At 46.4% G+C, this 68,461-nt stretch overlaps 8 protein-coding genes, 1 non-coding gene and 1 pseudogene across 13 annotated transcripts; 5 read left to right on the top strand and 5 right to left on the bottom strand.

Moving 5' to 3' along the window:
• Positions 1-591: 591 nt before the first annotated feature.
• TRNAG-CCC (transfer RNA glycine (anticodon CCC)) lies at positions 592-662 on the bottom strand. Its single transcript has one exon. It is a non-coding gene; the product is annotated as a tRNA-Gly (tRNA).
• Positions 663-1,334: 672 nt separating this feature from the next.
• On the bottom strand, positions 1,335-3,529 carry LOC109752427 (protein FLX-like 3). Of its 2 annotated transcripts, XM_073511382.1 has the most exons (5): positions 3,289-3,505; positions 3,032-3,112; positions 2,131-2,659; positions 1,832-1,971; positions 1,335-1,753 (listed from the first exon to the last, which is right to left on the bottom strand). In XM_073511382.1, the coding sequence occupies exons 3-5, from the start codon at positions 2,649-2,651 to the stop codon at positions 1,611-1,613; spliced, it is 804 nt and encodes a 267-aa protein (XP_073367483.1). In that variant the 5' UTR covers positions 2,652-2,659; positions 3,032-3,112; positions 3,289-3,505; the 3' UTR covers positions 1,335-1,610. The 2 variants fall into 2 exon arrangements, with proteins under 2 accessions (XP_073367483.1, XP_073367484.1); XM_073511383.1 differs by lacking the exon at positions 3,032-3,112 and having other exon boundaries at positions 3,289-3,529.
• A 4,620-nt stretch (positions 3,530-8,149) lies between these two features.
• Positions 8,150-10,549, top strand: LOC109752423 (zinc finger BED domain-containing protein RICESLEEPER 2-like). The gene is made up of 2 exons (XM_073495802.1): positions 8,150-10,167; positions 10,472-10,549. Exons 1-2 carry the CDS (start codon positions 8,338-8,340, stop codon positions 10,547-10,549), a joined length of 1,908 nt encoding a protein of 635 aa, XP_073351903.1. The 5' UTR covers positions 8,150-8,337.
• A 12,172-nt stretch (positions 10,550-22,721) lies between these two features.
• Positions 22,722-24,664, top strand: LOC109752424 (uncharacterized). The gene is made up of 5 exons (XM_020311325.4): positions 22,722-23,230; positions 23,315-23,488; positions 23,709-23,891; positions 24,138-24,215; positions 24,297-24,664. Exons 1-4 carry the CDS (start codon positions 22,796-22,798, stop codon positions 24,138-24,140), a joined length of 795 nt encoding a protein of 264 aa, XP_020166914.3. The 5' UTR covers positions 22,722-22,795; the 3' UTR covers positions 24,141-24,215; positions 24,297-24,664.
• A 225-nt stretch (positions 24,665-24,889) lies between these two features.
• LOC109752425 (uncharacterized) lies at positions 24,890-26,487 on the top strand (annotated as a pseudogene).
• A 1,935-nt stretch (positions 26,488-28,422) lies between these two features.
• Positions 28,423-31,200, top strand: LOC141020851 (uncharacterized). Its single transcript, XM_073495801.1, has 2 exons — positions 28,423-28,978; positions 31,028-31,200. Exons 1-2 carry the CDS (start codon positions 28,423-28,425, stop codon positions 31,198-31,200), a joined length of 729 nt encoding a protein of 242 aa, XP_073351902.1.
• A 19,343-nt stretch (positions 31,201-50,543) lies between these two features.
• Positions 50,544-52,767, top strand: LOC109784077 (cytochrome b5). Its single transcript, XM_020342678.4, has 3 exons — positions 50,544-50,781; positions 52,078-52,144; positions 52,240-52,767. Exons 1-3 carry the CDS (start codon positions 50,692-50,694, stop codon positions 52,494-52,496), a joined length of 414 nt encoding a protein of 137 aa, XP_020198267.1. The 5' UTR covers positions 50,544-50,691; the 3' UTR covers positions 52,497-52,767.
• An 867-nt stretch (positions 52,768-53,634) lies between these two features.
• LOC109784079 (glycerol-3-phosphate dehydrogenase [NAD(+)]) lies at positions 53,635-59,001 on the bottom strand. Of its 4 annotated transcripts, XM_020342681.4 has the most exons (12): positions 58,446-59,001; positions 57,474-57,550; positions 57,306-57,378; positions 56,761-56,978; positions 56,566-56,673; positions 56,157-56,220; positions 56,034-56,071; positions 55,829-55,949; positions 55,704-55,758; positions 55,468-55,516; positions 55,259-55,388; positions 53,635-53,957 (listed from the first exon to the last, which is right to left on the bottom strand). In XM_020342681.4, the coding sequence occupies exons 1-12, from the start codon at positions 58,558-58,560 to the stop codon at positions 53,935-53,937; spliced, it is 1,071 nt and encodes a 356-aa protein (XP_020198270.1). In that variant the 5' UTR covers positions 58,561-59,001; the 3' UTR covers positions 53,635-53,934. The 4 variants fall into 4 exon arrangements, with proteins under 4 accessions (XP_020198270.1, XP_073367482.1, XP_020198269.1 ...); XM_073511381.1 differs by having other exon boundaries at positions 56,566-56,978; positions 58,446-58,916; XM_020342680.4 differs by lacking the exon at positions 53,635-53,957 and having other exon boundaries at positions 54,970-55,388.
• A 668-nt stretch (positions 59,002-59,669) lies between these two features.
• LOC141042571 (pentatricopeptide repeat-containing protein At1g11290, chloroplastic-like) lies at positions 59,670-61,819 on the bottom strand. Its single transcript, XM_073511379.1, has one exon. The coding sequence runs from the start codon at positions 61,682-61,684 to the stop codon at positions 59,957-59,959; it is 1,728 nt and encodes a 575-aa protein (XP_073367480.1). The 5' UTR covers positions 61,685-61,819; the 3' UTR covers positions 59,670-59,956.
• A 1,289-nt stretch (positions 61,820-63,108) lies between these two features.
• LOC109784080 (uncharacterized) lies at positions 63,109-66,728 on the bottom strand. Its single transcript, XM_020342682.3, has 7 exons — positions 66,545-66,728; positions 65,674-65,998; positions 65,240-65,530; positions 64,705-64,953; positions 64,470-64,594; positions 63,960-64,058; positions 63,109-63,869 (listed from the first exon to the last, which is right to left on the bottom strand). The coding sequence occupies exons 1-7, from the start codon at positions 66,721-66,723 to the stop codon at positions 63,185-63,187; spliced, it is 1,953 nt and encodes a 650-aa protein (XP_020198271.2). The 5' UTR covers positions 66,724-66,728; the 3' UTR covers positions 63,109-63,184.
• Positions 66,729-68,461: the final 1,733 nt, after the last annotated feature.

Below are 68,461 nucleotides of genomic sequence, written 5' to 3'. Positions count from 1 at the left end.
CAGATTCGGGGTTAGCGCGGGCGAAGCGAGCGCTTTCGCGACTTGGTAGTTCTTTGCCACGGTTTAGGACAAATTTGGTAGTTTTTCGCACAAAATCGTAGAGTGATAGTTTTTCGTCACGTTTCCGTCAATTGTGGTAGTTTTTCGCACAAAGTCGTAGAGTGGTATGATATGTTTATAAGTATATCCTAGTTTCACACGATCCATGTCTAGTACGCATTAGTATGTATATATTAGTTCAGAATATGTCATTAATCTTGGGAGTATTTTCATCGTGTTTTTCATCTGGATTAAATTTATCAAAAATTGATAATATATCCAACAGTCTTCTCACTCTTTCTCGACTTCTGCGACAAAGGTGCATGAGAAACTATCCTGTGTCATGACTGAGCCTGAACTCAAATGGAACTTAACAAAAATGCAATGTGGCCCTTTCAAGGAGTAGAGATGGCACTGTGGCCTTCTACAGCCTGCACGACAAATAATGCATGAGAAACTATTATGTGTTGTGCTCCATCATTCATTCATTAAAATTTTAGTTAAAACATTCGTAAGCAACATAAGGAAAAAGAAAGAAAAAAAAGTCGTATTTGCGCATCCAGGGAATCGAACCCTGGTCAGTACCGTGGGAGGGTACTATGATACCACTACACCAGATGCGCTGCTATGCCTGTTTTGGACAAGTTAACTCTATTATACTGTCTGGAGTGAGCAATACAAAGGACGGGCCAGCGTTTTGACTCAGTTTTGTTTATGCATGTCTGTAAATTTTAATGAAAAGTTATACTCTGTCAATAAAAAATCCCAGTGTTATAGAAAAAGGTAACTTTTTTAAGTATCATTAATTTCTCTTAAGAAGCTGTACATAACTTAACTTTGCCTTTTCTTCATGAAAACCATACATGATACATGTACATAGATTCAGATTTTGACATAAAAAAAAAATCAAAATTCCACTTCGGGCGCATGGGGCTTTAGTTGATAGCTCGACGGGGCTTAAACCTATAGATACATACATGAGAAACTTGCACTATTGAATTGCATTGAGAGTAACAAACCTAACTACTCCATATAGCACGCAATTCTGAGGCATCCAGAGCATCTTGTGCTTCAACACCTGAAGCAGGGCACCTCCATCTCCACACTTGTTTAGACCCCCTCCACGTGGAAAACTTGTGCTGTGTACCACAAAAATTCTCCACTCGAATTTGTATTAAGAAAACAAAAAACAAGGCGAGATCAGTGAATGCAAAACAGTTTGGTTGCTGTTATCCTTATCCACCACCACCTTCAGCATGAACAAAGCAGCAATGCAGGCTTGCAGCAGCCCTCACTTTTGTCAGGCAATAATGTTCACCAATCAAAAGATTAGCAACAGTATCAAGAGGGTCCACATCCTGTTAAGTACAATGAATTGCTTCCTAAAATGGCCCACGGGCATCCATGGTTACAATCTTCTGAACAAGGCACCGGCACCACAAGCATCAGTACAAGCATCCATGGTTACAACCTTCTGAACAAGGCACCATCACCACAAGCATCAGTACCAGAGACATTAGGAACTTCCGTCACGACGATGAACGCCGACTGAGAAGAATCAAAAGCCCAAATCAAGGGCGCGGGTAGCTAGGAGGGTCCCATGGTCCAGCACCCGTACTGTAGCGCCTGTCTGTGTAGGTATTGTAGCCGCCGTCATACATGCCTTGCACGCCCATCCCAGGAGGTGGCCCGTAAGCTCCATAGCCGCTGACCCCTAAAAGTGTATTAAACATACAGGTTAGCCACAACTCATTTTCAGTGACTCGGATGCAAGTGAGGGAATGAAACCTACTAGGTGGTGGTGCCCTTCTCTTCTCAATTTCAGCCCTAAGCTTCTCAGACTCCTGAGCCATAGTCACAAGATCCTTCTCCACTGCCTGCACCTGTGCCATCAGCTCCGGCTTTGCATTCTTCTCGTAATCAAGAGCCGCCCTGCAGTGATCTTAATAGTTAGCTACTCCTCCACTAAACTAAAATAAAAAGGGGGGAATGCATTGAAATACTAATATAAATTCCTCATGTGGGCCACCAACGCAGACTCAGCATGCTGTGCCTACTGTAGCAGAAACACAAACCAGGACGGTTCCGTACCTAGCACGAATTAGTTCCTGCCGCAGATCATCACGTTCAGCTATCATGGCAGGTATGCGCTGGTTTTCAGAGCTCTGCTGCTCAAGCTCCTTTGTCAGACCCTGCACCTTTGCGTTGAGCTCTTGCCTCAAAGACTCTAGCGAGCCTGCTTCAGATCGTAGCTGAAGGGCATCCTGCCTAAGGGGTTCTAAAGAGCGGAGCTCAGCTTCCAGCTTCAGATTCCTCTGAGTCAGCTCCCTCGATTCAAGTTCTTTCTCTGCACGGAGCTTAGGTATAACCTGACTTGAGGAATGGAGATCTTCTTTCAAACGGGACATTGCTTGCCTGAGTCCAACAATTTCATCCGCCAGATGTTGGTTGTCATCATGGATTCTGCGTATCTCACCACGGCGGCTAGACAGCTCTCCTTCGATGCGTCGTGGTGAGATAGACCTTTCCCGGGCAAGTCGAGGAGGGGGGCCATCACGAAATCCCCGTGGTTCCTCATAGTACTGGCGACCTATCCGCTGTCTCCCTGCCATTTATAGCCCTGTAAAGAATAACCAGAGTGTTCGACATGAGAATAAGAGCTCAAGCTCCGGAAATGATTTTAAAACCACGTAAAGTGGTTGGTTTATTTGGTGAAACATGACGTACTCCACTACGTATTTGTCCTTAATTATTTGGTTTTCTGAGGCTATTATTTTTTTCAAAAAATAACATCCGACACGCAAGTGCATTGCCATAAATGAAACAAGTGACACACACAGTCAGCGCCTGTCTCAATTTCTAATAGTGAATGGTGACAATTTGGCAGTAAGATTGTCATTAACGTAATTGATATTTTAACATTTCTGCCCCAGAATTTAAGGGAACATAAATGATTACTTGTTTTGAGCATAACAGAGCTTCAATTGTTTACCATTTTGGCGTAAGCAGTCAGCTCGGCATAGCACAGGTGAACATTAGCACAATAGCCAACTCGAGAGGGACATAGCAGATTCTGCGCAGATCGGTGAAAGACAGAACAATGGATAAATTTACACAGCACAGCTCGGTGATCACAGCATAGCAGAGAGCATCGTTAGCTCGGCATCAAAAGCATATCAAAATCAGATGCAGCAGAACAGCTCGGCGTCGACAGATTTGAAGAGGGGGAGGGGATCTGGCTGAGCTCACCTTGAGAGAAGGGCGGGCGACGGCGAGCACGGACTCGGGACGGCGCTGATCTCGTGGGAGTGGCGGAGGAGCGAGGGCGAGGGCGAGGGTGTGATGGAGGCGGCGGTCAGGGGGACGGCGACGGCGGGGCGGCGGCGTGTCGCCGCTAGGGTTAGGGTGTGTGGCCGCGGCGAGGACGCGATGAGCTCGGTGGTGGGGAATGGCCGGCTGCTCCCCTCGGTTTTTTTCTTTCCCCCTCAACAAAAAAAATACTATTGCGAACTCCACGTTTTGCTATTCCATTTTTTTTCCTATAGCACAAACTTTTGCAATTCCCGGGATCCCCAAACCACCATGTTTCCATATTATTTCCTCACTGTGATCCGCCTCCGCTTCTTCGCCCGGTCACAGATTCAACGGTTTTCAGAGTTAAGAAGCAACCGAACAGATCATCGATATGAGCTGCTTCCTGGTTTCAACAATTTGTTGGACGATTTTAAGATTAAAAAAAAAACAAGAAGGACGATTTTAATTCGCACAATATGAGTTTGAAGCAATGATATAGTGGTAAGAGTATCTATAATCGGACCCCTCAAACCCTCTATAAACATCCGCGTGGATAGCACGGCCGCACGGACATGTCTACCATGTCAGATCCAGCAATCCAGACCCATCTCAAATCTTCAAATCATCCCCGGCCGTAGCCCGGTCTGATCTTTTCCTCTCCTTTCTTCTGCCTCGTCTGTGCCCACTAGTAGAAAACAGGGCTTTCGTTCGGGCCAGATAAGCCCATTAATCCCGGTTCAGTCACGATCCGGGACTAATGTGAGCATTGGTCCCGGTTCGTGCGGCTAAAGGCATTAGTCCCGGTTCAAATGAGCCTTTTAGTCCCGGTTTGAGACACAAACCGGGACTAAAGGGTGCAATGCCCTTTAGTCCCGGTTCGTGTCTCAAACCAGGATTAAAGGTCCCATTTTCAAACTCTACCCCCCCCCCCCCCTCGCCTTTTCAGTTTTGTGAAAAGCAAAAAAAAAAGATAAAAACTTCAAAAATTTAAAATCCTTCGAGATGTAGTTATGTTACTACATCTACTAGTACGAAAAATTTAAAAACTTAAATTTGGAAATGTTTTGCAAAAAGTGTAGGAAAAATGCAAAACGGCTATAATTTTTGCATACGATGTCAGAAAAAATGTATAATATATCAAAATGTTCAGCACGAAAATCCGCATCCGATTTTGACTGCCTATGGCCTGTTTGCAAACTTTTAGAATCCTCAAATTCTAAAAGGAAAAAAGTTATGCTCAAATTTCAGTTTTTTTTTAATTTTTGTTAAATCTGGTCAAACTATGGTCAAACTACTTATTCAAGAAGTATTAGTGTTACTAAATAATTATTCAAGAATATTAGTGTTACTAAATAATTATTTTAGTTTTTTTGAATTTTGGTCAATCTGGTCAAACTGTGGTCAAACTACTTATTCAAGAAATATTAGTGTTACTACATAATTATTGTTTTTTAGAACAATAGTTTCAAACTCAAACAGTGAAATGTGTGACTTCATGCTCAAGTTAAACTCCTGAGGGTTAATAGGATTGACATCTTAATATTGTCAGGAAAACAACAAGTGCAGACTTGGAAACAAGGGAGAATAGAACCCGAAAGTTAAGCGTGCTCACGCTGGGGTAGTGAGAGGATGGGTGACCGTCCGGGAAGTTAGATGATTTGGAATGATGAGGGGTGATTAGAGATTAGAGGTTAAAATAATTCAGAAATTTGAAAATCGGGAAAAAGATTCAAAAAAATCATAAAATTTCCTTTAGTACCGGTTGGTGTTACCAACCGGGACTAAAGGTCGAGGGCCTTTAGTCCCGGTTCGTGTAAGAACCGGGACTAAAGGGGGGGCCTTTAGTACCGACCCTTTAGTCCCGGTTCCAGAATCTAGAATCGGGACAAAAGGCCCTTTTTCTATTAGTGGCCGCCCCTTCCCTATCCCTGCCGTTGTCTCGAACCCATAGCGCCGCCACCATCGGTCCCACCCTCCCGACCATCCTTGTCACCCCGGACACAGTCGTCGCCCCTGAGGTCGTCGTGGGACGTCCTACTCATCTGGACATACACCTCACCATCTATGTGCTCGACGAAATGTCCGAGACCTTCACATGGCTAGCATGTCTTTGAGGCCAGGCAATCGTCTCGATTTTGGCGTCAGCGACATACATGTATTGTTGGTCTCGCGGATAATCATGGTGCCATACTAACATGTATATATATTTGATATTCTTGTAGTGTCCTTTTGGCCTGATTCTTCAAGCTCGAGTACCTCAGTGCGGAGCCACTCATATGTCTCGTTCCCATTTTCGCAGGTCACTGCCTCGCGGCCTTCGCATTGCATATTTTTTGATAAATGAAGCTTTTATTAACTTAAATTGTAGCATCAAGTAGATACAAACACATGACGAGCAACACCCAATATCTTCATAATTAGGATGCACACGGCCAAATACCAATAGTATAATGAAAGAAAAAAAAATAAAAACTGACATATTGGCAACAATAAAGTCATAGGACTGACACTATGCCGATGTCCAAGGAGGTGATGGACCGATCCGAAGATTATGCTACCATTCATGTTGGGTAAAAACCTCCCTGGCCACCTGCTCCAACCGGCGCGCACACACACACACCATCTTGAACAACGGTTGGTACTCTGTTCGTTGTCGCGTCATACAAAGTCAGTGCGTGCAGTGGAGACTAGCCGACAAAGGATTGAAGCTTTTGCCATTAAATAGAAAATCATTTCTGTATAATCAAAGGGACCATAATAAGGCAGATGCTTCCACTCTTATTAGTGTTCTAAACATATTTGCAATTCCATCCAAGTAGTGATCATAAATATTGGCAACACTTGTATGTGAATTTGTTGAGACTGCCTTGGACAAAGGGTATGCCAAATGCTATTCCGACATGTTTGTGAGAAATGTATGCCAAATGAACTTGTTTGTGAGAAATTGGTGATACACTAGTTTGAGATAGTACTACCAACTTCTCTTTTACTGATGCCCATAATGAACTTCTACATAAAAAAAACACACGTAATCTAATATTATCTCTATGTGGAGCTAGTATCTCCTTTCATCCATCGATTGCCTTGCCGCGGCCACAAGTCTTCCTGCCGCATCACACTCTTCTTCTTGGACCTCCCTTTCTACTTGGAGATGAGTGGGGAATGCCAGGGTTTCTAATAAAAAACAAAAGCACAAACAAAACCCAGACATAAGATATACCTTTCTTGGGAGGAAGGCATCAAATATCAAATACATGGACATGGTAAAATAAACAACATTGACTTGAATCATGTAACAGTAGAAGCAATGCTTAATCAACCTAGCTAATTGATGACTCCATCCAGTATTGCAAAACAAACCAAGAAAGACACATATCAGGATGGCTGGCTATACCTTATGGTACCAAGACGGGAAACAAAGAACGCCGGCCAATCCATCTCCAAGGGCACAACATTCGGAGTGTTGATGTGGCACATGCGAGGCCAGTCCGCCACCTCCTCCATTGCCCCGGTCGAGAGGTTGCCTGTGTACACGCGTCCGCGCCTGTCCTTCACAATCAATTTACCACACTTCTCTCCCACAATGTATAACCTTTCTCTTCCTTGATTCTCTTTTCTAGGCTGTATCCTTAGCTCGACCGTCTGAGTGCGGAGCCATTCTGAGGCAGTACCCACACTCTGCTGGTCCTCCTTAAATCTGGACGTCGAACTCGAGCTTTCAGGCTCGGCCCGGGGTCGCCCAGGCTCGGCCCGAGTTTGATTCGGCCCGAGAAACAAAAAGGCCGAGCCGAGCTGCGTTATTGGGCTTGTTTCGGCCTCGGGCCGAGCCCAGCTCGGCTCGAGCCAGCCCGTGAGCTCGTCCAACTATACAGCCCAAAGTGGCCCAGCACCAGTCACTTGACCTAGCGCTCTACCTCACCCCGAGCAGCACTCATCCTCTTTCCCCCCAGCGCTAGGTTAGCCAGCCTCCGCCGGCCGCCGCCATCGCAGTTCCTTCTGTCGCCGATGACACACACGCCGCTTGTCCAGATCGCCCAAGGAGCCATGGAGAAGAAGAAAGAGAGGTCATTGACCTCCATTCTTGGGAAGGAGCCAGCGATTGGAAAAAAGAAGAAGGGCAGAAGCAAGACCTCCAGCTCCATGGACGCCGGCATCGAGCCGTCCGTTCGCTCCAAGGCCAATCCATGCATCGTCCTTGTTGACCCGCTTGTGAGGGCAAAGCAGCAGGCGCGAGCACTGCCACCCCCGCCTCCGCCTCGGCGTCTACCTGACAACAAAGGTATCGGCGCGCGGGCGGCAGCTGTTGTTGCATCCGGCTGGACCGGCTCCGCGAACACCTCCGTCACGCCTACTTCTCCGGCTGAAGCGGAGTCCTGGGTAAGCACAAAGCAGTGGCCTGCTCTTCTTTCCTCTGGATATAAATAAAGCTTGTGAGCTTGTTGTGTGATGCATAGGGATAAGCCAGAGAACAACAAAAGAAGTAGTAAATTTCCTATTGTTTCCACTTGATTTATGCCGATCTGCTATTGTCCATTATAATCAGTTGTGCTTAAGTAATTGATTGTTTCCTGAAGATTTGCATATGACTAAGTCTAACCCAATATTTTGTAGGAGGAATCAAGTTATTATTTGGCTGTTCGTTGGGCGCGTTTGAATGTATATGTTGTACAACATTGGGTGCATTTGAGTGTATATACTGTCTAAAAGGTGAGTATTTATGCCCATGTAATGCCCCTGTTTATTGAGGGCTCAATTGTTTTGTTGTAGAAACTATAGATGGATGCATATGTTTAACTTCATTCTTGCTGTCCTAATCTCAGTATACTTGCCATACAAATATTTAGTGGATTTTCCTTCAAAATATCATTGTTTGAACAGGAACATGAGCCGGAAGAGGATCGTGTCCAGGAGCAGGATGAGGAAGAGAAGGATGAGAATGTGTATGTGCCTGCTGATGAGTCCGAGTCTGAGGAAGAAGAGAACTCGTATGATCTTAGAGATGACATGTCAGAGGATGAAATGGATATTGTTCAGTCCCCTGGAGGTGAGACTGATGTGTTTGTTGTTAGTTCAGAAGAAGACAATGCAAGAACAGGAGAGAAACACAAGAAAGGGGTGAAAGTCAAGTGCAAGGTCACTACCAAGGGCAGTAGCAAGTCCAGTACTAGCAGGGAGAGTTCAGATTGTTGGACTTTTTTTGAGAAGGTGATGGTGAAATCAGAAAAGGATCCTAAGGTTGAAGAGTTGAAGGCAAAGTGCATGCATTGCCACAATTTATACATATATGTTCAAGGTTCAAGCACCACAACACTTAATAGGCATATGAAGAAGTGTAAGATCTTCAAGAACAAGGTTGCGACGAAACTTATACAATCACGGCTTGGGTACAAGCCGTCCAATGTTAGAGGTGAATCCGGTCTTCCTCTAGGTGTGCCATCCAATGGGTATGAGCACACAACTATGAAGGAGTTGATTGCAAAAATGGTGGCTGTCCATAACTACTCATTCAGGATGGTGGAACATGAGTGGTTCAATATTGTGATGAAGTACTCGAACCCGCTATATCAAGAAATTGGTAGGAAGGCAATAAGAGCTGAGTGTTTGAGGGTTTTCAATAAAGAGAAGGAAATCCTTAAGGCAGCCCTGAAGAATGTGGACCACATTAGTCTCACTACAGATATGTGGACAAGTAACCAAACCATTTCTTATATGTGTGTAGTGGCACACTATATAGATAAACATTGGAGGATGCAGACTCGTGTGCTTGCGTTCATGGAGTTGGACCCCCCTCACAGCGGAAACGTCATGGCTGTTGCGTTGTTTGAATGTGTGACTGAATGGAAGATAGAAAACAAGATAGTTTCCATCACACTAGACAATGCATCAAACAATGATTCAGCTGTTAGAGATTTGAAGGCAATGTTTTCTGTTCGAAGAGGGACAGACTTTGAAGCCAAATATTTCCATGTCCGGTGTTGTGCCCACATTGTCAACTTGGTAGTGCAGGATGGGACAGCCTGCATGAGCACTTTGGTAACGAACCTAAGGGAGACAGTGAAGTACTTCAAGAAGTCCCCTTCCCGGCTGCACAAATTTGTTGAGATTTGCAGGAGTTTAGGCCTTAAAATTGGAGCGCATTTGACCCTAGATGTTTGCACGAGGTGGAGTTCTACATACAAGATGTTGGAAACTGGCCGACCATATAGGCAAGCCTTGGTGTCTTATGCTGATTCGGATGCCAACTACAAGTGGAAGCCTACAAACAAAGAATGGGATATGTTTCAGCTTATTGAACCATTGTTGTTTGCTTTTGCTAGAGTAACTACAGCCTTTTCGGGTCAATCATATCCCACCGCCAACATATTTTACCCCCACATTGTGAGTATCAAAATTGCTTTGAGAAAAGCCATGGTTCATAAGGACAAAACCTACAATGCTATGGGACATGCTATGATGGACAAGTTCAACAAATATTGGGAAGAACCAAACAATGTCATGGTTCTTGCCACTTTCCTGGATCCAAGGTACAAAATGAAGTACGTGGATTGGTTCTTTGGGCAGATCTATGATGAGGATAAGGCTGAAACTGAGTTGTCTGCATTCAAGAAAGATTTGGACAAGTTGTATGAGAAATTTGATTCTCAAAAGAGGCAAGCTGAACCTCAATGCAAGAATACTTGCAATACAAGTACCTCAATGCCACCTGCAGATTCTGAGTTTCTCTCATTCTTATCATCCACTTCTACAAAACGATCTAAGAGTGAATTGAGAAACTATATGGATGATGCAAATGAGGGTATGGTTGCCACTTTCAATCTGCTAGAGTGGTGGAAGGTGAATGCACTTAGGTATCCTGTGTTGGCAAACATGGCAAGAAGATTCTTAACTATCCCTGCTAGCTCGGTGTCTTCTGAATCCAGTTTTAGCACCGGTGGAAGAATTTTGGATGATTATCGAAGCTCTCTAAAACCATACATGGTGGAGGCCTTGGTGTGTGGCGGAAGCTATATCAAGGGTGCGCACAAAGACTTAAATGTGTTGGTATGATTTCGATCTATGTTTTATGTCGTATGATTTCAATATGCATCATGTTATTGCCATAAACTAAAAATCTAATGGCTAACTTGCACAAAACTAGGATGTGGAAGAAGATGATGAGGAGGAGGATGTGGAGAAGGTCAAATTGCCTAAAAGTGTGGCAGATTGCAACTACTAGTAAGTATGTTACCTGTAAGATTTTTTTAGTTTACTTCTGTTACTTGTAGGCTTTTCTTATTTACAATAACCATTGTTACATGTAGGATACATTGTAGGGAGAAGACCATCAAGATGCATTTGTTAAATTTGCACATGGAAGTAAATCAAGCAATGGATCTATATTGGTCGTCACCCTTGAATGATGGAGTTCTTGCGTGGCTTATGTTGCCTGAACTTTAGATGTGACATATGTCAACTTCTCAACCTTGGACTATTAAGTTTATGTTGTCATTGAACTTTGAACTATGGATGTGACATATGTCATCTTATTTTGCTAAACTCATGAATGGTTTATGTTCATCTCAATTTTTTCAGTGCTGTCCAAACTTGGGTGCATTTGATGTCCAAATTTCAGTGTACTTGCTGTCCAAACCTGTGTGTATTTTTCTGTCAATAGTTTCAGACATTCAGTGTTAATGTTGTCCAAACTTGGGTGTATATGCTGTCAAAGTTTCAGGCTTTCAGTGTTGATGCTGACCAAAGTTAGCACTTGGGTGTATTTGCTTGAGTATTTGCTGTCAAAGTTAGCATTTAGTACATATAAATACTACTATATTAGAAAAAAAGGAGTAGTCTGCACGCTGATGTGCAGTGCACACGAGCTGCCGAGTTGGACCGAGCCAGCACACAGCTCAGGTCGAGCCTGCTACTTAGGCTCGCCTGAGCAGTTAGCTCGGGCTGGCTCGGCTCGTGCTGGGCGAGCTAATGGCTGGCTCGGCCCGAGCTCGGCTCGGCTCGGCTCGCGTCCAGGTATAGTCCTTCTGTCGCTTCCATATCTCTACATGGGAACCTCCCCATTGCATGTGTAGCACCGAGAGCGTGCCATCGGTGGCTGAGCCTGAGCAAAGGCACGGGTAATCTACTTCGGTCATCATCGGGACGGGGAGCCTCGTGAAGGAGACATACATGGCCGCTCTGGGCGTTCACTCCAACAAGGCAGAAACACCGCGCCGTCTCGTTACGAAATAGCCAGTGCGCGGTGCCGTGGCGCACGACGGCATCGCTTTGACAGAACGACCCGGAGGCATTGGCGTCTATGGTAGCGCCAAAGGACACCGTGCGCATGGCTCTCCAGCTCGGTTCGTCGGACGAGAACGTGTTAAGGTAGAACTTGAGGTCGTCCTTGCAGCTGACGGTGATGACTATCACTTTGAAGAGTGGTGAATTGCCCCGTGGTTCCTCGTCGTCGCTGCTGGAACGGCGGCAGTCCGTGCCGGTCACGACGGCGCCGCCGCTACGCTCGCCGGCAGGGGAGGCAGGGGAGAGGGACGCGAGACCTAGCTGTATAGGAAGGAGCACGTCGCATGTGCCGGTGAGCAGGTTGCAGACAGCCAGGTGGACGACGCTCCAACTTGTGTCCTTGGGGGCGAGGCGCGCGAGCAGGAGGCCGCGACTCGAGAACAGCGGCACCGCGTGGTATAATAGGCGTGCAGAGATGCCGGGAACGAAGCAGCTGAGGGCACGGCGGCGGCCTGGACCCAGCTCGGACCGCGGCGTCGGGACGAGCACCTTGGACCCTTGATAACGGCCCCGATCCTTGATGAACAATCCGGCCAAGGATGGGCGCACGTGCTCCGGCCACCGGCGGAGGAGGAAGGATGAATCGATTGTTAGAATTAATGGGCTAGGCCCATAGCAATTTCTGAAATCTCAAAGCCCAGGTGTAAAATGGCAAGTGGTGGTGCTAAGTTTAGTCCCACCCCGGAAGTTAAAGAAGAGTTGGACCTCTTTATATAGTGGGTTCTCTCCATCACTCTAAGTGATGTGTTAGAAGAAAAAGGGAAAACCACACGTGCGCACTCGCTTCCTTTTGCCGTTTTATTTTTATGTCTTGGCAGACAAGTTTCTGATTACTTGTCCGATAAGTATACGAATTAGAAACCGAGTCGGTTTGGGATTGTGGTCGCGACACAATACCGCCTCTGGTCCTAATATATATACAGCTACCGGCTACGGCCAGAGACACACCGAAAAACACCTAGGGTTTTGCCTCATCTCACAACTTGCGCCGCCATCGTAATCTACTCCATCCCAAACGCCGGCGTGCATCGGCGCGTGGGAGAGCAGGTCTCGGGAACCGTTTGTCTTTGCGATCCTGCACCGGGAGAGGACGAATTAGGTTTTTGGAAAGCGCTGTGCGCGACTGCTCAAATTCGTCATCACGGGTCGTCTTCCGTCCAAGTCGGGCGGTGCTACTCATCGTCGTATTCATCGCCGTCAGCAGCAGATCGTCGCCAACATTGTCGCACCCATAATAGCTAACGATCAGTACGTCCAACATCCTCTGTTCATGTCTGTTTCTACAGCTATTGTTACGTGTTTGCTGCTGTTATGCATGTCTTATTGTTCTTCTAGTTTGCTAGATTATTGCATGCTAGTATCTCTTCTAGTCATGAATTATTTACTGGAATTAATCATGAACTTGCCTAATATTCCAACAGTCCAAAAACCTAATTATAGGCAATTTCCTGAGTTAACTATGGCTGGATTCGCTGATGCACTGAGGCCGGATAAGTTTACCGGTGTGCACTTTAAGAGGTGGCAGGTGAAGACCACGCTCTGGCTTACTGCTCTGAAAGTTTTCCACGCTAGTGTTGGTGCTCCAGAGGGAATGACCGACGAAGATCGGAGAAAATTCCAGGAAGCCAATACTATGTTTGTGGGATGCATTCTGAGTGTTCTTGCTGACCGTCTGTGTGATGTGTACATGCACATAAATGACGGAAAGATTCTGTGGGATGCACTGAATGCAAAATTCGGTGCAACAGATGCAGGCAGTGAACTGTACATCATGGAGAGTTTTCATGACTACAAGATGGTGAATAACCGTTCTGTGGTTGAACAAGCTCATGAGATACAGTGCATTGTGAAGGAACTTGAACTCCTTAAATGTGTTCTACCCGACAAATTCGTGGCTGGGTGCATGATTGCAAAGTTGCCTCCTTCATGGAGGAATTTCGCCACAACTCTGAAGCATAAGAGACAGGAGATATCAGTTGAAAATCTGATTGCATCTCTTGATGTTGAAGAAAAAGCTCGGGCTAAAGATACTACTGAAAAAGGAGGTGAGGTTCATCCTACTGCTAACATGGTGCAGAGGTACCCACAGAACAAGAACAAAGGGAAGAACAAACCTGTTTTCAACAAGCCTACCAAGACTACTACCTTCAAGAAGAAGAAGTTCAACAAGGCTGAGCTAGAGTGCTACGCCTGTGGGAAGCCTGGACACTTTTCCAAGGAATGCCCTGAGCATGCAGACCGCAGAGGGAAAACAAGCTCCAAGACTGTCAACATGGTGACCGCTAGCAATACTGATGGGTATGGTAATTTACCTATTGTGCTTTCAGTATTTCAATCATCTTCGTGGTGGATTGATTCGGGTGCTAACGTTCATGTGTGTGCTGACATCTCCCTATTTACTTCTTATCAGGTCGCAAGGGATTCTTCCGTCCTAATGGGGAATGGGTCACATGCTTCTGTTCGTGGCATTGGCACGGTAGATCTGAAGTTTACTTCGGGAAAGATCGTGCAACTAAGGAACGTGCAGCATGTCCCTACTATGAACAAGAATCTAGTTAGCGGCTCCCTTCTATGTCGAGATGGATTTAAGGTAGTTTTAGAGTCCAATAAAGTAATCGTGTCAAGATTTGGACAATTTATAGGAAAAGGCTATGAGTGCGGAGGCTTGTTCCGCTTTTCTCTTTCAGATTTTTGCAATAAGTCAATAAACAAATTTGTGCTAGTGTTAATGATGATGCAAGTATTTGGCACTCTCGTTTATGTCATATTAATTTTGGTTTAATGTCTCGGCTATCCAGCATGAGTTTAATTCCGAACTTCACAGTTGCCAAAGGTTCTAAGTGTCATAGTTGTGTGCAATCTAAGCAACCTCGAAAGCCTCATAAGGCTGCCGAGGAGAGAAACTTGGCACCTCTAGAACTCATACATTCTGATCTTTGTGAGATGAATGGTGTGTTGACAAAAGGTGGAAAGAGATATTTCATGACTTTGATTGATGATGCGACTAGATTTTGCTATGTTTATTTGTTGCAAACTAAAGATGAAGCATTAGACTACTTTAAAATCTATAAAGCTGAAGTTGAAAATCAACTAGAGAGAAAGATCAAGCGTCTTAGGTCCGATCGTGATGGAGAGTATTTTCCAAAAGTTTTTGATGAATTTTGTGAGGAACATGGTATTATTCATGAGAGGACGCCTCCCTATTCACCTCAATCAAATGGAGTGGCCGAGAGGAAAAACCGCACATTGACTGACTTGGTGAATGCCATGTTAGACACTGCTGGTTTATCTAAGGCATGGTGGGGGGAGGCTCTATTGACTTCATGTCATGTCCTGAATAGAGTTCCCAACAATAATAAGGAGAAAACCCCTTATGAGGAGTGGGTTGGGAGAAAACCATCACTTTCTTATTTGCGCACTTGGGGATGTTTGGCAAAGGTCAATATTCCTGTTCCTAAGAAACGCAAACTTGGACCAAAGACAGTGGATTGTGTCTTTCTAGGGTATGCTCAACGGAGCATTGCTTATAGGTTTTTAGTGGTAAAATCTGAAGTACCTGATATGCATGTTGATACTATAATGGAATCTCGTGATGCAACATTTTTTGAGAACATATTTCCTATGAAAGATATGCATAGCATTGCTAGATTTTCTTCTGAGATAATTCCTGAATCTAGTACAACTGATGAATATTTCGAACAATCACATGAGGAAGTCCTTGAGAAGGATAACAATGAAGTTCCTAGAAGGAACAAGAGACAAAGGATTGCAAAATCCTTTGGTGATGATTTCATTGTATACCTTGTGGACGACACACCCAAGACGATTGCAGAAGCATATGCATCTCCGGATGTAGATGATTGGAAAGAAGCTGTTCATAATGAGATGGACTCAATTCTTTCTAATGGAACTTGGGAACTAACTGATAGACCATATGGTTGTAAACCTGTGGGCTGTAAGTGGGTGTTCAAAAAGAAGCTAAAGCCTGATGGTACTATTGATAACTACAAGGCGCGGCTAGTGGCCAAGGGCTACACTCAGAAAGAAGGCGAAGATTACTTTGACACCTATTCACCCGTTGCTAGAATGACCACCATTCGAGTGTTACTTTCCTTGGCTGCCTCTTATGGTCTTATCATTCATCAAATGGATGTAAAGACAGCTTTTCTCAATGGAGAGTTGGAAGAGGAGATCTATATGGATCAGCCTCACGGGTTTGTGGTTAAGGGTGAAGAGAGAAAGGTGTGCAAGTTGTTAAAATCTTTGTATGGTCTGAAACAGGCACCTAAGCAATGGCATGAGAAGTTTGAAAGAACTCTGACTTCTGCAGGATTTGTCATTAACGAGGCTGATAGGTGTGTTTACTATCGCCATGGTGGGGGCAATAGTGTCATATTATGTTTGTATGTGGACGATATACTGATCTTTGGTACAAACATTAATGCAATTAATGAGGTCAAGTCTTTTCTATCAAAAAGTTTTGACATGAAAGATCTGGGAGAAGCCGATGTAATTCTAAACATCAAACTTATTGAGGATGAGAGTGGGATTACATTAACGCAATCTCACTATGTTGAGAAGGTCTTGAACCGATTCGGTTTTATGGATAGCAAGCCTTCTCCAACACCTTATGATCCCAGCGTGACACTCAGAAAGAACAAGAAAGAAATGAGAGATCAATTAAGATACTCTCAAATTGTCGGTTCACTCATGTACTTAGTTAGCGCTACAAGACCAGATATCTCTTTTGCTGTGAGCAAACTGAGTAGGTTCATGTCCAACCCGGGTGATGATCATTGGCATGCACTAGAAAGGGTCTTGCGCTATCTGAGAGGTACTATGAGTTACGGAATTACTTATTCAGGGCATCCTGCTGTGCTAGAAGGATATAGTGATTCAAATTGGATCTCCGATGTTGATGTACTTTACGCAACAAGTGGGTATGTATTTACTCATGGTGGTGGCGCAGTGTCATGGAGGTCTTGCAAGCAAACCATATTGACGAGGTCAACTATGGAAGCAGAATTAACTGCTTTGGACACAGCTACTGTTGAGGCAGAATGGCTGCGTGAGCTCTTGATGGACTTGCCGGTTGTTGAAAAACCTGTACCGGCTATTCTTATGAATTGTGATAACCAAACGGTTATCGCTAAAGTGAACAATTCTAAAGATAATGCAAAGTCATCAAGACACGTGAAAAGACGTTTGAAGTCTGTCAGGAAGTTGAGAAACTCCGGAGTAATAACTGTTACGTATATACAAACAGACAAAAACCTGGCAGATCCCTTTACAAAGGGACTATCACGAAATGTGATAGATATTGCATCGAGGGAGATGGGTATGAGACCCATAAATGTTACACCATAGTAGTAACCCAACCTTTGTGATCGGAGATCCCGTGAATTAGGATCTGGGAAGAACAAGCTATTAGTTAACTGAGGAGAGTAATAACTTATGATCGTCTCCAAGTGAAGATGCAAAACTCTCAGAGCTGTAAGGCTCAGATCTGTAAGGCAGGTTGGCAACATGCCTTAATGTGGTTCTATTGGCTATAATTAGCAAAGATGCTGTCCTACAGAGCAGTCTTGAAAGAACACACCTATATGAGTTCTGACTGTAAACGTCGCAGTCTATGAGATTTGGGTGATCTCTAGTAAGCTCACGAAGAGACCAGGGAGTATGACGTATAAGCTCCAAACCGCGGGGTAGCCTACTGGCGGTCAGGTACTGGTTAAGACTTTGAGTGAAACCTGTTCACACAAAACTAGCAATTCAAGGCATAGTCCATTGTCAAGTTGTGAATGGATGTAGCTTAAAGTTCTAGGCAGAAGTTCAACTTAACAGTCTCTGCTGAAACACTGGTATATTAAACAAGTGGTGAGAGAAGGCAAATCTCTAAATGGGTATTTGAGATCTAGTGGGGGGTTGTTAGAATTAATGGGCTAGGCCCATAGCAATTTCTGAAATCTCAAAGCCCATGTGTAAAATGGCAAGTGGTGGTGCTAAGTTTAGTCCCACCCCGGAAGTTGAAGAAGAGTTGGACCTCTTTATATAGTGGGTTCTCTCCACCACTCTAAGTGGTGTGTTAGAAGAGAAAGGGAAAACCACACGCGCGCGCTCGCTCGCCTCGCCTGGCCGTGCCGTGCCGTGCCGAGGCGAGGCGAGGCGAGGCGAGGCGGCGCGTACATGCGACATGCGCGTGAATGGTCCGCCGAAATCCGGTTCGTCTCCTTGCAGGAGCGCAGCTTCCTTTTGCCGTTTTATTTTTATGTCTTGGCAGACAAGTTTCTGATTACTTGTCCGGTAAGTATACGAATTAGAAACCGAGTCGGTTTGGGATTGTGGTCGCGACACAATACCGCCTCTGGTCCTAATATATATACAGCTACTGGCTACGGCCAGAGACACAACGAAAAACACCTAGGGTTTTGCCTCATCTCACAACTTGCGCCGTCATCGTAGTCTACTCCATCCCAAACGCCGGCGTGCATCGGCGCGTGGGAGAGCAGGTCTCCGGAACCGTTTGTCTTTGCGATCCTGCACCGGGAGAGGACGAATTAGGTTTTTGGGAAGCGCTGTGTGCGACTGCTCAAATTCGTCATCACGGGTCATCTTCCGTTCAAGTCGGGCGGTGCTACTCATCGTCGTATTCATCGCCGTCAGCAGCAGATCGTCGCCAACATTGTCATCAACACTGTCGCACCCATAATAGCTAATGATCAGTACGTCCAACATCCTCTGTTCATGTCTGTTTCTACAGCTATTGTTACGTGTTTGCTGCTGTTATGCATGTCTTGCTGTTCTTCTAGTTTGCTAGATTATTGCATGCTAGTATCTCTTCTAGTCATGAATTATTTACTGGAATTAATCATGAACTTGCCTAATATTCCAACATCGATGACGAGGCCGCGCAGTCGCTTGCACGCGGTGGCGCAGCGGAAGAGGTCGGCCGCGTCGTCCAGTCGGAGCAGGATCTCGAGGAGGACGTCGTTTGGGAGGGCGGCCGCCATTGCCGCCGCCGATCTGGTGCGAGTAATGTGCGAGTAGATTGTGTACGACTTGAGGTGCTGATTTGCATAGGGTTTCCAAACATAGCACACGTCTGTACTCCGTAATTTCGAAATCGTCCTGAACACGAGATCTAATCCAACCGCATGCCGTTCTAAAAAAAAAAATCCAATTGCATGCCGGCGTAAGAGCAACTCTAACGCGTCGACCCAAATTATCCGCGTTTGTCTGTTTAGGTCAAAACGGACACAAAAGTCAGCCCAATGTACCGACCCAAACGAACGCACGTCCGTTTTTTGTTTGCCGCCGGCCTTGCCTTCCTCGCCTCCCTCGCCTTCACCAAAGGCAAGCCCGGCGGCACCCGCAAAACAACGGCGCAGACCAAGAAGAAGGAGCTGACGGACGCCCAGCGGGCCGTGCAGTCGGCCAAGAGGAAGGGTCGGAGGTAGGTGCAGGCCGGGCAAGCTCGAAGCCGCGTCAGCCGCTGCCGCACAACAAGAGGAAAACAAGGCCCTCCTCGCTGCGGCAACGAGGAATGTGTGCCGGCCACTGTCAAGTACGCTAGCAAGAACTCTGGGCGATGCAATGGCCGCTGGAATGGCGCCGACATGAACTGGCATGTTTTTTTAGGCTGGCATGTATGCCGCCCACTGTAATGGCACCAACATAAACTCTGAGCAATGGCAAGACCACTGTCATGATTTACGACTGCGGGCCTTTTTTAAATTCATATTGTTTCTACGCGGACGAGAATTGGGTCGACTGGTTGGGCATTGGGCCGACCCAAACGCATAAGGGGGCGGACGAGCCAACCTAAACGGACAAAACACGCTTCCGTTTAGGTCGACGCGTTGAAGTCGCTCTAAGGTAGAACACACACGTATCGCGACATGCATGCAAACTATACCATTTTTTATTGAGGAAATGCCATCATGGCTACCTTTAATTATTTGGCAAAATCGCTTCATCGTTCACTAAGGAGTTTACAGGAAGATCCGGGGGTTAATCAACCCAACTACAAGAAGCATCATTCTCATAAGAAAATTTAGCTAGCACAACTTCACTTTGTTCCTTTCCGCAATGTGTGAACTCAACATTCCCAATCATTCCAGCTACGCTCCACATTCTCTCTTGGCCTGAACATGCATTAACGACCTCTAAGGGCGTGTTCAGGAGCCCTCCCGCTTCTCAACTCCCCAACTCCACATGAGGGGTGTAGCCGAACAGTTCAAATCCCGGCTATGGGCGAGAGAAGCTGGCGAAACTTGAAGTGTAATTTCTGAGGAGTCGTGGAGCTGGGAAACTCGAGCTCCTCCAAAACAGCGAAGCAGGAGTTGTCAAGAATTTACATGTGATGCCACCGCTAAGTAAGTTAATTGCGTACCAGTTTGTTCGCTCGTACCAAATATTACAAGTATGTGCCACCTCTAAACCAGTTTCTTCTCCAGAGCTGCTACTTCTCATAGCTAGTTGGGCTGGCGGCTTGTTTCATTGACCAGAACGACAAGCTACTCTGCCGAATGATTTGTAACTCCAAGATTTTTAACAGAAGCTGGCTGCTGGTTTTGGGCTGAGGAGTCTGAGGTTGTGGAGGGTTACCGAACAGGCCCTAAGAGCATCTCCAGCCGTTGGCCCCACCGGGACGCATAAAAATCGCCCCCTGGGGTGAGCTGGCTAAATCCGCGCCGGGGGCGGTTTTGCGCCCAGCCGTCCCCCCAGGCGCCGAAATTGGCCCATTTTTTGGCCCACTTTCGGCGAATAAAGGGCCCATATGGGCGAGAATAGGCCCATATTCGGCGTGGTTCGCCGTGGCTCAGCTTTGAATTATGAACATTTAAATATTTTTTATCACATATTTCATCACAGAAAAATCAAATACTTCAACAAAATAGTACAACAACAAATAGTTCAATACAAATTATATAGTTCAACAAATAAAAATTCATATTTCATCACGCGTCGCCTTTGAGCCTCCATAGGTGCTCCACCAGATCATACTGCAGCTGATGATGCACCTGTGGGTCTCGGATCTCCTGACGCATACTGAGGTAAGCAGTCCAGGTTGCCGGTAGCTGGTGATCAACTTCGGCTAGAGGGCCTTGCCTATAGTATGGTTCAGTGTCAAACAAGGGGTCTTCTTGCTCGCTTTCGATGATCATGTTGTGCAAGATGACACAGCAAGTCATGATCTCCCACATTTGATCTTTCGACCAGGTCTGAGCGGGGTACCGGACAACAGCAAATCGAGATTGGAGCACACCAAATGCCCGCTCGACATCCTTCCTGCAAGCCTCCTGAATCTTCGCAAACCAGGCTTTCTAGCCTCCTGCCACAGGGTTTGAGATGGTCTTCACAAATGTCGACCATCTTGGATAGATGCCATCAGCTAGATAGTACCCCTTGTTGTAGTGCCGGCCATTAAGTTCACCGGAGGAGAATGGCCTTCAACAAGCTTGGCAAAGACAGGAGAGCACTACATCACGTTGATGTCATTGTGAATTCCTGGCATACCAAAGAAGGAGTGCCAAATCCAGAGGTCATGTGTGGCCACCGCCTAAAGTACCACACTGCAACCCCCTTTTGGCACCTTTGTACATCCCCTGCCAAGCAAATGGGCAATTCTTCCATTTCCAATGCATACAGTCGATGCTTCCAAGCATCCCAGGAAATCCTCTTGCTGCATTCTGTGCTAGGATCCGAGCAGTGTCTTCCGCATTGGGTGTGCTCAAGTATTGCGGTCCAAACACTGCCACCACTGCCCGACAGAACTTATAGAAACACTCTATGCTGGTGGACTCGGCCATGCACCCATAGTCGTCGAGTAAATCACCGGGAGCTCCGTATGCAAGCATCCTCATCGCTGTCGTGCACTTCTGGATGAAGGTGAATCCAAGTTTGCCGGTGCAATCCATCTTGCACTTGAAGTAGTTGTCGAACTCCCGGATGGAATTCACAATCCTGAGGAAGAGCTTTCGGCTCATCCGATAACGGCGCTGAAATGTTTTCTCGCCGTGAAGTGGAGCATCGGCGAAGTAGTCGGAGTAGAGCATGCAGTAGCCTTCGAGACGATGCCGATTCTTTGCTTTCACCCGCCCCGGCGCCGAGCCACCTCGGCGCGGCTTTTCATTGCTCGCCAGCAGCTGGGCGAGGGCGGCGAGCACCATGAGATGCTCTTCTTCCTGGACGTCGGCCTCGGCTTCCTCCTCCAGCAGCGCGGCGAGCGCTTCCTCGTCATCCGAGTCCATCGCCGAGGCAGGCAAATCGCCGAACACCTTGCGCCCGGTGGGCGTGTACCCGCTGCTAAACTGCCCCTCCGCGGCCGGAAACGCCCAGCTGCTGTTGGAGGGGCTACCGCGGCGAAGCTCTGCTATTTTTCCGGCGGGGAATGGCTATCTAGCGGTAAAGGGCGGCTGGCGGCGCCAGGATATAGCTAGTGGCGGCCGAGGGCGCGGGGGGTGGGAGGCGAGTCGGGGAAGAAAACCCTGACTTTTCACCCGACGATGTGGGCCAGCCGCGCTTTTCCCTTGTGCCGGAGCCCCCAATTGCCCCCCAGTGCGCCGGGTTCGGCCTGTAACCGCCGGGCGGAAAAAAGGGCCGAACCGGCGCTTTTCGGCGTCTTGGGGGCGCGACTGGGGCTTTTTTTGGCGCCGGCGCCGAAAAAGTGGCCTGGAGGGCCTGTTGGGGACGCGGCTGGAGATGCTCTAGGGCATCCGATTCAATTTGTATCGACGTATATGTGAGATTAGTAGACTAGTCAAATATTTCTATGTTTTCTCAAAGAAAAAAAGTCATATATTTCTATGTCAAGAAAACCGTGACAGCGAACATCTACTTACTAACAACGCTGCACTGAAAGACTTGCCCAAATGTATAGGAAGAAAATGTTTGACATAAAGAAAACTTGGACTGCGATTTAGCTGGCATTCAGCATGGATGGTGGGCTATATATCAAAAACAATGAGCAACAACCGATGGAACTAAGAAAAAGACAAGAACCAAACCAAAAATATGCTTGGCAAAAAAGAAGAAGAAGGACAAGAGCAAATTCAACATTCATATGCGTCCACGTGTCACGATCTCTACCAAAAATAATGACACAATGTGCGTACCCGTAGCAAAAGGCCACTAGGCAGGCAGCAGGCGGAGGAGTCAAAGGCGGAAGCTTTGCCTGCCGGCCATGGCCATGCCGTCCACCGCGTCTTGCTGCTTCGTCTCCTCCTCCCCCCATGGCCGCCGCCGCCTAACCCACACCACCACTGCCTGGAGCCCCGCGCGCATCCGCCTCGTCTCCCGCTCCGCCCCTTCCCGGAACCCCCTCCGGCGCTCCTCCTCGTCGTCCGAGCCGGCGCCCGGTGTCGCCGGCGACGAGGGAGAATATGTGGACAGGGAGGTGGAGGAGGACCGGGACGAGCGGTACGGGTTCGAGATGGAGGTGCGGAAGCTGCCGGGGAAGAAGAACCGGCGGCTGGTGCGCGCGCGGGTGCGGGTCGGCGCGCCGCTCCGGGCCGTCTGGGCCACGCTCACCGACTACGAGGGCCTCGCCGGCTTCATTCCCGGCCTCTCCGAGTGCCGCCTCCTCCACCAGGACAAAGCCTTCGCCCGCCTCTACCAGGTTTCTCCTCTCCTCTCGCCCAACCAATTCGTCGAGCAGGCCGTGTGCGATGGTCTCACGCATGATATGCTTTGCTGTCTGCAGGTCGGGGAGCAGGATCTGGCGCTGGGGTTCAAGTTCAACGCCAAGGGCACCATAGACTGCTACGAGGGGGAGATGGAGCTGCTCCCGGAGTCCGGGGCACGCCGCCGGGAGATCGACTTCAACATGGTGGACGGTGATTTCAAGGTCTTCCAGGGCAAATGGTCTGTCCAAGAGGTAACATGGTCCTACCTTGTTGCTCATTATCAGAATTCAGATTCCCAAACTAACTGCTGTTACAGAGACGAGCCAAATTGATAGCCTAGGTTCATTGTTACTCTGGAATAAGCAATTTTACTTCATAGCATGTCACCTGAATTCACGCCAAGCAGCCTAGGATTGCATTAATCTGAAAAAGGCAGCTACGTAATCTTGTTTGTAATTCGATCCTGTGTAGGTCGATGGTGCAGGAATTTCAGCGGGGCAGGAATTTCAGACCACGCTTTCCTATGTGGTGGAGCTGGAGCCTAAGCTCTGGGTTCCGGTTCGGCTACTGGAAGGGAGGATCTGCAAGGAGATCAAAACCAACCTTATTTGTATCCGAGAAGAAGCAGAGAGGATCCAAAGGTTACTGGACGAGGTAATAATTGCGACAATCGCAGCTGCTCAACTTTTTGTCTTGCATGTGCAAGGCATTTCATTACGCCAAATGTCATTCAATATATCATCTACCTACAATACTAGAATCTTAATAACCGATGCAAACATTTTGGATTGAGATGTGTACTTTCCTACTCCACTTGTATATTTCCTTCTTGGAACCACATCCATTTTTTTCATACACTGTTGCCACATCGTTTTTCATTTCAATGCCATGTATTTTCAGTGATAACTAGGATGAATCCTGAAGACTTTCATACAATGCCGTTCTTGATTATAGTTCTGTGTACGCTCCTTAACAGAGGTATGTTCAGCCCGACTTCAGTTATGTTGTTCGATCCTTGTGATTAAAGTGCCATGAGTCTGATGGGTTTCAGTCTCACAGGGATCAGGTAAGCAAAAATCAGCACGCTTCTTGCGTCAAGGTGTTCTGGAAGGGCCCCCAGTTGTGTTGACATGGCTGGATAACGAATGGAGGGACCTTACCTGATCTGAGTCTTGCAGTTTAGGATTTGTTTTTGCTACTTAATTGAAGAGTGGGCAACTCAGCATACATAATTTTGTTAGAAGATGTTGGCGGGATGGTTGACTGTAATGCATAGACAGCAAACACTGTCCAGTTGTGTTTGTTGTAATGTCATCTCTGATATGATTCTACGTGTATGCAAATTCGTTCTGTAATATAATACAGCGGATAAATTATCAGTTCCTTTGATACAGTTGAAGAATAAGGCAGTTCAGAACAAGTTACCAGTCTGACCATGGGATAACTTGTTGTCTTGTTAAGTTTTGTCCCCAAAACATATGCTAGACTGTGCTTTTTCTTTCTTTATTTTCTTTTCATTTTCTCATGCAATTTAGTACCTACATTTATATATTTCACTTTTTTGCTTGGTGTAACTATTATTGTTCCATGTGGCTTTTTCTTTGGTCCGGCCATAATGCCTCTCCTCAGATCAAGAAAAGAAAAGTAACTAATCAGACTTCAGAGTGAGATGCCACGACGAGGTGACGAGGACGAGTCCTGTGGAGGTCGGGCAGCAAGATCTGGTGCTGGGGCTCAAGTTCAATGCCAAGGGCACCGTAGACTGCTACGAGAGGTGCTCCTGGAGTCCCGGGCGCGCTGCCGGGAGATCGCCTTCAACATTGTTGACGGCGATTTCAAGGTCTTCGAGGGCAATGGTCTGGCCAGGAGGTAACATGATCATACCCTGTCCTTGTTGTTCTTGCTCATAATTCAGATTCCCAAATCGGTGTTGGTGAGTTGAATTATACTGCTATGATGCCAGGCACGGAGATAAGCCAAATTGATAGCCTAGTGGAAGTGTAGGTTCATTGTTATTCTGGAGTAAGCAATTTGACTTCAAAGCAGGACCACCTGATTTCATAGAGCAGCCCAGGGTGTATTTGTGTCAATGAACCATTTCAAGCAGCCCAGGGTGTTAAACAGGAATATGATTCATTGTTACTATATTGCTAGTGCTGGAGGATTCTAGATGCACTACGTTTGGTCAACTGATGTTTCTGTAAGTTCATGGATCATGGTATAATTGATGGCCCTGCATGCATGACTCTGAAAGTCATTTAAGTAATCTGGTTCGCACTTCGATCCGGTGTAGGTTGTTGCTACTACTGACGAAGGTGGGGAAGTTTTGGTGGGCCAGGAATTTTGGAGTAGGCTTTCTGATGTGGTGGAGCTGGAGCCTAAGCTCTGGGTTCCAGTCAGGCTACTGGAAGGAAGGATCTGCAAAGAGATGAAAACCAACCTTGTTTGTATCAGAGAAGAAGCAGAGAGGGTCCAAAGATTACAGGGGGGCGCGGTAACTGAAGCAAACCGAGCTATTTAATTTTCTTGTTCCAACAGTCATGTAATGTCATTTGTATAATACTGTAGTAGAAACTTCAAAACTGACACCAACATTGAGAATTTCTCTTGTAATTCTGTTTCTCTTGGAACAACTAGTTATTTTCTCTTCCCTTGTCACCGTTCTGTTCATTTCAGTGCCATGCATTTTCAGTGCTAACAAGAGGTCACTCCTTACGACTCAGTTGTTGATTATTGTTCAGAGCTCACTCCTTACCAGAGGTATGCTTAGCCCAACTTGAGTTATGCTGTTGGGTCCTTATGATTCAAGTGCTGTTAGCCTGATCGGTTTGCAATCTTTCAGGGAATTCAGTAAGTGAAAATTGGCATGTGTCAGGTGTTGAGGAAAGGCCAACAAATATGCTGACATGGCTGGATGACAAACGGAGGGACCTCACCTTAACGCAATCTTGTTGTCTAGGATCTGTTTTTGCTACGCAATTGAAGAGTGGGCAGCTCAGTATATATGGTTTTGTTACAAGATGTTGGCGTTGGAGGATGGTTTGGCTTGTTGTAACGTCATCTCATATGCAAATTGGGTCTGAAACAACTGATGATAAATTGTCAGTTCCATTGATACGGTTGAGCGATAGAGCAGTTCAGAAATCAGAACAGCTTCCCTTCATCATTCGCAAAAAAAAAACCCTTCATTTCGTTGATATAGAGTAGATATGAACATGCATCTATTCCAATAACACGATTTTCAGATCCAGACTGCTTAAATACTTGAGCTTCATTGCGTTACTGCACGTTTCTTAAACTGAAATATTTCCGCGAAAGACTCGGAAATATTTTCTTAAATATGGACGCCCACGGCGGCCGTGGCTGTGTCCAAGGCCCGGGCTCACGTTGTGGGGCTTCATTGCCACGATTTTGCCGCCTCCGCGAAAGGCTTCAGTTTCGGTGGTTCATGGCCGGAGCCACCTTGCGGACTGGACCCTGTATCCTTTCGCCGATTCCAGGCGCTGTCGGCTGCGGTATCCTGGAATCGGACTGTCAGACCCTCCGACGAGCCTTGCAAGGCAGGGACTATGACCGATCACCGGAGGGTGTCGCCTTCCGAGACATTCGTCAGTTCATCCGTCTAAACTTTACTTCTATATATAGCTTTTGCTTTTGTCCCCCGTGAATGTAATAAAGTGGCCCATGTACTCCTAGCTACGATGGGATGCAATGGCCAGGAGCCCCTCCGTCTGTGGTTGGAGGCCGTGCCAGACAATGTACTGGTGATGATGGCCAGCGATCTAGCTGAGCCAGTTGAGTAATGGATCTCCAAATGGTCCAAGTTCAAAAAAAAAAAAAATGACCTCTCTATATTACTACTTACTTCGGGAGCACATGGTCCATATGATGATGGAAGAGAACTTTTACGGTACCCTGGTACTCTCCTAAGAAGGGATGGAGTACCACTAAAATCCGACCGTCCACTTAGAAGGGTAGTCTAGTCATTTTTCTCATAGTCTTAACTGATTTCTTTGTGACCAGATCTCGTAAAAACTGTTTGGCAACGAGAGTGTTTATCGGCCTATCTGTTACGCGTGCCGCCGCCAATGTAATCCCTCGTGCAGGGCTTCGGCGCCATTGCCGCCTGCTCTCTTTCGCAAAGCACGACCAATGAATAGATAACAACGCAGATTGATCTCTCAAATCGAAGAAGGATGGAAAATTCTATCAATCAGTGGACGGATCTGATTTTCATTGCACGGGATATATATCAATCTAACAGACCTTGGCTACAAATTCTGGAAAATCATACAAGATCTCATTTAAACAGGCAATTAAAACAAAAAATATCATTGTTATGGTAAGAGGGATCGATTGCAAGCAACTCGTTCGTCACCACCGCCAGATACCAAGCCTGCCTCTATAAAAGCAGCCAGTTCCCCGTCCTTTCATGTCGAACCTTATCGGCCAGATCAACCGCACATATGAACGTCCATCATTTATTAGACAACGCCCGCATGATGGAGCTCCGGCCGACCTGGTGATCTTGCCTCGCCCTGGCGCCCTGGTCCTCTTGCTTCAGCATGGCCCTGGTTGGTGACCATACCCGGTCGACGCCTCTAACAAGTTCTTGGCTTGGCGACCATATCTTGATGGCCGACTCTGCCAGTGAAGAATTAGGGTTCCAAATATAATTAATCACGTTCAAGTTGAAACGTTATTATGTAGCAACCATACTTAGACGATAATAATAAATTAAACAAATTGCTTCTAGATTACATTTTTACCCCTAAGCTCGAGGTACTCCCTTGCTTTTTTAGTTGGTACTCTCTCGTGCACTTATTGGAGTACCAATTAAGATCATCCATTGGATTAACAAAAATGGAGGGCTCATAATCATTTAGGGGTACTGTAAAAGAGCTCTGATGGAATCCGGAGGCGGAGGGAACTCCCAATCCGACTCGTAATCCGATTCAGGATTCGAGAGCAACTCCCAAATCCCAATCCCACTCGTATACTACCTACGCGTACGTGACAACATGCACGCTCTATTATATATACCGGGCGAATCGATCAGGACGCATACAACCATCTTCATTAATTATTTCGACGCTGATTTCTCGAGTCCTGCCTGCCGCCGCGCCGCACAGGAATCCAGCCTGCCGCCGCGCCGCACAGGAATCCAGCCTTTGCCGCTTCCAAAATGGCGCGTCAGCCGCCGCCCAAGGACGAAAGGCCGTACCACTTCGACGCTCAGGGCATCGACATCAAAGCGACCGTCACAACCCAAGCATCCACGGTGGAGGCATGGATATCGCGCGTGTGGGCGAGCTACCTCCGGGACGCCGACGAGAAGCTCGTCGGCCTCGACACCGAGTTCACCAACGCCGTCTTCGGGAAGAGGCAGAAGGACCTGCCAAAGGAACAGAAGCAGCGCGCCGCCGTGCTCCAGCTCTGCGTCGCCAACGAGTGCCTGGTGTACCACATCGTGCACGCGAGGCACGTACCGGCAATGCTGAGGAGGTTCCTCGCCGACAGGGACATCGTCTTCTGCGGAGCCGGGATCAAGCAGGACCAGGACATGCTGGGCTACTACGGGCTGAACATCGCGTCTTCCTTCGACCTGCAGGAGCGCGTCGAGGTTCCGAAGAACGTCTGCAGCAAGCCTACACCGTCGTTGATTGATCTGTCGAACTACCTCCTGGGAACAAAGTTCAGCAAGGATGGGGAGTGCGACAAGTTAAGGAGGTCGGGATGGGGTGTGTTTCCGTTGACCCTTGAACGGATCAGATATGCGGCGGTTGACGCTCGTCTGAGCTTCGAGGTCGCTAGGAGGCACTTTCGGTCAGGTTGCTACGATCGCCCTGGCGACCGCTTAAATTTCGCTGTGATTTGATGATGTACTAGCAGGCTTCGATTTCTTTTAGTATAATAATAATGTGAATTTTGTTTATGATCACCCTGTTGCTTTATTTCCCCTATGGTTCTAATATTAAGTGTTAGTATGTGTTTTAGTTTTTTGGCCAAAACCTTGATAATTTACTGGTTAGCTGCCCATGCATTGCTATGATGCCGAACCACAATTATAAATACACTGATAAAAATATTATTGTCTAAATGTTTGTGTTGTATGGAACAATCTTGTGGTTTCCTCATGTCCCATAAAAAAAGCTAGCCAAACATGCCAGCACGACACGGACTACCTGACCCATACTAATCGTGCCAGACACAGCACGGCCCATAGGTCCATGATTAGTAAACGAGCCATGTCGTGCCGGCCCACGTGCTGCGCCTAGCGGTCCAGGCAGGCCCCCTTTGCTAATCGGGCTGGCACGCCGGACACATTGGCCCGCCAGGCCCATCAGTCCCTGTTTCTTTGAAATACAAACACTACATAGGAAAAAATACAAAAGGATAAGAACATTACATAGGAAAAAGAAAAATTACAAACACTACGACTACACGGCTTGTTGACCCACCCACAGTCTTCTCGTGTCTCTTGATGTGTGCCAGTTTATGCCTACTCAGGTTGCCGGTTCCTCCATGCCACAATCAGCCACAAAATCCCGCATATTTTGCACTTAGCTTTAAGCACAGCGACACCACCCTCCACAACTAATTCTCCATTGTAGTAATTCAGATGTTCAAGGTTATGAGATGAACATTCGGATCATCCCTGGTTGAGTGTGGGAAATGAGATGGGGTTTGAATGTGAGAAATGAGAGGGGTGTGCATCCCTTTTTATAGCAAAAAGCTTACATTTTTTACACCGGCCAGCACATTAGGCCCAAATACCTTAAAAAATGCAGAAAATAAAAAATTGAGGCAAAGTGTCATGTGGGATAAATCTTAAGCCTTATTAGTGGCTGCCTCATTGGAACCTTCCATCACTGGGAAGTAAAAGAGTAGAAAGCCACGCTCTAGAATTACAAAAGGATTACAGAAGAAAAATTGCAAGACTACACTATAACTATTCTTCCGGTTCATCTTCTTCAAGCGTCAGATTTTCAAACGTGACTAGCAATTCTGTCTTTTCTACGGTGTGTTGGGCTCGCCTTCTTGATAGCATTCCATCTTTCATCGCCAGCAGTGTTTTCACCATATCAGGGGTGAGACTAGTTCTTCTATCCTCAGTTATTCTTCCTGTTAGGCTGAAATGCTCCGATGATACCGTTGAGACGGTTACTGATAACACAACCCGTGCTAATATGAAAAGCACCGGATATGTAAGCTTGTGTTCTTGCCACCACTGCAGTATGTTGAAATCGTCATTAGTGTCTTCATCGTACATGACTTTGTCACTGTTGGGGTACTTTGCTAACTCCCCGCCACCTTGAAGCACAGAAGGTGTTGTGGAAGAGCATGAGTCGCCGGCAGAGGAGGACGAAGAACCAAAGATTTTGCTCTAGCTCCTTTCTTTTTCCCTACAGTTGGTGCTGGTGGAGGTTCTTACCGTAAATTTCAGAAAGCATATCATGAACCTTAGTGAAATCATCAGTATAATCTAGGATCAATTAATTAGATAATTCCCACTCCAGTTCTGGCGATTCAGAAAAATGCCACTTCAATGCAATTTTAGAAAGCTTATCATGATATGGTACGTTTTTGGCGTACTCTAAAAAAAATGAAGTGGCATTTTTCGGAGTTTGTAAATTGCAGTGGTTTTTCTGAAGCACCGAATTGGAGTGGCATTTATCTAATTAATCCTATAATCTAAACTCAGGGAGGTAGATAGTAAAGTGTGTACGTTAACCTCATTTGTTGTTTGCTGTTGAGTCAATTACACCATTGGTACAAGAACTTGGCAGGAATGATCACTTTAGTGCTACAAGTTGTGGCGTACATTGAAGTGGTGCAAGAACTTGGCTTCATGGTTCAAATACGGTGCAAAACTCGTTTGTATATGTTCGTGGCGCTGATGAGACATGCCAGCAAGGCGTGGGGCCGGCTGCCAGTGACGGAGATGGGACAGGACTTTTGACCTGCTATTTTTGCAAAAAGAAAACTAGATTTTTATATTTTTGCTTAAAAATATTGCTGGGAGGCCCACCTGCACAAATCGCACTAAGAAAAAAATAGCACACACGAGGCTTCGAGCATAGAACCGGCAGCTAACATGCGAGTGCACCTAACATCCTCTTTTTTTTTAGGGAAGAGCGAACCTAACATCGGCCAATGAGACATTCGGTGCACAGGTGGGAGACGTGAATTCTACATCCTTTTCCCCTAATAACAGCGTAAATGAAATTATTTAACTCACATGAAAAAGGTATCCAAGGGGCTCGAACCAGCGACCTGAAGATTTCAGGCATACGCGATTAACAACCAGGGCCGCCAAAATTTGTTTGCTAGATAGGCTATTGTATTGAGACCACTTTTATGTATATTATTCTCTCCGTCCCATAATATAAAAGTGTCAGTAACACTACACTTGTGTCAAAAACGCTCTTATATTATGGGACGGAGAAAGTATAATATTTTACTTATAAGTGTTGCCCACGATTTGTCGTAAATCATAAATATTTTGTTTCCTGAAAGTTCATAAACATTTTCGAAAACATGAAAACGTTCATATATTGCATGAATATTTTATTTAAAACATGAATATATAAATCATACGAATATTTATTTAAATATATTTAAATAAATGTTCATATAATTTAAAAGCATTAATTTATGTAGTTTTAAAAGGTTAGCATTTTACAAAAAATGCAGCGGGTGACCTCAGGTATGATCTTTATCTTTATCAGTATTTCTTGTTCCTGGGACAACCTATTGTTATTTATTGTTTTCAATATATTTAAAATTTTAAAACTACTTTATACTAAATTTGTGACTATTAATTTCAAAATATTTACCATGGTTAAATATATTAATATAAATGTTCATATAAATTTAAATTAATTTTTTAATAAAATATTAATGCAATATATAAAAAATTTCATGCTTTCTGAAAATGTTTATGTCCTTTTTGGAAACAAAATATTTATGTAAAATATTACGTTTTCTAAAGAATGGAAATGCGGCCTCAATATAACCATTAGCCTACTTGTAAGAAACAATCTTCGTCGCGTGTTAGTTTGCAGTATCGGGATAGGAGGTCGCTGATTTTGACTGCTGAAACTTTTTCATCCGAGTTTAGAGTTTTAATTTATGCTATTAGGCCAAACTGGCACAGAAAATGTCATCAGGCTTGGTGGTTTATCGCCAAATTGTAAAACGTGTAGGTCCTTTGTTTGAACCCCTGGGACTGCGGGTTCGTGCTGTTTAAAGGTAATAACTTAAGCTGTTGGGCTAATATAACTTCCCACTTCAAAAATTCACATAGAATTGATATGAAATTCACATAACTTCCCACTTCAACATCGATTGATTTGGTAAGACGCGCGCAGGAGATACCTGCGGGTTTGGGCTGTTTCTAACAGGTGGACCTCACAGTGTTGTTTTTGTGTGAAAAATAAAATAAAAGCTGAAGGTTTTTATTTTATTTTTGCAAAAAGAGCAGGCCACACGCCCTGTCTCCATCGTCCGGTCACTGAGAGCGGACCCATGCCATGCTGACGTCATGGATGTATACAGACGAGTTTTGCACCGTATTTGCACCACGATGCCAAGTTTTTGCACCGCTTCAATGTACATCACAACTTGTAGCACTAAATTGACCATTCATGCCAAGTTCTAGCACCAGTGGCGTAGTCGACTCTTTGCTGTTTGACGTATGTGCCGCCCGTGTTAGTTGCCGTAAAGTATGCGATACGGATACGGCCCGCATCGTGAGTTCGTGACGACTTCCAGCTCCAAGCATATATCTTTCGAGAGTAACCCAAACCCTACGCAGACGACACGAGGCTCCTCCTCCGATCAGATCGCTCAAAGACACGGCGGCGGCCATGGTGGCCTCGCTCCCGCACGACCTCCTCCTCGACATCCTGCTCCGCGTGGACGACGCGGCCGCGCTCTTCCGATGTGCCGCGGCCTGCAAGCAGTGGCGAGGCCTCGTCGCCGACCCCGCCATGCTCCGCCGCCGGTGGCCGGAGGACGCGCGCCCGTCCCTCGCCGGCTTCTTCATCAAGAACCGGGTCCGTGATCAAGAGGCCAAGGCGCTCGTCCCCACGCCACGGTCGGCGCTGGGCCGTCGGTGCCGGACCGCGCCGTGCCGCTGGCCTCCCGCCGCGGCCTGCTCCTCGTGCGCCTCATCCCACCCCGCGAGGCAGACCTGGACCAGACGGTCCTCCGTCTGGCCGTGTGCAACCTTCTCCTCGGCACGTGCGACGAACTCCCTCCTCTAGTGCGCACCACCTCTGTCAGGTATAGTGACTATGGATGCTACTGTTGTGCCATTCTATCCAGTGACGATTGTCGCTCCGGCGGCGGCGGACAGCCACCGCCCTTCTACGAAGTGCTAATCATCACGGCCGGCCATGAGGGGGGGCGGACTAAGTTTGATATCCACACCTTCTCGACTGACAAACCGAGCTGGAGTACAAGGCGCTCCTATGAAACTATGTGGGGCAATACCATCGGGTCATTCTGTCAAACCGACGCCGTCGTCTGCCACGGCGTCGCGTACTGGCTATTTCATGATGACAAGGAACGGTGTTTCCGTATTGTTAAACTGATGATTGGCCAGGACGACTATCTCAGATTCACGTGGCTCCCGGACGAGATGTTGCCTGACCGAGATCACCGCCCGTGCCTTCGCCTGAACAGCGACGACACGCTCTCGGTGCTACAGATGCAAGAGACAGGTTCCCGGCTACAGATATGGAGACAAGAGGGCCAAGAGAGTTTCTATGATTCCTCACAATGGCTCCACCCTCAGACGATCGAGCTGATACAACCATACTGGAAGAAGACGACCCAAGGAAAAGACACACTTTCCATACTGGGAGAGAAGTGTGGCAAATTGCTTGTCATGGACGGGCGCGGGCGCGTGTACACCGCCGATCTCGAGACCGGAGCAATGAAGGAGGTGGCGGACGGGCCTCACGCACGCCCCAACAGCCCTCTGGACGCCGTGCTCTTAGAGATGGACTGGCCGGCGTTCTTCGTTTCACGTCTTGGTATAGACAGGTATAGCTACCCATGATTATACATGTGTCTTTTTTTTTTACTTATCATGGTTGATTGATATATGGGTGTTGCTTGTGTTTTTCTTATTTTGTTGGTGAATCCTTGACTAACACTCTCATCTCCCAGTGGAGAGGAAGCTGCAAGAAGAAGAAGGCGCAAGGGAAAAGGCGGTAGGAAGACTCGCAGCCATGCCTAGGCAGCAGATAGAGGAATTAATATTAAGTTGTGTGTGTTTTGTTGATGGCAAGTGGCTACTTCGGTTTTCAAAGTCTTGTATGGCGAGGATGTTTGCATGTGTCCTTGTTCATTTTTTTGTTGAGATAAACAAAAACTTTATTCATTAGAGATAAAAAAAGTACATCGTTTGTGAGGGTCGTTACAATTTCATTTACAGGTTTCTCAAACCAATCAGAAATCAACGAAAATCTAGCTAAACTCGCAAGCTCATGAGCTACTTTATTTGCTTCTCTGTTATAGTGTTCGAATCTAGTAGCAACGAAGTCACAAGCATAATGAGAACAATCGTCGAAAATTGCCACCGCCGCACCCGGCGACTGTCCTCCGTTCTTCATGGTATCAATAACCTCCAAGTTGTCCGAGTTAATAATAAGGCGATTACATCCCGCCCTTTGCGCCAATGTTATACCAAATTTAAGAGCTGAGGCTTCCGCCATCAACACATCTGCGTAATAGTCAATCTTCCCGTTCCCTCCCGCGATAAACCTACCTTTTTCATCTCTCAAAACCGTCCCCATCGTGCCCCTAAGTAGGTCGTGGTCAAAAGAAGCGTCAACGTTAAGTTTCACAAAACCCCTAGGAGGACATGACCAACCCCCCTTTTTCATAGAAGCCTTGGGGCTGATGCATTTACGAAGTTTGACGTAAGGGCTAGAATCCCCATTGAAATCTGAAGTGCATTCTGAGTTGTCTCCTTGTGCACTAACTTTCGTCTTTCCCACCATAGATACCATGCTGAGACAGCAATCATTTCACGCACATTGTGATAATCCATTATCCTCAAATCTTGGCCTGGCAGAAGTAGTAGGTACTCCAGCACCGCCTCTCCAGCAAGGTCAACCTTGCAAGCTTTATCAATGATATCATCCATCCCCAGCCTTGTCCAAACCTCCTTTGCTCTACTGCAAAGGAAAAGCATATGCTTTGTATCTTCAGAACCCTCAGAGCAAGTAGGGCAAATGGGCGTGACCTTCATATGTCTATTTGCGGGCGTAACCCGACATGGAAGCGTTCCATGTAATGTACGCCATATAAAATTTTGGACTTTTGCCGGACATGAAAACTTCCTTATCTTACTCCAAATAGGATTAACTGTGCTTCGCCCCATCCCATTAGAATGTCTTAGTCTACTTCCATACTGATGGTTCCACTCCACAAAATAAGCAGACCGGACCGAGAACATACCATTTTTCGTATAACTCCCAAGCAATGAAATCTGGCATATCATGTTGCGAGATTGGAATGAGAGAATCCGTTGAACATCAATGGGCCACATTGTTTGTGTAATCAGATCTTCGTCCCAAGAATTCGAAGCAGGATCAATCAAATCACCCACCTTAGTTAACAGTTGACCCCCCTTAGGTGTCACAACTTTTCTAGTATCACAATTTGGGATCCAGGCATCTTCCCAAATATTTATATTTTGTCCATTCCCCACACGCCAAATATAGCCACGTTTCAGAGAATTTATGCCAGCCATAATACATTGCCAGGTAAAAGAAGAGCCTTTCCTTTGCTTAGAATTTAACGAATCGCCAACAGGATAGTATTTAGCCCTTAGAATTGTAGCACACAAAGAATCAGGATTATCCAGAAGGCGCCATGCCTGTTTGGCGAGCAGTGCAAGATTGAAACAGTGAATATCACGCAATCCCATCCCTCCTTGGTTTTTAGGTATGCACATTTTCCACCAGGCCATTGCTACCTCTTGAGCACTGCGTTGGTTTTCCCTTGAAGAGGAAAGGGTGATGCAGCAAAGTAGCGTAAGTATTTCCCTCGGTTTTTGAGAACCAAGGTATCAATCCAGTAGGAGGCCACGCACGAGTCCCTCGCACCTACACAAACAAATAAATCCTCGCAACCAACGCAATAAAGGGGTTGTCAATCCCTTCACGGTCACTTACGAGAGTGAGATCTGATAGATATGATAAGATAATATTTTTGGTATTTTTATGATAAAGATGCAAAGTAAAGAAAGCAAAATAAAAACGACGCTAGAAATAACTTGTTGACGGGAGATTAATATGATGGAAAATACACCCGGGGGCCATAGGTTTCACTAGTGGCTTCTCTCGAGAGCATAAATATTACGGTGGGTGAACAAATTACTGTTGAGCAATTGACAGAATTGAGCATAGTTATGAGAAAATCTAGGTATGATCATGTATATAGGCATCACGTCCGAGACAAGTAGACCGACTCTTGCCTGCATCTACTACTATTACTCCACACATCGACCGCTGTCCAGCATGCATCTAGAGTATTAAGTTCATAAGAACAGAGTAACGCTTTAAGTAAGATGACATGATGTAGAGGGATAAACTCATGCAATATGATATAAACCCCATCTTGTTATCCTCGATGGCAACAATACAATACGTGCCTTGCTGCCCCTACTGTCACTTGGAAAGGACACCGCAAAATTGAACCCAAAGCTAAGCACTTCTCCCATTGCAAGAAAGATCAATCTAGTAGGTCAAACCAAAATGATAATTCAAAGAGACTTGTAAAGATAACCAATCATACATAAAAGAATTCAGAGAAGATTCAAATATTGTCCATAGATAAACTTGATCATAAACCCACAATTCATCGGTCTCAACAAACACACCGCAAAAGAAGATTACATCGAATAGATCTCCACAAGAGAGGGGGAGAACATTGTATTGAGATCCAAAAAGAGAGAAGAAGCCATCTAGCTAATAACTATGGACCCGAAGGTTTGAGGTAAACTACTCACACATCATCGGAGAGGCTATGGTGTTGATGTAGAAGCCCTCCGTGATCGATGCCCCCTCCGGCGGAGCTCCGAAAAAGGCCCCAAGATGGGATCTCACGGGTACAGAAGGTTGCGACGATGGAATTAGGTTTTTGGATCCATATCTGGTAGTTTGGGGGTACGTAGGTATATATAGGAGGAAGAAGTACGTCGGTGGAGCAACGTGGGGCCCACAAGGGAGGAGGGCGCGCCCAGGGGGTAGGCCTACCTCGTGCCCTCCTGGTTGATGTCTTGAGGTAGGGTCCAAGTCCTCTGGATCACGTTCGTTCCGAAAATCACGTTCCCGAAGGTTTCATTCCGTTTGGACTCTGTTTGATATTCTTTTTCTGCGAAACTCTGAAATAGGCAAAAAAACAGCAATTCTGGGCTGGGCCTCCGGTTAATAGGTTAGTCCCAAAAATAATATAAAAGTGTATAATAAAGCCCATTAATGTTCAAAACAGAATATAATATAGCATGGAACAATAAAAAATTATAGATACGTTGGTGACGTATCAGCCATCCAGTGCATCCTCCTCTGATTCTCCTCGTCTACCAGAAATGCGCTATCGCGTCAATGATTCCTTTACAAATTTTTTAGGAATTTTAAAGACCGACGTTGCATAGGTGGGTATGGCTTGGATCACAGCCTTGAGCAGGATCTCCTTTTTTCCGGCAGACAATAATTTTTCCTTCCAGCCACTAATTTTCTTGACAATCCGTGCAATCAGAAATTGGAAATAGTCTGTTTTATCTACACCCACATTTGCTGGCAAGCCCAAATATTTATCACTGAGGGCCTCTATCATTATATTCAGCGTAGTACACAGTTGTTCCCTAATCTCCACCTTCGTGTTTGGGCTAAAGAAAATGCTGGATTTTTCAATGCTTACCAATTGTCCCGATGCCTGGCAGTATAAATCTAACGCTATTTTCAGAGTTCCACATTGTGTTGGTTGGCTTTCATGAGAATCAAAGAATCATCCGCAAAGAGAAGGTTTGTGATGGACGGGGCATCTCTAGAAACTTTTACTCCTGAAATATTTCCAATTTCCTCCGCCCGTGTAAGTAGAGCATTCAATCCCTCTGTGCACAACAAGAAAAGGTATGGTGACAATGGGTCACCCTGCCTCAAACCCCTTGTAGGCTTAAAACTCTCACCATCCTCCGCGTTAATCCTTACTCTGTAGTCGACAATTGAGACGCATTGCATAATAAATTTCACCCAATTTTGATGGAAGCCCAGTCTCAGCATAATCTCCTTCAAAAAAGGCCAAGTTTAATAGCACACAAGCCCTCTCTACCTTCTCTTTTATTCTTGATTGTGTGAAACACTCATAAGCTACCAATATATTATCCATCATCAGTCTGCCAGGCACAAAAGCACTCTGAGTCGGGCTTATAATATCTCGCAGGAGAACCGTCAAACGAAGGGCCACCATCTTTGCAATTGTTTTATATACCACATTGCATAAGTTGATCGGCCTAAATTGGGTTACTTTTTCCTGTGTGTTAACCTTTGGAATCATCACAATCGCAGTATCGTTCCAGCCAGCTGGTATAGTACACGTATTGATGGCTTGTAGGACCTACTCAACTAGATCGTCCCCTAACATAGGCCAAAATCTTTTATAGAAGATAGCATGGAGTCCATCTGGACCTGGAGCTTTTAAGTCCCTCGAACAGCACCTTGCGAACATCTTCAGCAGTATAAGGGGCAAGAAGAGCATTGTTCATTTCAGTCGTCACTCTCCTACGAACTAGGGATAAAACCTCTTGATTCGGATGCTGGACTTCTGATGTGAAAAGTTTTGAAAAATAATCAGTAATGTGATTCTTCAGCTCCTTACCTTCTCTCCAAATCCCAGAATCATCTAAAAGTTTCTTTATATTTTTTCTCTTTTTCCTGGCCGTGGCTGCGTTGTGGAAGAACGATGTATTACGATCCCCGTGCATCAACCAGTTTGCACGACCTCTTTGTAGCCAAAAAATTTCCTCTTGGTCCAATAGGTTCTCAATTACCACAATAATCTCCTTCTGTCGGCACCGTGATTCTGTGTTCAAGGGACCACGCCTCAGTCTCTCTAACTCTTTTTTTAATTTATTAATTCTCCGCTTCGAGCCCTTGAGAGTTACACGATCCCAAGTGTGCAAATCGGCATGCACGGCTCTCGTTCGATCAGCTAGTGAAGGGCCAATACCTGCTAACTTTGCTCTTTCCCAATAAGCCTTAACAATTTCAGTGATAGTCTCTTCCTTTAACCACCTAGCTTCAAATTGCTTCACGCGCCCCTCTGGTCGTCTGAAAATACTGTCATCCAAATAATCCATGTCCAAGACCAGCGGCCGATGATCAGAATGGACATGTTCTTCATTAATCACCGCTGCACGAGGAAATTTATGTGCCCACCCCACATTGCAAACTGCCCGATTGAGATGCTCTCGAATTTCACCTCTACTCCAAGTAAAAGGATCGCCCATGTAACCTTAGTCCTCCAGCCCACGGTCCATAAGGCATTCACGGAAATCCCTCATCATTCCATTTGGTCTCGCATTACCGCCCTCTTTTTCCGAGGAATATAAAATTTCATTAAAATCCCCCAAAACCACCCAAGGGTGGTCGCCCTTACTATATAAATTACGAATATCATCCCAAGATAAATGACCCGTTGTGCCAATTGGCGCAGAGACCAACTTTAGCCTAAAAGTTAAGCGAACTATTTAAACAATCTTTTTTCTCAACTGTCTGCAAATGATTATGATTGTACCTTGTTGATAATTTCCTGGTGAGACAACTTCATGAAGACACGATGATGGAGATCATGGTGTCATACCGGTGACGAAGGTGATCATGCCGCGCCTCGAAGATGGAGATCAAAAGGCGCAAGATGATATTGGCCATATCATGTCACTTTATGATTTGCATGTGATGTTTATCATGTTTACATCTTATTTGCTTAGAACGACGGTAGCATAAATAAGATGATCCCTCGCAATAATTTCAAGAAAGTGTTCCCCCTAACTGTGCACCGTTGCGAAGGTTCGTTGTTTCGAAGCACCACATGATGATCGGGTGTGATAGATTCTAACGTTCGCATACAACGGGTGTAAGCCAGATTTACACATGCGAAACACTTAGGTTGACTTGACGAGCCTAGCATGTACAGACATGGCCTCGGAACACGAGAGACCGAAAGGTCGAACATGAGTCGTATAGCAGATACGATCAACATGAAGATGTTCACCGATGATGACTAGTCCGTCTCACGTGATGATCGGACACGGCCTAGTTGACTCGGATCATGTATCACTTAGATGACTAGAGGGATGTCTATCTGAGTGGGAGTTCATTAAATAATTAGATGAACTTAATTATCATGAACATAGTCAAAAGGTCTTTGCAAATTATGTCGTAGCTTACGCTTTAGTTCTACTGTTTAAGATATGTTCCTAGAGAAAATTTAGTTGAAAGTTGATAGTAGCAATTATGCGGACTGGGTCCGTAAACTGAGGAATGTCCTCATTGCTGCACAGAAGGCTTATATCCTTAATGCACCGCTCGGTGTGCTGAACCTCGAGTGTCGTTTGTAGATGTTGCGAACATCTGACATACACGTTTTGATGACTACATGATAGTTCAGTGCGTAATGTTAAAACGGTATAGAATTGAGGCACCGAAGACGTTTTGAAACGTCGCGGAACATATGAGATGTTTCAAGGGATGAAATTGGGATTTCAGGCTTGTGCCCACGTCAAGAGGTGTGAGACCTCCGACAAGTTTCTTAAGCCTACAAACTAAGGGAGAATAGCTCAATCGTTGAGCGTGTGCTCAGATTGTCTGAGTACTACAATCGCTTGAATCGAGTGGGAGTTATCTTCCAGATGAGATAGTGATGATTCTCCAAAGTCACTGCCACCAAGCTACTAGAGCTTCGTGATGAACTATAACATATCAGGGATAGTATGATGATCCTTGAGCTATTCGCGATGTTTAACACCGCGAAAGTAGAAATCAAGTAGGAGCATCAATTGTTGATGGTTAGTAAAACCACTAGTTTCAAGAAGGGCAAGGGAAACAAGGGATACTTCATGAAACGGCAAATCAGTTGCTGCTCTAGTGAAGAAACCCAAGGTTGAACCCAAACCCGAGACTAAGTGCTTCTGAAATGAGGGGAACGGTCACTCAAGCAGAACTACCCTAGATACTTCGTAGATGAGAAGGCTGGCAAGGTCGACAGAAGTATATTGGATATACATTATATTAATGTGTACTTTACTAGTACTCCTAGTAGCACCAGGGTATTAGATACCGGTTCGGTTGCTAAGTGTTGGTAACTCGAAATAAAAGCTACGAAATAAACGGAGACTAGCTAAAGGTGAGATGACGATGTGTGTTGGAAATATTTCCGAGGTTGATGTGATCAAACATCGCATGCTCTCTCTACCATCGGGATTGGTGTTAAACCTAAATAATTGTTATTTGGTGTTTGCGTTGAGCATAGACATGATTGGATTATGTTTATCGCAATACGGTTATTCATTTAAGGAGAATAATGGTTACTCTGTTTATTTGAATAATACCTTCAATGGTCTTGCACCTAAAGTGAATGGTTTATTGAATCTTGATCGTAGTGATACACATGTTCATGCCAAAAGATATAAGATAGTAATTATAGTACCACATACTTGTGGCACTTCCATTTGAGTCATATTGGTATAAAACGCATGAAGAAGCTCCATGTTGATGGATCTTTGGACTCACTCGTTTTTGAAAAGATTGAGACATGCAAACCATGTCTATTGGTGTATGCGCATGAAGAAACTCCATACAGATGGATCATTTGGACTCACTTGATTTTAAATCACTTGAGACATGCAAATCATACCACATGGGCAAGATGACTGAAAGGCCTCGTTTTCAGTGAGATGGAACAAGAGAGCAACTTGTTGGAAGTAATACATTTTGATGTGTGCAGTCCAATGAGTGCTGAGGCACGCAGTGGATATCGTTATGTTCTTACTTCACAGATGATTTGAGTAGATGCTAAGTATATTTACTTGATGAAACACAAGTCTGAATTATTGAAAGGTTCAAGTAATTTCAGAGTGAAGTTGAAGATCGTCGTGACAAGAGGATAAAATGTCTATGATATGATCATAGAGGTGAATATCTGAGTTACGAGTTTGGCACACAATTAAGACATTGTGGAAATTGTTTCACGACTAATACCGCCTGGAACACCATAGTGTGATGGTGTGTCCGAACATCATAACTGCACCCTATTGGATATACTGCATACCATGATGTCGCTTATCGAATTACCACTATCGTTTATGGGTTAGGCATTAGAGACAACCGCATTCACTTTAAATAGGGCACCACGCAATTCCGTTGAGACGACACCGTATGAACTATGGTTTAGAGAAACCTAAGCTGTCGTTTCTTAAGAGTTTGGGGCTGCGATGCTTATGTGAAAAAGTTTCAGGCTGATAAGCTCGAACCCAAAGCGGATAAATGCATCTTCATAGGACACCCAAAAACAGTTGGGTATACCTCCTGTCTCAGATCCGGAAGCAAAAGGGATTGTTTCTAGAATCGGGTCCTTTCTCGAGGAAAAGTTTCTCTCGAAAGAATTGAGTGGGAGGATGGTGGAGACTTGATGAGGTTATTGAACCGTCACTTCAACTAGTGTGCAGCAGGGCACAGGAAGTTGTTCCTGTGGAGCCTACACCAATTGAAGTGGAATTTGATGATAGTGATCATGAAACTTCAGATCAAGTCACTACCAAACCTCGTAGGTTGACAAGGATGCGTACTACGTCATAGTGGTACGGTAATCATGTCTTGGAAATCATGTTGCTAGACAACAATGAACCTACGAACTATGGAGAAGCAATGGTGGGCCCGGATTCCGACGAATGGCTCGAGGCCATAAAATCCGAGAGGATCCATGTATGAAAACAAAGTATAGACTTTGGAATAACTACTTGATGGTCGTAAGGCTGTTGGGTACAGATGGATTTTAAAAGGGAAAACGGACAATGATGGTAAGTATCACCATTAAGAAAGCTCGACTTGTCATTAAGATGTTTTCTGACAAGTTCAAGGAGTTGACTACGATGAGACTTTCTCACTCGTAGCGATGCTAAGAGTCTGTTGGAATTATATTAGAAGTTACTGCATCATTTATGAAATCTTGCAGATAGGATGTCAAAACATTGTTTCCTCGACGATTTTCTTGAGGAAAGGTTGTATGTGATACAACCAGAAGTTTTTGTCAATCCTGAAAGATGCTAACAAGTATGCAAAGCTCCAGCGATCCTTCTAAGGACTGGAGTAAGCATCTCGGAGTTGGAATATACGCTTTGATGAGATGATTAAAGATTTTGGGTTTATACAAAGTTTATGAGAAACTTGTATTTCCAAAGAAGTGACTGGGAGCACTATAAAATTTCTGATGAGTATATGTTGTTGACATATTGTTGATCAGAAATGATGTAGAATTTCTGGAAAGCATATAGGGTTGTTTGAAAAGTGTTTTTCAATGGAAAACCTGTATTAAGCTACTTGAACATTGAGCATCAAGATCTATAAGGATAGATCAAAGCGCTTAATAGTACTTTCAAATGAATACATACCGTGACAAGATTTTGAAGGAGTTCAAAATAGATCGGCAAAGAAGGAGTTCTTGGCTGTGTTATAAGGTGTGAGTATTGAGTAAGACTCAATACCTGACCACGGCAGAAGAGAGAGAAAGGACGAAGGTCGTCCCCTATGCTTTAGACGTAGGCTCTACAGTATGCTATGATGTGTACCGCACCTGAAGTGTGCCTTGCCATGAGTCAGTCAAGGGGTACAAGAGTGATCCAGAAATGGATCATAGGACAGCGGTCAGGTTATCCTTAGTAACTAGTGGACTAAGGAAATTTTCTCGATTATGGAGGTGGTAAAAGAGTTCGTCGTAAAGGGTTACGCCGATGCAAACTTTGACACTAATCTGGATGACTCTGAGTAGTAGACCGGATTCGTATAGTAGAGCAGTTATTTGGAATAGTTCCAAATAGCGCGTGGTAGCTGCATCTAGGAGATGACATAGAGATTTGTAAAGCACACACGGATCTGAAAGGTTCAAACCCGTTGACTAATAACCTCTCTCACAAGCGAGATATGATAAAACACCATGGGTGTTGGATTCATTGCAATCACATAGTGATTTGAACTAGATTATTGACTCTAGTGCAAGTGGGAGACTGTTGGAAATATGCCCTAGAGGCAATAATAAAATGGTTATTATTATATTTCCTTGTTCATGATAATTGTCTATTATTCATGCTATAATTGTATTAACTGGAAACCGTAATACATGTGTGAATACATAGACCACAACATGTCCCTAGTGAGCCTCTAGTTGACTAGCTCGTTGATCAATAGATGGTTATGGTTTCCTGACCATGGACATCGGATGTCATTGATAACGGGATCACATCATTAGGAGAATGATGTGATGGACAAGACCCAATCCTAAGCATAGCACAAGATCGTGTAGTTCGTTTGCTAAGAGCTTTTCTAATGTCAAGTATCATTTCCTTAGACCATGAGATTGTGCAACTCCCGGATACCGTAGGAATGCTTTGGGTGTACCAAACGTCACAACGTAACTGGGTGGCTATAAAGGTACACTACAGGTATCTCCGAAAGTGTCTGTTGGGTTGGCACGAATCGAGACTGGGATTTGTCACTCTGTATGACGGAGAGGTATCTCTGGGCCCACTCGGTAATGCATCATCATAATGAGCTCAATGTGACTAAGTAGTTAGTCGCGGGATCATGCATTACGGAACGAGTAAAGTGACTTGCCGGTAACGAGATTGAACGAGGTATAGGGATACCGACAATCGAATCTCGAGCAAGTAACATACCGATTGACAAAGGGAATTGTATACGGGATTGATTGAATCCCCGACATCGTGGTTCATCCGATGAGATCATCGTGGAACATGTGGGAGCCAACATGGGTATCCAGATCCCGCTGTTGGTTATTGGCCGGAGAGATGTCTCGGTCATGTCTGCATGATTCCCGAACCCGTAGGGTCTACACACTTAAGGTTCGATGACGCTAGGGTTATAGGGAATAGATGTACGTGGTTAACGAATGTTGTTCGGAGTCCCGGATGAGATCCAGGACGTCACGAGGAGTTCCGGAATGGTCCAGAGGTAAAGATTTATATATGGGAAGTCCCGTTTTGGTCACCGGAAGTGTTCTGGGCATTATCGGTAACGTACCGGGACCACCTGAAGGGTTCGGGGGTCCACCGGGAGGGGCCACCAACCCCGGAGGCCTGCGTGGGCCAAGTGTGGGAAGGGACCAGCCCCTAGGTGGGCTGGTGTGCCTCCCACAAGAGGCCCAAGGCGCAGGGAAGGGGGGAAGGGGAAAACCCTAGGCTCAGATGGGCCTAAGGCCCACCTAGGGTGCGCCCCCCCCTCTCTCCCCCTCTGGCCGCCCCCCAGATGCATCTAGGGCTGGCCGCCACCCCTAGGGGGGAACCCTAGATGGGGGCGCAGCCCCTCCCCTTCCCCTATATATAGTGGGGGTTTTGGGGCTGCCATAGACATGAGTCTCCCTCTCTCTTGGCGCAGCCCTACCCCTCTCCCTCCTCGTCTCTCGCAGTGCTTGGTGAAGCCCTGCTGGAGTGCCACGCTCCTCCACCACCACCACGCCGTCGTGCTGCTGCTGGACGGAGTCTTCCCCAACCTCTCCCTCTCCTTTGCTGGATCAAGGCGCGGGAGACGTCACCGGGCTGCACGTGTGTTGAACGCAGAGGCACCGTTGTTCGGTGCTTAGATCGGATTTGGCCGCGATCTGAATCGCTTCGTGTACGACTCCACCGACCGCGTTCTTGCAACGCTTCCGCATCGCGATCTTCAAGGGTATGAAGATGCACTCCCCTCTCTCTCGTTGCTAGTTACTCCATAGATTGATCTTGGTTATGCTTAGAAAATTTTGAATTTCTGCTACGTTCCCCAACAAGAGCATCTCCAGCCGCGCCCACAACAGGCCCCCAGGCCCCTTTTTTTGTCGCCGGCGCCGAAAAAACGGCCTAGTCGCGCCCCCAGGAGCCCATTTTCGCCGATTAGGCCCGATACTGGCGCCGGCGGACCCAGGCTGAACCCGGCGTGCTGGGGGCGCCCGGGGGCGCCGGGGCAATCGTTTTTCGCGCGAAAGAACGGCGGGCCCGCCGAGTCAGCGACCCCCGCGCCTCATCGTCCTCATCGCCTCGGTTTCCCGCGGGCAATCAATGCCAAGGCTGCCGCGGGTTAGCCTTCCATTGATTCCTCACGGGCGGTGCAGTGCGGCGACGCACCCCCTCCCGCCACGCGTACACACGTTGCCCCCCCCCCCCTCCCTCGCCGGTGGAAGCACCCTCCCGCAGCCCCTCCTCTCTCGCCGCCGACGCCCTCTCTTTCCCTCCCTCCCCGTCTAGCCACCGCGTGCACGCACAGCCGATGGGTGAACGCTTCCCTGGCGACGCGGCGGCAGCCAACGGCTTCGGCCGCCACTCTCTGCATGAGTGGGAAGCCCACCTCCTCCACGAGGTGAACTACCCGGCGCCCCCCGACATGCGCGCGCCGGGGCGATGGAGGCGCAGTGCCGGGGGCGTCCCCGTCCCCCCTCTGCCCGACGTCGAACACCCCGACTACTTCCACGTCGAGATCAAGCATGTGCGGGCCTCCCTGTCGGAGGAGGAGCGGGCCCTCCCGGAGTACGACGCCGGCAACTACGAGGCTTGGGCGGCGTACTTCGAACGCCGGCAGGTGGAGCGGCTCGCCTCCATCAACAACGCGCCTGTGATGCGGGGGCGCAACAACAGCGACGGCCGCCGCCTGTGGTGGGGCGCCCCCGGCCGCACGCTCCACGCCGTCCTCGAGTACCTCGAGGGCAGCAACGATCCGCCGCTCGAGTACCCGGCGGCCCCGGCCCCCGCCAGAGTGGCGGCCCGTTGCTGCCGAGGAGAATGCTCGGCGGGTCCTTCTCCTCCTCCTCCTCCCCCTCCCGATCCTCCTCCCACTCCTCCGGGTCGCCGACGCTCGTCAGCGTCAAGGCCGAGCCCGTGGAATCGCCGCTCGGCCGGCGCACCCGCAGCGGCGGCATTGTCATCAACGAGGGCGGCCGTGCCTCCTCCTCGGCTCCCCCCGCCTCGTCAAGCCGAAGACGGAACCTGGGCTCGCCGCCGTGAAGAGCGAGCCCGATGACGCGCTCGACGACGAGGCCGCCATGAAGTGGGCGCGGGAGGATTGGGCCCGGTTGGAGATGGAGCGCCAGCGCCGCGCCCTGGCCGCGAGGAGGGAGGCGTCATCATGCTCGAGGACAGCAAAGACGACGCCCCACCGCCAGCCAAACCAGTCCGCCAGGGCGACCCCGGGCAGGGGTCCAGCAGGGACGGCCGTGTGAAGAATGAGAAGGAGGACGACCACGGCGGCGAGGACGGCGACTACGTCGCGTTCAGCAAGTTTTCCGGCCTGTAGGCGCGAAGCCCTTTGTTTTCTTTTTTAGTAGATTTTATGTTTTCTATATGAAAAAAACTGTGGAACGCCTAAATATCGCCGAATCTACGTCGTGTTTGCAGAATTTCGGCCGAGTATCTTTTTAAAAATGTTTACAAAAAGGACGTATGTGGCCGGCGGTTGGGAACCCGATCGCCCCCAAGCGGCGCTTTTTCTAGCCCTTGGAGCAACTCCAACGGGCCGACCCAAACGGACAGCAATTTCGTCCGCTTTTTGTCCGTTTGGGTCGGCCGCCCGCCCGGCGTCCGCCTTGTTTTTCATATGGGTCGGCAGCGCGCCCAACGCGCTGACCCATATGTGCAGGCGTGGTCGGCTGGCCGCCCAATTTTACATTGATTTGCATTCAAACATATTGTGAAATGAAATAACAAGCAAAATAGTTTAGCTGCCCAAATAAATAGTGTAGTTTTACAAGCAAATACAAATAAAAATGTTTCGCATAGTTTTGCAAATGAATAAAAGAAGATACATGCCAACATGAGTCCACATATGCTCAACCAAATCATTTTGCAGTTGCACGTGAGTTTCCCAATCACGCATGTCTTCATGAAACTGAGTGAACTGCTCAAATGTTGCCGCTACTCCATGCTCAGGCACAACATTCTCACCCTGAAACTGAAAGCCTTGATCGTACAGACGTTCCGGGCGCTCGTCTTCTACGATCATATTGTGCATGATCACACAAGCAGTCATCACCTCCCATAGTTTCTGCGTGCTCCAAGTATTAGCAGGATACCGAACGATGCCCCATCGAGATTGCAAAACACCAAAGGCAGGCTCGACATCCTTTCTAGCACTCTCTTGCTCTTGGGCAAATCTTTTCCTTTTCTCTCCGACAGGGTTGGGTATTGTCTTGACAATAGTGGTCCACTGAGGATAGATACCGTCATCCAAATAGTACCCTTTGTCGTAGTTGTGGCCGTTGACAGTAAAGTTCACCGGTGGGCTGTTGCCTTCGGCAAGCCTAGCAAACACCGGCGAGCGTTGAAGCACATTGATATCATTGTGTGATCCAGCCATGCCAAAGAAAGAGTGCCAGATCCAGAGATCTTGAGACGCCACGGCCTCTAGTATGACAGTGCAAGCCCTGACATGTCCCTTATACTGCCCTTGCCAAGCAGAAGGGCAGTTCTTCCACTTCCAGTGCATGCAGTCTATGCTGCCAAGCATCCCCGGAAAGCCCCTGCTGGCATTCATCGCCAACAAACGGGCTGTATCTTCAGCTGTCGGCTCTCTCAAGTACTCAGGGCCAAACACAGCAATCACAGCCTTGCAGAACTTATACAGGGACTCTAGGCATGTAGACTCGCTCATACGGACGTACTCGTCAATGAGATCACCGGGCACTCCGTATGCAAGCATCCGGATGGCGGCAGTGCATTTTCTGATAAGAGGATAAACCAATCTTGCTGACGGCATCCTCTTTGCACTCGAAGTAGTCATCATAGCCGACCACTCCCTCTCTAATACGGTTGAAAACATGCCTACTCATACGGAACCGGCGGCGGAATTTGTGATGTTTGAACAACGGGTTTGTTGTATCAAAGTAGTCCTTCCAGAGAAGGAAATGCCCGCTCTCTCGGTTACGATTCAACGCCGGAAGGTGGCCCGGAATGGAGCCACGGAACAACGGCCGCTGGTTGTTGAGGTGGTGATGGACCAACACGACAGCCAATATCTCCTCCTCGTCGTCGGACGACGAATCGTCGGAGTCGCAAAGGAAATTGTGGAAAAAGAACTCGTCGGCGGAGTCCATTTTTGTACCTTGGCAAACTGTCGAACAGCTTGCGGGCGTCGAAGGAGACGACCGGCGAGGGGAGACGCGGCGCCTACAGACCAGCTAGCTGCCCTACCGGCGTCCGACGAGCGTGCCGGCCGGATGTGGCGGGGGCGGCGAGGCGTCTTCTTGGTCGCGGGCGACTGTGCGGTGGGGGAAGCGGCGGCGGGGAACCGGTTTGCTCCCCGGCGGCAAAACGGCGGCGCCGGGCGACTGGGGGTAGGGGCGGCGTTGCTGGGCAGATGTTGAGGTGGCGGCAGCTGGAAGAGTCGCCGGCAAAAATGGGCGGCGGCGTCGGTGACGGAGGAGGCGGGGCGAGGGTTGCTTGTTGGCCGGGAGGGGGGTGAGAGGGGAGGGGAGGCCAATGTGCCACAGACCAGCGGGCCCGGGGACAGGAGTAGGCGAGTGCGCGCGCGTCCGTCGCGTGTCCGCGCCGACGCAAATCAGGCTAAAAAATGGGTTGCCCGCGGACGAAAAACGGACGCGCGTACGTTTGGGTCGGCACATTTCTATCCACGCCGACCCAAACGAACGGCCACAGACGAAATGGGTCGCCCATTGGAGTTGCTCTTGGGGGATGAACGGCTGGAGATGCTGTAATCACACTTGGCTCAAGTACATTTTTACTTGCTCCACCTGCAGTTTGCGGCGCCCACGGAGGGAGATAGTGTGCGGCACGGCACGGCACGGGTTTGTTTGCTGACCCGCCCGCAGGCGCAGATCGACCCCTCCCTGCCAGGCTCCCAGTCCGGTAAGGAAGGGGCGGGGGTAGGTGGGTCAAACCCAGCCCAGCCCAGCCCCTCACACCCCCACAGACGATGACATGCGGGGCCCGTTCAACCCGCGGCCCCACCCCACCCGCCCCCAGTCTACTCCGCACCGCAGCACACCACCCGAGTCGACCTACCTACCCACCGCGGCGCTACCACACGCCCCTCTCCCCCCTCCCCTGATATCAATCAATTCCGCTCCTTCCCCTTGGATCCACCCACCCATCCATCCCCAAACCCTTCCCATCACTCTCGCTTGACTCCAGGTCCAGGAGCAAGAGGAGAGAGCGACCATGTCGTCGTCCGGTGGCAAGGTGTTCACCCTCGAGGAGGTCGCCAAGCACACCTCCAAGGACGACTGCTGGCTAGTCATCGGCGGCAAGGTAGTAGCCTCCCCCCTCTCTCCCGTCCTCCTCCTCTCTCCCGTTCCTCGAGATCCGGCCGCCGCGTGGGTCTCTTGTTTTCTTTTCCTCGGGATCTCCGCCGCCCGCGCCCTCCCACGTCCGCCTCCTCATCCGCCCACCCTGCGCCTAGATTAGATTAGATGGATCCCGTCTTCAGCCAGGCCGACTTACAGCAGTGGGGAAAGATCTGACTGAGGTCGCCTCTGAATTCTTATCCAACTGTACCAACCTGCTACTGCTGCTCATGAATTGGGCTTCATCTCCCACAATTCTGTTGGATAGATACTCTACTTCTTCTTAGGAACAGGGGCAGGGGATCCGCCTCGACTGTTGCTGCTTGCTTCTCTCTGGATCGCATCTAAGCAGATCCCACCTCTGCAGTTGCCAGCCTCATGATTCCCACATGTTTGCTGTAAACCTTATTTTTAATACCTCGATTGCATAGTAATCCTCATTCAAACATTTACATGCTTGCTAGACTAACCATCTTATGCCTCAAATGATTGATGCCCACCTAGTCTTGTCTTCATTTTCTGCTGCCAAGCCGCTTGCGCCTAGCATCCAATCACCCATCAGGGTCAGTCAGCCAGCCAGGCAGATCGGACGATTCACTAGCCGCTCTGCCGCTTTTCCTCTTACAGCGGCGCTTCATCACATCTGGCTGTTACGACCAACGCACTCATGTTTCAGTTTATCAGAAACCGACCTGCTTTACAAGGGCAGTTTGATTCTTCTTCACGAGCCGCTTGCTTGCTTACTGACCATACATACAGAGTTCCTTTCAGCCAATCTAGTTTCATTAGATTCCATCCATAGCGCTTAGCCCATTCACTGCACCATTTTTTTCGGTTGGGTTCCTGCCTTGATGTCTACATCTAATTAATAGCTGCCATATAATTATGGCCTTCATTCTTGTTCAGCGTTGCAATTGTACCGATTTGATTTGATTTGATTGTCCGTGCGCGCGTCACCATCGTTTGGTAACCTGTCGTCTTCTTGGACCCCAGCTTTCCAAACAAGATGTCGACTCGACCAGAAATATTTTCTGGCTTGATTCCAAAAGCCGTGCATTGTAGTCTCAAGTGTGCATTTCTTGTTTCCCATGTTTTCCTGCACGTGATTTACAATTTTGTTGCAATTCTATACACGTGACAGTCCTATGTGACTTACAGTTATGAAGTGGCATGCACATGCTTTTATATCTGCAAGCAAGGCCTTGTGTTGTAATATTCTGAAAACCAAAACTCACTGAAGATATGTGCTGTGCTATTGTAGGTGTACAATGTGACCAAGTTTCTCGATGACCACCCTGGAGGCGACGACGTCCTGCTGTCTTCAACAGGTACTGCCCCATCACATAGTTTTTTGGTAAATATAAACAGGGCTGCAAACAAGGGAATGCAATTTCAGCTCACAAGCTCACTTTTACATCTGCAGCCAAGGACGCGACCGACGACTTCGAGGACGTGGGACACAGCACGACCGCCCGGGCGATGATGGACGAGTACTACGTCGGCGAGATCGACGCGACCACGATACCCACCAAGGTCAAGTACACGCCGCCCAAGCAACCGCACTACAACCAGGACAAGACCCCCGAGTTCGTCATCAAGATCCTCCAGTTCTTGGTCCCCCTCGCGATACTGGGCCTGGCCGTCGCCGTACGGATCTACACCAAGGCGGACTCTGTCTAGCACCGTCATCTTATACCAGTCAGTCAGTCATTCGGAAGTGTCCAAGAGCTGAATAAGTTTTAGTGGGGATTTGCATATTTTGTACCAGCGTCGCCGTCCTGTCATGGAATCTGGGAACTGCTCTCGACCCGTCGTTGCGTTATGGTTCTACTAAGACGTCCGCTGTTGAATCGTGACTCGGGAAAAACGGATAGATACTTGGCTATATTTTCCATATCGCTGGTGAATGTTCAGACATACATATTCTTAATTTGATGTGATTAGTTGTGTATGTGTCACTTTGTTGGTGTCCCTTGTTCAACAGTCCCAGTGCATCTTTCTGGTGCTGGATGTTGTCACACTGAATGGCCTGTAGGTGCACCAGATTTGTACTGCTGTTGCAGTAGCAGGGCCACATCTTGCACAGAAATAAAAGGCCAATCGACATGTTAATATTGGGAAAGTGCCAATTTCTTTTAGCTAGGCCCCACATGTCATACACTTGGAGATTGTGGCAAAGGTTTCAGTCATGCTGATGCACATGTTGCACCTGGATTGATATAACCTGACAACTGATTCAACAGCTGCATTAAGAGCACCACAAAAGCACATTTGTAAGATATGATAGATGATGCCACAAATGAATAAACAAAATGAGCCGCAGCTAGCATCTAGAACACCCTGAGCCTCCCTTTGCCTGGTATTACAAGGTAATGTAACGCTGAGTCTTCGAAAACTTTACGAAGCCCGAATTGTTCAACACAATTTCAGTACATGTTTCTGGTGCTGGATCTTGTCACTGGATGGCCTGTAGGTGCACCAAATATGTACTGCTCTGGCAATGGCGAGCTACATCTTTTCACAAAAACAAAGAAACATCAGTCATAATAATTGGCAGCCAAGTCAGGCAGGTGTTTAATTAGCCGACATAGTTAGCTTAGAAGTGCCACATTATTTAGCCAGGTCCCACATGTCATACACATGGATTCCAAAGAGGAACCAGCATGCAGGCAAAGATACCTACCTAGTCATGCTGATGCCAATGTTAGATTATAAGTGCCACAAGTTTTAGCCAGGTCCCACATGACATACACACAGAACTGTGACAGGATTCCAATGAGGAATTATCATGCAGGCAAAGATTCCCAGTCATGGCTGCTGATGCAAATGTTACCTCTTAATAAACATTTAACAGCCGAGTACAACAAAGGCTCATTACTGATCTTTTAAGAGCATTATTTATGAACTGTTACAAACAAGTGATGACTTCTTTGCCTGGTTTTGCTGAAGCCAGCACATATGTAAGATGTGACAGATGATGCCACAAATGAATAAACAAAATGAGCTAGCATCTAGCATCTAGAACTTCCTGACCCTTGCTATCCCGGGACTTGGAAGGTAATGGAATGCTTGGTCTTCGAAAAACTTTACAAAGCCGAAATTGTTCTTGATGGTATCTTCAAGATTGACCTTCAGCAAGCCCTGAAAATGGGTTCAGGACAGGGTAGATTCAGTATCCTGACATCTAGCTGAGAGCGACATGATTTCACATTCTTTCATTTAAGAAAGAAACTGGGCCAAGAATCTAATTTGAGCATCTCAAGCATAGTATATGACAATATAAATAGGCAACATAAAAAATTGACATCTCAGCATCTAGCTGGGAGCAAATGTTGGCTTGCCAAATATTGGCATCAAACCAGCCTCTATGATTTCACAGCTTTTAATTTACTAAGAACTAAACTGGGCAATTAATCCAATTTGAGCATATCAGGCATTATACTAGTATAGGACAACAGAAATCAGTAACATATAAATTTAATATCTTTTTGTCATCCCATAAATGTGCTAACTTATTAGCAACCTCAAATGTCAACTTCCAGGATCTTTGAGTCCATACGCACATGTTTCAGTAAAAGTACGGTGAAGAATTTGAATGTACTGCATTTCTAATAGTCTACTTGTGGTTTACTGCAATAGGGATAGAGTATATTCCGATATATATGTCCCTATGTTTATGCTTCTGCTTAATAGTCACATCAGCAAAAGTAACTCACAATTACACTGTCAAGCCTCCCATTTCAAAACTTATAATACAGTTGCATACAAATATGATCTTCATTCTGACTGTCCTGACCAACAGTTCAGGATTGGAAACAGCTCCCAGTTTTATAATCCCCTTTCAATGCAAACTATCATTGCAAGACCTTCAAAACTAACTCACTTGAGACCTCCTTACATATATGATATAACGTTCCACCATTTAACATTCAGTTATCATTTTTTTTCTGACACTTGGAAAATGAAACCAATTTATCCAACATGGTTATAACACAATACAATATTTTTCACAACATTATACACTGAGTAAATACTAGACCCACTTATCTGATCAAGTCAAATATTCCTGGATGCAATGGGGAAAAAATTGCAAAGCTCAGATCTCATTAATTCCTGGTTTTCAAGCAATTTGAAGTGCAGGTATAGACTCTAATTCAACATTAACACGAGGTACAACCTTTGGTGTTCTTTCTCATTTAAGTATCATCTTGTGAAACACCATGGAATTCACTGATTCCTGAGTAAGGTTCACAAACAGCAGTTTCAAGCAACTAGACATAGAAGCATTGACTCATAGGGTCATGCACTTCAATAGGTTACATTCAGTATACCCCGCCTTGTTTCGTTATAATGAGAACTCAGGCAGCAATACAGATTTCAGTATGTAGCTCAGTAACATGGAGTAGAACCACCGACGAAGGAAAGGTTGGGCGTATGCTCACTGTATTCAACTATTGATGTAGGAGGCAGTTGTCCGATACAGATCTCATGTACAGTTGATAAAAGCGGAAACAGTTCCTGCCATCCATGATAAGTCAATACTTCATAGACTTCTCTTGCAGTGGATACCCCCTATGAAACAAACAAAATTAGGAACACCAAATTGTCAACGCCTTCATTATACATTATAAATTTCTTTCTTTTTCTTTACCTGCAGTTTTTGCCCATGCAACATTTCTGCCTCTAGCTCATCAAAAGACCTGTCATAAAGTTGATGAAATAAACAGTTATCATATAATCACAGCAGGCAGAAAGAACATAGTCATGCTATGCTAACTGCCTATCTATCTAGCATAGGCCAAAAATAAACAGGGCATCTTGTTTGGATACTTGAACAGAGGTAGACAAAGTCAAAACTCAGCAGAGATGCAGGGTTAGAGAAGAAACCTTTTGCCGCCATTTCTTGCAAAGGCTTCTGCCACTCTCCTATTTCTCCCACCAACTGCCATGGAACGATAACATTTTTTAGTATGTATGTTCAGTGGTTAATTGAGAACAATGAAGATACGTACGGCATGTAGTTATAAGGTCAGCCACACCACAGCTCTCAAAGAAAGTGTTGTCTCTGACTGAAGGGAACAGAAGTTTAGAGAAAGCACGCATTTCCCGCAAACCAATCCGCATTATTGCAGCCTAATAACAAAGAAAGATAGCATAAGACTGTGCCATGCACATTATTTTCTTCATTCAAAATGCTTTCAGTAATAGAATCGATACCTTGGTGTTGTTTCCCATATCCAAGCCATCAACAAGGCCTGCAAATTAATTCACCACTTAGATTACTGAAGTTGAAAGGAAACAGTGAATAAAACCACACAAAATACTACTGCATGCAAAAACCTGCAGCAATTGCCACAACATTTTTCAGTGTCCCACATAGTTCAACTCCCTCAATATCTTCCACCTGTACATGAAGGGTACATAACTAAGGCTGCATCAATAAGAATTGAACTCACAGAATTTACTGAACCTGAATGTAAATTTGCTTTAAATGCCCACAGAATTGTTTCACATTTTTCTGCTGCCATTCATGTTCATTGGTACCTCAATACCTCATAACTACATTCGAAATTTTACCATTTAGTAAGAAACCTTCCCTTTCCACTTTCACTTTCAAACCCAGTTCTTTTTCGACTCGGCAATTGTAGAAATTTAAAGACCTTCATATTTCACACTTGTCTATCACCATGCCAGGACGGCCAGAACGTGGAAATTTATTAATTTATGAGGTTATGGCTGATGATCTTACAATAGCAACTAGGAAGTAAGGAGTGGTGAAAAGTTTAGCCCATCGGTTTGCTGCTTCTTTATCTTCCCTATATCCAATTGTTGCTTCACTGAACTTCTCAACAGCGATCTGCATATGAGATACACACCCACTTATTTTTTCTGTGCCGCTGAAGGCTATAAGAAATTTCGCATGGAAAGTTGAATAAACACTTGCCTCATTTGCAATGTTAGCACCCATGAGGACACAACAGTTGATTCCAAGTGTATCGGTAATTAGTTTTGATATCATGCATGGTCCTTCCATCTTGACCTCCATGCCCTTGATGAGGGATATAGCCTCAACTCCTGGTCTTAGTTTGCCCACAAGCTTCTTACATATACCCTCCACAAATTGATGGGGAGTCACAAAAACCAGCATATCGGCGTCTTTGACTGAGAAAGACAGATTAATTATTATGGACAATTATCTGACAACATGCAAAAGGCTTGATGTATAGTTGAAACGATAGTGAAAACAAAATTAATTATGAATTGTATACTGTTATGTGCATTATTATTTCTTAAGTAGTTTCCATAGGCAAACAAAGCCAAAAGGGACAAACATATCTGTGAACAGCAAAGCTCAAGTCATTAAACCGTCTAACCTTATTTTTGTTTCATAAGTTTTCTTGACCAACTAGAAGAGAATGTATTACTAGCATCCAAAGTAGTCTTTCCTCCTAATGATAATCAGAAATGGGTTACAGCGAGGTTAATTACCTGCACTCTCTAAGTCGGGGTCAGCAATAACATTGGTTCCAAGCTTAATACCAGGTAAGTACTTGCAGTTCTCCTGCAACATGTGAGAATGAAACCATTCGTTACTGTACAAGTCATTGCCCGTTCAAGAATTAAAACAAGACAAATGGAATTAGATTTAACTCTTACATGTGCTTGGTTAATGGACTCGGATAGCTTCTCGCCTGTTGGCAATGTTTCTTCAAACACCCACATCCTCACTTCATCTGCGAACAATTCAGCCCAAAATCAACACCAACAGGTGCACACATGCATGCATCTTCAGTAACCAAAAGTGCATATTGTTCAAATTTATTTCTACAATTGTGTATGCAGGAGGACACACCACACCAAAGAAAGAGGAACTCTAGCTTGTATCCAAATCGGTCCAAGAAACACTATAGATCAGCGATCTCAAGGATAACCCAGAGACTACTACATGTCCATTCTCCTACATATTGCTAAAAGAGAAAATGCCAGTTTTTCAGGTTGACGCTGTTTCTACAGATTGCTAACTGGAAATGTCGCAGATACATACGGCGGCATAGAGACATTTAACCAACAGGTGCGCACATGCATGCCTCTTCAGTAACAAAAAGTGCATATTATTCAAATTTATTTCTACTATTGTGTATGCAGGACGACACACAGAGAAAATTAAAGAGAACTCTAGCTAGTATCAAACTGAGTCCAAGAAACACTATATATCAGCGATCTCAAGGATAAATCAGAGAGTACTACATGTCCATTCTGTCCTACATACTGCTAATTAAGTGGAAATGTCAGTTTTTCAGGTGCACATGTTTCTACAGATTGCTAACTGGAAATGTCGTACATACATACATACGGCGGCATAGAGACATTTAAGGAGTCAATTTGGCCAAATGCTGCTACATGATTTTTGGACTATTATTCTGCTGGTCAGCACCAAATCAGCCCACCAAGAGGATAGGATACATGTGGCCACCTATTGCATTGCATCGGTCACATGCTCCCAAAACGGACAGAAACTAGCATTCCAAATGGCAGAGCCGGCATGTCGTACTGTGCTGTGCCACAGGTCAAGAACACGGTGGAGCAGAGCATCCTCGGTGAGAGGCAGAGACCAGAGAGGGTGGTTACCGTGGAAGGAGGGCAGCTTGGCGGTGTTGGAGGCGAGGAGGCGGGAGGCGACGCTGCCCCAGTTGCCGCTGCCGATGACGGCCACCCGGTGCTTGCCCGCGTGCCCGTTCTCCATCTCCGGCGGCCGGCACGGAACGCAGACCAATCCAGCGGCACCGGCGCCAAGAACGAACAAGAGCGGCAACAGCGAGAAGAGCAAGGACAGGCCGAGAGCAACCCCGCACAGCAGCAGCGAATATATACAGAATCGGGGAGGAAGAGCCAAGAGAGGATTTTTATAAAGAAGAAACGGTGAAGAATGTTAGGAGGGGGCGGGCGGGCATCCCCAAGATTTGGCGCCTGTCTACCCGCGGTTTGCCGCCCGCAACAACGAGGCCGCCGCCGCCGGCATTGCCTTGCCTTGCTTGCGGTGGCGACAGGAGGCGAGGGCGCGGAGGAGGAGGAAGAGGATTCGTCGGTCGATCTGGTGGTGGGAAGCCGTGGTCGCTCTCTCCTCCTCCTCCTCGCCTCGGTGGTATCGGAGGGGAGCCTGCGCACGTGTGTTCTGGCCCAAGGCAGAAAGGCCCGGCCGGCCCAGCCATGCTTCAGGTGGCACCAAGCTGCCTGCCTGCGTGCGCGCGTGCACACAGAATTTGGAGAATTAAGCTGCAATTCATAGAAGCCGTAATGATGCATAAGTGCAGGGAAATACTGCTTGCTTCATGATCAAATGGCAAGTAAAGATGCTGATTTCCCTAAAGACAAGTAAAGGCGCTGATTTTTTCCTAAAAAGTACAGTAGTAAAGTGCTGATACACTGACCTGCTCTTCATCTTCATGTGTCAAACCTGGGGTCCTCATGAATTTAATCTTAGCTTTTCGTCAGTCGGCGGTCCGATATCTTGTTTCCAGCAGCATGAACTCTTGGAGTATCAGGGATTTTTATCAACATTGCTGCCAAAGGTCTTTGCCTTCTTATCTACTCCCTCCGTTTCAAATTACTCGTCGTGGAAATGGATGTATCTAGAACTAAAATACATCTAGATACATCCATACCTGCGACAAGTAATTCGGAACGGAGGGAGTACTAGCCTGTATCAGTTAACTGAGGTACAGGTGTTGAGCTCCCTAAAATCGGTTAAAGGTCTGACATAATAGCCTGTTTTCTTCATGTGTCAGATTCGGGTCCTGACAGTCTTAATCATAGGCTTTGGTTACCCAGCACTCGAGTGGTCTTGGTTTCAGTAGCGCAAAATCCTTGCAATATCAGGAAATTTTATCAAATGTGCTGTAATTCATGTGCTTTAATGCCGTATAAGTACAGGATACTGTGATGGCACATGATCTGTGCTTTCTTATCCGTTGATGCCATGAGCCATCTCTGCTCTCCGAAATTATTCAGAGTCAGATTTCAGAGGTTCATTGGATTTATGAGTGGTTTCTGGAGTTACCTTCAGTTAACACTGCAATAAAGCTGACCATTATTAAGTCACTCCCAGTTAACAACGGCGAATTTATGGGATCTCAACCTTCTTATCCAACCTGTACCCGGTCCTCGACACAGCTCCAAGCAGGGTTCTTCACTATCCCTTTACCTGCCATGGCCTCCCTGACCTCGGCAGCATCACCCCAGTGGCCATCACCGGCAAAGGCCTTTGACAGCTGAACATGGGCAGAGGAGTCGTGAGGGTAGAGCTCGATCAGGCGCGTGGTCACCCGGATCGCGATCTCAAGGTTGCCATGGATCTGGCAGGCACTAAGCAGAGCTCTGTACACCGAGACGCCAGGTGCTATAGGCATGTCGTTGATCAAAGCCTCGGCTTCTTGGAGATGGCCCGCTCGACCAAGAAGATCGACCACGCATGTGTAGTGCTCTAGCCGCGCCCCTGCGAGAAACCCGTTTGTTTTCATCAAGTTGAAGTACTCCAACCCTGTATCCACCAAACCGGCGTGGCTGCAAGCTGTAAGCACCAACAAGAAGGTTGTGTTGTCTGGCTGAACATTCAGTCTCCTCATCTGTTCAAACACCTCAACCACCTCTTTGCCATAACCATGTTGAGCATATCCTGTCAGAAGCGAATTCCAGGAAACCAGGTCAGGTGCCTCCACCAAAGCGAAAACATCCCTGGCTTCCCCTATCTCGCCGCGCCTGGCGTACATGGAAATCAATCCATTCTGGACATTCACATCAGACTCATACCCAGTTTTGAGGATCAGAGCATGGACTTGTCTTCCCTCCAGCAGCGAGGATGAGCTCCCTATAGCCTTCAGCATGCTGCCAAAGGTGAACATATCTGTGTCAGCGCCATGCCGTCTCATCTCCAAGAACTGCTGAAACGCCTCGTTGCCTCTTCCCAAACAGGAGAGCCCCGAGATCACGGAATTGAGTGACACCTGATCCTGGCATGAAACAGCCATCTGCACCTTCCTGAACTCTTCTAAGCTGCCACACTTGGAGTACATGGTCACAAGAGTGGACAGAACATACGGATTGTGCTCGAGACCCTTCTTTACCACCGCACAATGCGCTTGCCTCCCATGACTGAGGTCCTCAGGACTCGCAAATGAGCTGAGAAGGCTGCTGTATGTCATCATGTTTGGTGCCACCCCTGACTGTTCCATCTCCCTGACCAGCACCATGGCCTCGCGAGCTCTTCCGACTGAGGCAAACCCGCCCACAAGAGCCGTAAAAGTAGCCACATTCTTCTCTTCCATCTCCTCAAGAACCCGCTGAGCAGCCGAAACATCACGGCATTTGGCGTACATGTCCACCAACGCAGTCCCGACGACGACGCTGCCACAGACGCTGCCGCCGCACTTGAGGCCAGCGGCATGGAGCATCGCCCCTACGCGGGCGTCCTCCATCCTCGAGCACGCGACAAGGGCGCTGGACACGGCCGCCGCCGTGGGGGAGAAGCCGGCGCGCACCATGCGTCCGAACGCCTCCACGGCGAGGCCGGGCGCGCTGGACCGCGCGTGGCCGTAGACGAGCGCGCTCCAGGTGACGCCGGTCCTCTCGGGCATTTCGTCGAACAGCCGCCGGGCGTCGCGCGGGCGGCGGCAGCGGAAGTAGAAGGCGAGGAGGGCGGTGCCCGCGAAGACATTGCTGGCCGCGAGGCCGAGCTTGGTGGCCAGCCCGTGGCACTGCGCCGCGGCGGACGGGCTCGGCGGAAGCGGGGAGGAGGAGGAGGCGAGGAGCTGGACGAACCCCCGCGGCGTCCGCGCGTCGCGAAGGATGATGCCGGGGGCGAGCAGAGGCATGGAGACGGCGCGAGCAGGTGGCGGGTTCGCCGTCCGGCGAGCGGCGGCGAAATGGCGGCGCTCGCGTCGCGTGGACCCCCGTGGTGCGCGCCGGCGCCTGAGAAGCCGTCGTCGTGTGCCGTTTTTGCCGGGAGGGAGCCGTCAGAGGATTTAAATAAAGGAACGGTTTGAATGTGAATTTGAATTTTAGTTGTTCTTCGATTTGTAATTCCTTGTGAACTTTTTTCTGAGTACTGGATACTCCCTCCCTACCAAAAAATATACATCGAAATAATAATATATATTTTGGTACATAGGTAGTACACAAGTATTTAGGAAGAAGAAAAAAATACATATATCTCAAAACTATGCAGAAGTCAAATCAAATGCATTCATAACTCATCCATGCCTACCCACAATAATCTTTGCCCCAACAATTCTTTTGCAAAGTAAATTAAATGAAACAATCTCATACTTTTTGTAAAGTCTCACGGTATTGTTCGGCCGCCAAGCCGAGAAGCAAAGAAGCGAGAGGGGACGGGAGGGGGAGTTGATTTTTGAGGCATATGCCCACCGTCACTCTTTAATAAGATACAATTGCGAGAGTGGATTTTTGAAGCCCAGGTGTATTGGAGGACCTTATTTTAATTACTTTACAAAATCACATTTTAAGTTTCAAAAAACTCTGAAAATAATTCTACGTGATCATATGGGTGTATATTACACCTGTGCAAAGTTTGGTGAAGAAATAAGTAAACATGTGAGCTATACAAAAATGACAAAATGGTGATTTCCAAATAGTGAATAATGCATGCATTGTTCATCTTTCTAAAATCATCATTTTGTCTTTTTTGTGTAACTCACATGGTTACATATTTCAGCATCAAAATTTGCACATGTGTAATACACGTCCATATAAATGTGTTGATACATTTTCAGACTTTTGAAACTTCAAAAAAGCATTTTAGCACTATTCAACATATAGGGCTCCAATGCACCTGCCCTCCAAAGTGACTTTTTGTACAATTGCCCTGTATCCTGAACTGAAAAAAGGGTTCCTAACAAAACTGAAGTACTACTTTCTTTTTGGAGTGGGATAAACTGAAGTACTTGATACAAAGATCGATCCGGTTCCATCTGTTGACAACCGATGATAAATAACCACCAAAACCTTTTAACCGTATAGAAATCCCTGTTTTGGTAAAACGAATGTAATCCTTATACAGTACTTACATCTGTAAACAAATATAAGACCTTTTAGATCACTACGGAGTGAGTGGTCAGCATTTCTCTGAAATCAACCGAAATGGTAAGAACTAACCTGATAAATAATGTCAATTATGCAACAGGTATTCACCACTGGTTCGACTCGCTTAACACTTAACAGACAGAGCCAGGCAAAAACACCATCCAGGCCCAGCTGTATTGACACATTTCGAGAATACCACAAAGTCCTTTTTTTCATAGGAAAAGCTATCATAAGTTTTGCAGCAAGAAAATATACACCAATGCTTCAACATATCAAGTCGCAAAATTTAGTTCTCGCTTATCTTTGAAAGCAACAAAATCTAACTCTTCATCATCCATTTCCTCGTAATCGTCATCGTCGTCGTCGTCGTCTTCATCCTCACAACCACTGCTTCCCGCCTTGTTTCTACCATTTAGATCACTTGTGGATGCGCCATTTAAGGAGTGGTGATGTGCAGTACTATCAGTTAGCCCACCTTCGTCCACATCAGCACCACTGGTACCTAAACCGGCGGGCACGCCGTTGGGTTTTACTTCAAGCTGAACCGCACCATTCCCCGTCAACTCATTCGCCTCTTCCTGTTCTTCAGGTGTTTTAGCGAGAGAAAGCAGGATGTTCTTCGCTTTCTTGTCTGGTGGGTATCCACGTGTTTCCATTTCGTTGAACCAAATGACAGCATTTCCGAAATCTGAGTTCCTGCCATGTGCATCCATGATGGTGGTAAAGATGGTTTGATTGGGTTCAACACCCTGCATCCGCATTCGCTCATAAACCCGCATTACTTTCTCAACATCATCCAACTTCGAGTAGCCTTTCATCAGAGTTCCATAAGCAACAACGTTTGGCCTCAACCCATCGTCTTTGATCCGACGGAAAAATTTCTCAGCCCCATCCATATCAGAAGCATTTACATAAGCCAAGAGCATTGTTGTGTAAGAGCAGAGATCAGGCTCAACCCTGCGCAAGCAAATTGTGTGACAAGGTAAGAAACCAGCAGATGCACCTTTCTGAAGTTCTTTCAAGTTAAAGAATGCAAGTCGTGCATACCTGTGTCTTCTCATAGTCTTGAAAACTGTTCGAGCCTCTTCTACTAATCCAGATACTGCGAACGCATCAAGCAAGATGTTGTATGATTTGCGTGTTGGCCTGGACAAATAACATCCAATGAGATCACCAATAGCATATTCTGGATTACCGCCTATGAGAAAACACTAATCTGAAGACTATTCTTCAGCTGGAATGTGGTGAACTTGGCATATTTCTTTAAATTTGTGCATTCATCAGAGCAGAGGACTTGGTTTCTTTAAATGGCACCGAATTTACTTCCTATGATTATTAGGATCTGAAAAGATGGGTTTGACCACCATCACATGGCACAACAAGAATTTGTGGCCCGATCTGGCGACTGTAACTCAAGTTTCACATGTATGAAGCACTCACATGCAGCTTAAACATGACAGGCGACTTTAACCAAAATTTGCCAACGACAGGAATCATCATTACACAAGCCAGCAATGACCAATTTTCAAGCCTCAGCGTGCTAAAACAAGATCGAACCTGATTCCAGCATCAAGCATCTCTTCAAACACCGCCAATGCTTCATCTTCCCTCCTAGCTTTCCCGTAAGCTTTGATGAGCAGAGAATAGCTCACAACATCTGGTTTTAGTCCGGCTCTTTGCATCTAAAAGTTATGCCATTTGTTAGGGAAAATAAGTAAACAGGTTTATATCTTCAAGTCCGTAGCAGCAAAGCACACACTGATTGTTGAGTTAATATGGGGAGGGGAAGCACCTGATCATAAATACTTGAAACTTCCTTATAGTCTGCTTCAAATGACATCAAACTATTGAAAGTCACTGTAGACTGTGGGATTCCTCTCTCGGGCATCTGCGCGAATAGCTTACGCGCTTGGGTATAGTCCCCAGCCTTCTTGTACATATAGATCATCATATGAAACATCTTCTGGTCTGGTTTAAAAGAAGCTCTTTTTTCATTAAGAAGGTCCTTGAAAATAGCTTCAGCTTCCTTATATTTGTCGCCCTGTCAGCAACCCCAAATACATTTGTTACGGACCAAGGTACAGTAGTTCAAGGAACTGATATAAATATGTTTAGTTGTTTGATAGGTGCATGGGCTAAAAACAGTAAATATTAACAGAGCAAAAGAGCATACAAATCACAGAATGATGGTGCATTATGCTGAATAAAAGTAGCAAAAGGCGGTATTACCACTGAAATTGACAAAAGAGTAATTGCTAAATACAGGAGTATCATAGTGGCTGAAACATTGGATTGCATAAAATGCGAGAGGTCGATTAGACGTGCACCTCAACAAGCGATTTCAGAATGATTTGATATGTGATGGGTGATGGTTCAGGGCCTGACGTCTGCATCTTATGAAACACAGCCTCGGCCTTTCTGTACTGCTTGGCTCTTCCATATGCCTCCATGAGAGCGGTCTGAGATATCACCGTCGGCCGGTAACCTTTCTTGTTCATGTACTTGAGAACCCTTTCCGCCCTGCTGAAATCTCCCAGCTTCCCGTAAGCCGTGACAAGCATCAAAAAGTCCATCTCGCTGAAGTCCCACCAATGTTGCGTTCGAAGCCATTCGAGAATCTGAAGAAAGAAAGAAAGGAAGGGCACTGCTGGCATGTAAATATTTCAGAATCCTCAAAGCATATTATTGCTCATGGACTAAAGAGTCGGCAAGGATCCCAAGAACATATTGAGTAATACGCTGCAAGCAAGCACATATATACCTCGCTGACCAGATTCCATTTTTTGAGCTGTTTGAACCGCACGAGAGTCCCGAGAACAGTGTCCCTTGGCAGCGTCCCCGTTGTGTTTCGTTGAGCCTTGAGAATGGAAGACACATCTGATCCAGACTCCTCTATCTCACTCATCATTCTCCTCCAGCTCTTTTGCTTGGCCTCATCATTGGCGTCCTTGAAGACCTCCTCTTGTCTCTTCTTGCGCACAAACTTTCTGGGCGCCAGCATCCCATGGCAGACCACGTCGAGCCTCTGGTTGCCCTCGATCTTCCTCACATTGTAAACAGGCCAGCCACAGGATGCTTTTGCATTGCTGACACCATGAAACGTGTTTCAAACGAATGGTTAAGGCAATTTAATGAAATGAACCCTCTATTTTTTCAAGCAAAATGCATATGCCATTATCATATAGGAGTACATATGACGTATCTGACTCATAAGATTTGACACTTATCCACTTCCATGCGTCTCTTTAACAAAGGGGGGATCAGTAAAAAAAAAAGACCTGGCAGCCTGACAAGCATCAAGCTTGGCGAAATCGAAGGTCTCACCAAGTAGTTGCACATCCGGTTTAAAAAAGTTTCGCCTAGGATCAAACAAACCCAAGGAATACAACTCCTTGTACCAAGATACATAATTGCCGAGCCAAATTGCAACAAAAACTATCTCCCGTCGCTCCAGCGACCAACCAGAGTCAGAAATCCAGGCAGACCGCGGGTTAGGCAGGAGCATACTGGAAATGAAACACACAGGCCCGGCTGGTTGACATTGGATTCGCGCACAAGCACAGTAAACAAACCCCTCCCAACTAAATTAACCTGCGAATCTTGGCTTCGGCGAGGGTGAGGAGGGGGATTACCGGAGGCTGGAGGAGAAAGAGAGCGGGGACTGCGAGCCGAGCGTCCCCATCGCCGCCTCCATCTCGCCGGAACTGGAGCCGGAGCAGCAGTAGCAGCGACGCGGGGGGAGCAGAGCAGGAGCCTTATCGGCAGAGCAGAGGGGAGCTGTCACTCTGTCTCCGGATGAGGAGGAGGCCATCTTTTTGGAGGCGCAGTCATGGGCCGGGCCGTGCTCTCATGCGCTGCCTCACGGTTCAAACCCAGAGCAGGACACCTGTGCCATGCCGGCCCACTAGGACCGCACGGCGAGATCACTAATTAAGGAGTAGTCCTTTGAAAGATCAATTCGACGTCCCATGTTGCGACAGGTGACGCGTTGCATGTGGACATTTGTCGCAACCTGAGAGTTTTCTATTTTTTCGTAGATCCATTTACTCAAAGCATTTTATCTCCTAAACGGTACATCCAAATCTCAAACTATTTTCATCATTGGACCCCGCGTCGAGATTTTTAAAACTAGATCCCATGTTGATAGGTTTTGATAAACACTTTTTTCACGAAAAAATCATGCTTCTCGTGGAAGGAAAAAAAATAGAAAACTTTTTTTTTTCGTTTCCGAGAGACACGCTCGCGGAAGCAAAACCGTGCCTCTCATGGAGGAAAAAGAAAAAAATGCATTTTTTTCCTGTTTCCGAGAGGCATGGCCATGCCTGTCGCGGAAGCAAAACTGTGTCTCTCACAGAAGAAAAAGATAAAATGTATTTTCGCGCAAAAATAAAAAAACATTTTTTTCAAAATCTAAGAAAAGACCGGTGAAAAACTAAAAAGCCAAAAAGACCAAAAAAAGCCAAAAACGCGTGTCAAAATTAAAAAAATCTAGAGGGAGTGTGACACGTGGCGGCATCTGAGAGCGCACCAAGTGGCACGCTCTCATCCCACCCCCAAGTGATCGTTGGGAGGCTCTCGAATGAGCGCTCGTCAACTAGTTGCTCTAATTGCACGGGGATCCTATATTTGGAAAACCCTATTTGACGCATTTTATGTCAAACCGTCGGCGAGGGGCGCCCCTATTCCTCGCCTTCAGCGAGTGTAACTCCCGACTCGCTGAAGGGGGCGAGCAATATGGGCCGGCCCACGCACGAGCGAGGCCATAGCTTGTTTTTTCTGTTTTTTATGTTTTATGTTTTCTTTTTTTGTTTTATTTTTGTACTTTTGTTATACTTAAAATATTTTAAATATATAAAATGTTGAATAAGTATTTGAAAAATGTTATCAAGCATTCAAAAAAATGTTGAAGAAGTATTTACAAAATGTTGAAGGAGTATTTCAAAAATCTTGAACAAGTATTTGAATTTTTTTGATCATGTATATAAAAATGTTGAACAAGTATTTGACAAAATGCCGATCATGTATTTGAAAAATGGTTAAGAAGTATTTGAAAAAAATGTTGATTGTGTCTATAAAAATGTTGAACAAGTATAAGAATGTAGAATGAAAAACAAAAGTAAACAAATAAAAAGCAAAAATGGTAAATGAGAACCAAATAAAAAATGGAGAAGAAGAAAAGAAAACCAAACAGAAAATGGAATAGAAAAGAGAAAAACCAGTAAATCAGAGAAAAAATAAATAAAACCCTGTGAAAACCGAAAAATAAACCAGGGACACTAGCGAAAAAACTGCCTCAAGCCACATCAAGTACTTCTCGCTCCTAGTGATGAACATGAACTGGGCATGGTCGTGGTGGCTGGCAGCGCAATAGATTTCCTTGTAGACCAGGGTTCCCCCATTTTTTCATTCTTTCAGGTTTCGGTTTTGGGAACTTTAGAGGATTCCCAGCTGATATTTTTATTTTTTTCCTTTTTATTATTTGTTTTTCCATTTCCTGTTTTATTTCTTTTCCTGTCCTCTTTCTTTTTTCCGTTTCTTTTCTTTTCTTT

This window comes from Aegilops tauschii, chromosome 3 (genome assembly GCF_002575655.3).
Source record: "Aegilops tauschii subsp. strangulata cultivar AL8/78 chromosome 3, Aet v6.0, whole genome shotgun sequence".
NCBI classification, from domain to species: domain Eukaryota; kingdom Viridiplantae; phylum Streptophyta; class Magnoliopsida; order Poales; family Poaceae; genus Aegilops; species Aegilops tauschii.
Note: the sequence above shows the minus strand (reverse complement) of the source record. Positions and strands in the feature narration are given on the sequence as shown.

Bases quoted from the DNA above. Each gene is read 5' to 3' on its own strand.
- LOC109752424 (XM_020311325.4), top strand. From the start codon at position 22,796: ATGGCCATGCCGTCCACCGCGTCTTGCTGCTTCGTCTCCTCCTCCCCC. The intron at 23,231-23,314 runs GTTTCTCCTCTC...TGCTGTCTGCAG, and splicing joins CCTTCGCCCGCCTCTACCAG to GTCGGGGAGCAGGATCTGGC. The intron at 23,489-23,708 runs GTAACATGGTCC...GATCCTGTGTAG, and splicing joins GCAAATGGTCTGTCCAAGAG to GTCGATGGTGCAGGAATTTC.
- LOC109784079 (XM_073511380.1), bottom strand. From the start codon at position 58,560: ATGGAGAACGGGCACGCGGGCAAGCACCGGGTGGCCGTCATCGGCAGC. The intron at 57,551-58,445 runs GTAACCACCCTC...AATTGTTCGCAG, and splicing joins CAAGCTGCCCTCCTTCCACG to ATGAAGTGAGGATGTGGGTG. The intron at 55,517-55,703 runs GTTTCTTCTCTA...ACTTTATGACAG, and splicing joins GCAAGAAATGGCGGCAAAAG to GTCTTTTGATGAGCTAGAGG.
- LOC109752427 (XM_073511383.1), bottom strand. From the start codon at position 2,651: ATGGCAGGGAGACAGCGGATAGGTCGCCAGTACTATGAGGAACCACGG. The intron at 1,972-2,130 runs GTACGGAACCGT...AGATCACTGCAG, and splicing joins CAGGAACTAATTCGTGCTAG to GGCGGCTCTTGATTACGAGA. The intron at 1,754-1,831 runs GTAGGTTTCATT...ATACACTTTTAG, and splicing joins GAGAAGGGCACCACCACCTA to GGGTCAGCGGCTATGGAGCT.
- LOC141042571 (XM_073511379.1), bottom strand. From the start codon at position 61,684: ATGCCTCTGCTCGCCCCCGGCATCATCCTTCGCGACGCGCGGACGCCG.
- LOC109784080 (XM_020342682.3), bottom strand. From the start codon at position 66,723: ATGGCCTCCTCCTCATCCGGAGACAGAGTGACAGCTCCCCTCTGCTCT. The intron at 65,531-65,673 runs GTATATATGTGC...TTCTTTCTTCAG, and splicing joins AATGGAATCTGGTCAGCGAG to ATTCTCGAATGGCTTCGAAC. The intron at 64,954-65,239 runs GTGCACGTCTAA...GGTTGCTGACAG, and splicing joins TTCTGAAATCGCTTGTTGAG to GGCGACAAATATAAGGAAGC.
- LOC141020851 (XM_073495801.1), top strand. From the start codon at position 28,423: ATGGCGCGTCAGCCGCCGCCCAAGGACGAAAGGCCGTACCACTTCGAC. The intron at 28,979-31,027 runs GTGTGTTTCCGT...AGAACTTGGCAG, and splicing joins GTTAAGGAGGTCGGGATGGG to GAATGATCACTTTAGTGCTA.
- LOC109784077 (XM_020342678.4), top strand. From the start codon at position 50,692: ATGTCGTCGTCCGGTGGCAAGGTGTTCACCCTCGAGGAGGTCGCCAAG. The intron at 50,782-52,077 runs GTAGTAGCCTCC...GTGCTATTGTAG, and splicing joins GGCTAGTCATCGGCGGCAAG to GTGTACAATGTGACCAAGTT. The intron at 52,145-52,239 runs GTACTGCCCCAT...TTACATCTGCAG, and splicing joins CGTCCTGCTGTCTTCAACAG to CCAAGGACGCGACCGACGAC.
- LOC109752423 (XM_073495802.1), top strand. From the start codon at position 8,338: ATGTCAGAGGATGAAATGGATATTGTTCAGTCCCCTGGAGGTGAGACT. The intron at 10,168-10,471 runs GTGAATGCACTT...GCACAAAACTAG, and splicing joins ATCTGCTAGAGTGGTGGAAG to GATGTGGAAGAAGATGATGA.